Raw genomic sequence first — 72,089 nt, 5'->3', positions numbered from 1 at the left:
CTGCATGGCAAAGTACTTTCTGTCATATGTCCTGAATCTTCCAACTCACCTTCATTGGATGTCCATCAGTTCCAGTGTTATGAGTGTTATTTTGTGGTTTTATATCTTGATTTTATTCTGTGAACCACCCTGAAATCCCAGGGTATAGGTCGGTATAATAATAATAATAATAATAATAATAATAATAATAATAATAATAATAATAATAAATGTTGTAACCTTTCCTCATAGAGTTGCTCCAACCTTGATCATTTTGGTTGCTCTTTTCTGAACCTTTTCCAGCTCCACAATATCATTTTTGATGTGAGGTGACCAGAACTGCACATGGCATTTCAAGTGTGGTCGCACCACAGACTTGTAGAAGGCATTGTTTCATGCTCCAGTTGTGAGCCTGTGGGAGGTATCTAGCAGCCCTCTGTTGGAATCTGGATTTTGGACAGGACAGGTCTGCTTGAGGGTTTCCCACCGGCATCTGGCTGGCCACCATGAGAAGAGGATGCCGGAGAAGACGGCAGGTTCTTCTTGTGTTCTTATGTCCATTGCCATAAGATGACTGGTGGTGAGAGTGGAAAAGGCTCACAGCAAACCTCTCCCATTCAACTCCCTTATCAACGCATAATGCACAGACAAAACACTTGGCTTAGTCAACCAGCCAGACTATTCAACCACCTACTAATATTGCTTTCAACCTAGATGTGAACTGACTGATGGGGAAGCAACAGGGAGACTTGTTGTGGCATCTTAAAAGCTAGCAGATTTATTGAGAAAGGAGATTGCATGGATGGACTAGAGCCCACTTTCTCAGATGCATGAAGTGTTGGCCTGAGCTGGCAGAGAGAGAAGGCGAGAGGGAGACATGGATGTAGAAAGGAGAGGGAGTAGATGGAAAAAAGGCATCACAAGACTCCTGCTTTTTTGCTGCAACAGCCAAGATGGCAACCGCCTCTAGAAGGTGGTAGCTCCCTTTGTTCCCTCTGTTCCTGTTGTCATCACAGGGGGCTTAACCACACTTACATTTTGCCCTGTTCTTTCCAGGTCCATGTCTCTGCTTAAAAGCTTCATGTCCAGGCACTGGTATTTGTTTTGTTTTGTTTTTGGCCTCAGAGATTTCCTCGCAAAAACCCACTCTTCAATGCTCAGTTGGAGCAAACGTCAATTCAGGTTTCCCATAGACTGCCAGAGCAAAGAAAGGGCACTCGGACACGGAGCATTAAATCACAGACCATGCCTGGAAAGAGCAGAGGAAAGGTAAGTGTAGATAAGCCCTTCTTTATTTATCTGCTAGACATATGGGCTGCCATTTAGGACCATTGCCTCACAAAGTGGCATACACAACAGGGGTGGCACATTGATAAAGTAGGCACATCACCACTGTTTCCCCAACAGTGACCAGACTGATGCCACTCAGAAGCTCAAAGGCATCAGAGTGAGGGTGGTGTGTTTATGCCCAAATCATTGGCTAAGTGGAAGTGCATGAATGTTCCGTCCTTAATCATGATGGCCAATTGCCCCTGAACAGAACTGTCCTCCATGAATTGATCTAGTCATTTTTCAAAGTCATCTGTGTTTGGGGTTATATTTGTATACATGCTTGGAGGGAGAGGGTGCCAGGGGGAGCCTTTCTTTATGGATTTGGGGACAATAAGCATGCTGAAGGGTGAAGACTGGGGGTTGTATAGGTTGCACAGCAAGTATAAGACATAAACATGCACAATAAACCTATATAGAGCCCAATTAGACTAAGCAAGACAGGCTACTGAGCACTTACAATTATTAGAAACTGACTGCTTCATCTGCTGTTGAGGGATTCCTTACAAACAACAGCAGATGAACATCTTCATAGCTCGAGCTGATTGGTTGACACATTACACTGTCCTGGGATCTCTTGGTCTATGCTGGTTCCAACAGGGCTTCCAACTCGTGTGTGTGTGCGCGCGCGCGTGCACACTGCATCACACTGGACAAGCTAACTGGTGCATTACTCATGCCCACATGAGACATATGTCAGGAGTCTTAAGATGCTCTTATCATAAGGAATACTCATTGGTAAGAAGAGACAAAGTTCTTCCAGATATATTCCAATACAAGAGGAAACCTGTGGCTGAAACATCATGTTTTGAAATTTCATGGCTGGCACCAAAAGCTGCAGCTCCCCAACCTCCCATCATTCTCTAATAAACTAAAAAAAAAATGTTTGAATAACTTCATTATAAATTCATGCTTTCAACCTACTCCTCAGCTTTATTTTTTGATAAGCAATTTTCTTCTCTCAATATTTTATCAATAAATCATGCATTCTTCATTATTACCAGGTTCCTTCTGCACCTCCTCCCATCCCACTAGAGGGCTAATTGCTATTTTGGGGTGGGATTCAATCACATGCCAGAAAATTCTGGTTGCCCAATTAAAATGTGTTAGTACTCATGTGCAACAACCTCATTCCCCGCCCTCCAAAAAAAGAAGTGGTCTTTTCCAACAAGGAAATATGCCATAGAGATATGCACTGGAAGGTATAGGATAACAACTGCTTGATGGAATGTTGTCTAACCTCTCCATAAACAAATCAGAATCAATGCTCAACAAACAGCCAACATTCATATTATTTCCTTCTCTTCTCTTATTGGTTCCTTCTTGCTTCAGAAGGCATGGCATCATCACACTTTTAAAAAAAACAAAGAAAGTACCTTTCTCTGGACCTCCCACACTTTTGCTTCAACTATTGTACTATTTCTCTTCTTTCATTCATTCCGAAAGTGCCCTGAAAATCTCTAGAACCTTCCCAGTGCTGCAATTCATTTCCCATCTAATTCCCTGATTAACAATTTCTAAACCTGTTTTTCTACCTCTACATCATGGTACTGAGCCCCAAGGGCTGAATTCCCTAATGAGCAACCTTTGGGACAGGGGGCACATGCCCATGATGGGTAGGGCCAGAGCCAAAAGTGGGAGGAGCAATCAATGTGACTTTTACAGTAGGCAACATTCCAACCACAGAGAAGTCATAAAATCACAGAATTGTAGACTTGGAAGGGACCATGCGAGTCATCCAGTCCAATCTTTTGCCCAATGTGGGGCTCAAACCCATGACCCTGGGATTAAGAGACTTATTATTTACTGACTGAGCTAGGGGTTTCATAGATGCACACACACACTTCCAGCCAGACAAGCAAGCATCATCGTCACAGTTCAAGGGTGCATTCCAGTCAGAGTTCAACCATCAGGACAAGGAATCCTGGATGGCTGTATTTGACCCCAGGCCTGATGTTCCCCATCCCCATCCTTTATGCTGAGAGGAGCTCATTTGTTCATTGCCTCACTTATCTTCATTCAGCTTCTGATATGGTTGGTCTCATTCTGTGTCCAGGGCAGCTGTGTATCAGCTCCATCTGGTACGCAGGCTGAGACCCTACCTGCCTGCAGACTGTCTCGCCAGAGTGTTGCATGCTCTAGAGGGCCTTCTCGGTAGTGGCGCCAGCCCTGTGGAACACCCTCCCATCAAATGTCAAAGAGAAAAACAGCTACCATATTTTTAGAAGACATCTGAAGGCAGCCCTGTTTAGGGAGGCTTTTAATGTTTAATAGATCGTTTTATTTCATTTTTCTGTTGGAAGCCGCCCAGAGTGGCTGGGGAAACCCAGCCAGATGGGCGGGGTATAAATAATATGTTGTTGTTGTTGTTGTTGTTGTTGTTGTTGTTGTTGTTGTTGTTATCTCTCGCTTGGACTACTGCAATGCGCTCTACGTAGGGCTACCTTTGAAGGTGACCCAGAAACTACAACTAATCCAGAATGCGGCAGCTAGACTGGTGACTGGGAGTGGCTGCCGAGACCACATAACACTGGTCTTGAAAGACCTACATTGGCTCCCAGTACGTTTCCGAGCACAATTCAAAGTGTTGGTGCTGACCTTTAAAGCCCTAAATGGCCTCAGTCCAGTATACCAAGGGGGTCCACCCCCATCGTTCTACTGGGACACTGAGATCCAGCGCCGAGGGCCTTCTGGTGGTTAACCTCATTGCGAGAAGCCAAGTTGCAGGGGACCAGGCAGAGGGATGCCCTCCCATCAGATGTCAAAGAGAAAAACAACTACCAGATTTTTAGAAGACATCTGAAGGCAGCCCTGTTTAGGGAGGTTTTTAATGTTCAATTGATTATTGTATTTTACTTTTCTGTTGGAAGCTGCCCAGAGTGGCTGGGGAAACCCAGCCAGATGGGCAGGATATAAATAATAAATTGTTGTTGTTGTTGTTGTTGTTGTTGTTGTTGTTGTTGTTTCCTTCCCAGGGTTTGGCATTATCTTCTTTTTGTTTCACTCCTAGCATCCTTCCAAATGTAGGTGTCCTCGGTTTCCTTCTCTCATTTCCTTCATTCTGTGTACTCTTCCTCTTGCCCATCTGATTTTGGCTTTTTGTCTGTAATATCACTGTTGGACTGATGAAATCCAGTTCCATCTTCCTGTTCTCCCTTTCTCTCCCCCGCTTACTAATATTTCCCATTGTCTTGCAGCTAGTTCTGCTTGGATGTCAAGATTGTTATCTCAAACTCAATATGTAGAAGACAGGATTGATTATATATTCTCTCCTCCCCCCCCCAAAAAAAACCCCGCTCTCTTTCACCTTCTCTTTGACTCTCAAATAGCAGCATAACTCTTCAGTCTTCTCAGCAAGTTAAGGGCTTGAGTGTTATCTTTGATCTTTCTCAGCTCCCATTACTGCTGTAGCTTAGGTCTGCCTGTTTGTAGTATTTCTAAAATTCATGCTCTCTTATCTTCTGATTCTACCAAAGCCACTATTCAGACCCACATTCTATCTTCTGTTGATTATTCTAATGTTTTGCTTACCAGTCTTACTATCTCTTAACTTAGACCTATTATATCTATTCTTAACACTTCTGCTCACTTAGTTTTAAGTGATAGTAAACTGCGTAAAAAAAAATGTCGTACTGTATTGTAATATACTGAATGCTCCTCCATCCAAAATAAAAAAATTCCTCATACAAAGCAAATTAGCATGTCCAGGGAAAGTGTTCTAGCATCTCTCAAAAAAAGCAGGATGAAAAAAAGAGGGGGGAGCTCCCTGACCCATCCAGGTCATTGGATTATGAACTCCTTTGCATCTGTGCTAAGCAAGCAAAACCTGCCCTAAAGGCTAGACAAACACCTATACCTTCCTGGAGTTTCATTTCTCAAATGGGAGGTGCTGGAATAACCAGAGGATTTCAGCCCTCCCTGCACCATAACCCAGAAAATGGCCAAGATGGGAATTGCCACTTCACACACACCATATACATTTAAAGCACATCCCCTTCCCACCTCAGAATCCTGGGAACTGTAGCTTGCTAAAGGCAGTGGGAGGTGTAGTTCTGTGGTGTGGAACTACAGTTCCCAGGTTTCCGGGGAGGGTGCGGGACATGCTTTAAATGCATGGTAGTTTTTGCTTAACCCATGCTGTCTAGACACAGGTGCAGGCGGTTTTCACCTTGTTCCACTCCTTTCCCAAAGAAAATCCACTGTTTATGGATAGATCAGAATAAAATCTGGGTGAGGTCTAAAGGGGGGAGAGCATTGGGACAGGAGAAAGTGTGGATAATCCCTAAGTCTCTGACCAGGTCAGAGAGTCAGAGGGTACTCCTTGAACCTAAGAAAACTTTCAGGCTTCCTCTTTGCTTTGAAATCACAATTTACAGCCAGCTTTCCCCTTAGTCCTGCTCTCAGCCACCAGACATTGAAGAAGATCCAGGATGGAGTTGGTGAAACATAGTCCCTACATGTAAAGCATTTTATTATTCCTGTTTCATGAATGTAGGGGAGGAAGTTGCTAGACAGGCAGCTTGCTCATAAGGTGCCTGGCCAGTAATAATAACTGTTGTTGTTGTTGTTGTTGTTGTTGTTGTTGTTGTTGTTGTTGTTATTGTTGTTTATTAAATTTGTATACCACCTTTCATCTGTAGATCTCAGGGCAGTTCACAGCATAATCAGCCACATTTCTTTTATGCAGCCTGGTATGACTTTATTTCTTGTTTAAACCAGAAAGACAACCGACTAATGATACCACCACAGTACACTTTTTGGGAGGGAACACATAAGACCCACATAATCTGCATAATAGCAGCAGGGCAACTGGGATCAAGTGGTCAAGATGGTCGGCAGTTTCCCATAGCTAGTCTTGAAACTCACATTGGTTTTCACCACCACCACCCCCATCAGCTGGGCAATCAGATTGTGTGCTTGGCCAAGAGCGAGGAAATCTAGCTTCAAGAGAAAGTATGAAAGAAGACACTTATTTGCAAAAAAAAAAATGTGTATGTGCTAATTTATAGATATAGGTGCAAACTATAATTTCAAGAGAAATTCAATAATCTCACCATAGCGAGGAAGGCTGTGACCAGCTGGACCTGTGTGCCTGCTCGGTCTATGGTCCCAGTGGTCCTAACAGGACTCAACCTGCCCCTCCACAATGTCCCCTTGGGATTCATGACATTCTTCTCTAGTCTGATGTTAAAACAGCGAAGGGACTTCTGCAGCCCATGCTCCAGCCTGGAGCAGATGCCCAAAGCTCAAGGAGGTTTGGGGCTGTGTTTTAAAGCTGTATATTGTCTTAAAATATTCCATCCTATCCATCCTTTTGTTTTTAAGAAGTTGTCTGCTACTTGGTTCTGGGCGTTGTAACTGAAAGCTGTTGGCCTTCTTTCAGAAGTTCTCAAAGATCTATTCCCAGATTGAGAACCTGTTAAGGAACTCTGCGTTCATTCACAGTACAAAATGTACAAGTATAGTTAGAAACAGCAGTTAAGGAAAGCAGCAACAGTGACTGAAATCGAGCACCAAAAGTTTTCCATTAAAGAGGGATATTTACTTTAACTAAAATGACAGGGCCTCTCTCTTGTGTGTTGCGTTCTCTGTGCTAGAACTGGGTGCAAACAAGATTTGGGTCATTTCGTTTAGTGCACAGACTGCCCTCAGCAGTCGCTCCTGAGGAATGCAAAGGTTAAAGGAAGAGAATATACACAATCACAAGGTTTGCCATGGATTAACACTAGTCACTCTCATCACAAGCTCAAGGTGCCAATCACTGTGGAAGCAAGACAGAGATACATTCAAATGAAACAAAGGTTTTCACAGCCCCAGGAACCAAACCAGGCAGTGTGATATGGGCAGTGTGACATGGGTTGCAGCAAAGCAGCAGCAAGGATTGACTCAACCAGTGCAGCCCTGAGCTCACCAGTGCTCTGGCTCACATCAGCACCATCTAGGAAAGCTGCAGTGGCACTGGTGCCAAGAGGGTATTGATGTTCCACCATCTGCCTAAGCTATGTAGGGCTCTGGCACTACCCACAGAATCCCCTATAACATCTTATCACTCTGTGAAAGATGTACAGTCCTGAGCTGCATATTTCTGAATTCCCTATCATACAAATACTTTTTCCATCTCAAACTCCAGTTACCACCCACTCCCAGACTCCAAATACCATCCACTCCTAAACTCTCTAAACGGTCTCCCACCAGCATCCAAACTGGCCCTGTCTGCAGTCTGCAGTGCCAAATTGGTTAAGCAATGGTAGCATCTGACTTTACCATTTTTTTGTACACCAGGCCCATCAAACGTACTGGAAGAGCCTTGTTTTGTTTTGCTTTATTGTATTTTAAAGGTCAGAGATACACTTCTATATACAGTAATCAAAAGTATAACATTATCTCATCATTGTGTTATGAGAGTGCCTAGCTTATCAAAAAGTCAAAAATAATTGGAGAGAAAGAAAGATCTTGCTAAATTTAAAAAGTCATATAAATTGGTATCATTAATCCATCTGTTAGAATATTATGAACCTGTTAATAACAGAGAAAAGAAAAGTACATTAAAATAAATAAATAAATAAGGAAGGAAGGAAGGAAGGAAGGAAGGAAGGAAGGAAGGAAGGAAGGAAGGAGTGGAGGACACACACACACCTTTAAATAAATTATTTTATATTTTTATTTTTAAATCTACAGAAACTCAAAAAAAAGAAAGTAATAATAATACATATTAATTTGAAAGATGCATGAAAAAATCAATCAAAGAAGAGCCCTGTTTTAAAGCGGGCTGAGGCACATTGTCTGTCTTCACTGCGAATAAACTCTTTCCCCATTATTGGTACAGTATAGGCCAGCCTTCACCAACCGGGTGCCCTCAAGATGTTGGGCTACAACTCCCCCACAGCATTGTGCTGGCTGGGGCTGATGGGAGTGGCCATCCAACAATATCTGGAGGGCCCCAGGTTGGTAAAGGCTGGCGCTCCAAAGCCAAGGAAAAGCCTGGGTGTCTTTCTGCTGCCCCACCGAAATGCCATGGAGGATGCCATGCATACCGCATGCCAATGAACCCCCAATGTCCTCCAAGTCTGCATGTTTGCCTACAAAACTGTGCCAGCTCCATTGTGCTATCGCTATGAATATCTAATGAATCCCTAATGACAAGGTCGTTAAATCAAAGTGTTAGCTCATCTTTCTCCCTTTTTTTCAGAGTTTTATTAGGTTGTTTACGTTACTAAACGAGATTAATTCTTGATTCCAAGGCTCTGGAGGGTGGGAAGTTCCATCAGTCACTGATGGAGAGGTAGGGGAAGGACTGAATTAATCTCAAGGAATTTCTTTGCTCTAAGTTGAAAGGGGATGGGGGAAGAGGCTCCCCCCCAGGAGCCTCAAGATTCCCTAAATATCCCCTCTTATAAAAAATTTGGGCACCGAAGGGGGGCTCATGGCAATAAATTTACACACACACACACACACACACACACACACACCAGAACCCTAACCTACTACACTGACTGTTTGTCATTAAGACTAATGCATAGGAGCATAAAATTAAATGTACAGCAACGTCGGCCAAAAGCTAAAGGCATCCATCAATTTTGGAAGGGTCCGCATAGGACTAGCTCTGGGAGCTTGTTTGGGAGCCCAGAACAAGGAAACTGCAGGTCCCCAACTCTTGTTTTCCGCTGCAGATCAGGGCTCCTGTGCCAAAAGGGTCTTATTAAATCAAACAACCCTGCCCTGAAGGGTTCCCATAGCCTCCTCTATTCCTTCTGCCTGCTGAATTGTAAAAACTCTGCCCACCTTCTTGCATTATTGAGAGTAAAAATAGTCAACATTCTTGGGCTATTGAAATATCTGATATTCCAAATAGACACATTCCTTATCGTGTGTAACTATATTCCATTATTCCATAATGCCAAAAAGAATATTCCATATCCTTGGGCTATTGAAATAAACTTTAAAGTAGACCTTTAAACTTGCAATATATTGGGGTCCCAGGACCCAGGTGGCGCTGTGGTTAAACCACTGAGCCTAGGGCTTGCTGATCAGAAGGTTGGCGGTTCGAATCCCTGTGACGGGGTGAGCTCCCGTTGCTTGGTCCCAGCTCCTGCCAACCTAGCAGTTCCAAAGCATGTCAAAATGCAAGTATGCAATAGGAACCGCTACAGCGGGAAGGTAAACGGCGTTTCCATGTGCTGCTCTGGTTTGCCAGAAGCGGCTTTGTCATGCTGGCCACATGACCTGGAAGCTATACGCTGGCTCCCTCGGCCAATAATGCGAGATGAGCGCGCAACCCCAGAGTCGGTCACGACTGGACCTAATGGTCAGGGGTCCCTTTACCTTTTTTTATATTGGGGTAAAGGTGAGGGTAGGAGGGGGTTTATCACAGAAAGTTGCCTTATACCAAGTCAGATCATTTGTCCATGTAGCCCAGTACTGTCTGCACTGACTGGCAGCAGCTTTCCAGGGATATTTCCCAGTACTACCCAGAGATGCTGCCAGAGATTAAAGCAATGAACTTCTACATGCAGTATGTGGGCTCTGCTACTGGGCTCCCACACACCCCTATTTCTGAGCAGTAAAAGTGCATACCTTGTGTTTGGTTTCCTTTGAATGAAGGTCACCGGAGATGGTGGTGCTGGTAAATGGCTTTATTTACACATATACACAGGCTGAGCATGACAGAAGGGCTCACAGCATTAGCAGCAAGAGGTCCTCTTATGGATCAGGAATTGGTTAAGTAGCAGGAAGCAGAGAGTAGGATGAAATCAGAGCTTTCCCAGCTTTTCATGTTGGTGACATACCTTTTAGACATGCATCGTTTCGTGGCACAGTCATTCAGTTTTAGTGGCAAACTGGAGATTAAACTTAACCCCTTTCCAAGCCTGGGAGGAGCATGGGGAGCATTCGTGTGACACACCTGCACACTGCAGCTGACACACTAACGTGTCACGACACACAGTTTGGAAAGCTCTGGGCTAAATGGTCACTTCTCCCAATGGAGAGGTGCAGAAAGTGGGTCATAGTGGAGGCAAATTCCATGCTAGGGATCATTAGAAAGGAATTTAAAATAAAATTGTCAATATCGCAATGCAGTTATGGCGTGGCTGCATTTGGAATATTGTGTCTAGTTCTGGTTGCCTCCCCTCAAAAAGGAGGGTTCAGAAAGGGTGAGCAAAATTATCAAGGGGATGGATCGACACTTCTGTGGAGAATGGTTCCAGTGCTTGGGACTTCTTAGAGAAAAGATGAGCAAGAGATGACATGATAGTTTGTAAATTTATGCATGCTATTGAGAAAGTGGACAGAGAAACAATTTTCTTTCTCCCTCTTAACACTAGAACTTGTGACAATCAAATGAAGCTGAAGGTTGGAAGATAAAAGAAAGTTCTTCTTCATGAAGCACATAGCTGTAACTCTGGCACTTGCTCCTACAGGAGGCAATGAGGGCCACTGTGAGGGACAAGGGATACAGGGAAGTCCCTCCCATCTTAAGTTCCAGCCCATCCCCAAGCGCTGGAGAGAGTAAGGAGAGCTCTGCCTCCAGCGGAGAGTCAGGAAGTGGTGTCCGAGGCTCAGGCAAGGTTGTGGAGCCCATGCCTCAGGTGGGACAGGAAGTTGGACGCACGGGGGGGGGAGGCCAATCCCCCCAACTCCCGAATTGCGACGCAAACGTAGGGGGAAGAGGTTGGGTCTGCCAAAGCCTTGGTGCTGGAAGAAAACGCGCCAATCGCCATTCGGAGGTTCTGACACCTCACCTTAAGGATGCATTTTTACCGCTCTGAACACTGTAAATAATCAGCACTTAATAAAAGCCTTAAAAGACCATGCTGGAGTCGTTACTCTAGAGTAGCCATATCAGGCCCTCTGACAGCCACCAACTTGGATAGGGAAGAACAGCAAGGAAGGCCTATTGCCCTCCTGTCCTCCTTGTGGGCTTCCCACATGGATATGGTCGGCCACTGTGGGAAATGAAATGCTGGACTAATCACTTTGTGGTTTGCTGTTGCTCTCCAAACTAATGTCAACTCAAAAACAAACCATCCAGACATTTTTCCTTCCGAGAATCAGATCTGTTTTCTCCCAACCCAGGCTTTGCAGCTGGTTTCTTAGCTACCTGTTGGCTGCCTTTTAGCTCAGGACCTGAAGGCAATAGCCTTTACACACTATTCTCCCCCAGCAACTGGCATTCAAAGACATGCAGCCCCAATCCTTGAGAAAGCAATAGCCATCATCACTATGACTAGTAGCCAATGATAGTCTTCTCCACTGTGATGGTGTCTAATCACCTTTTAAAGCTGTCTATAGTTGGTGGCTATCACCACCTCTTGTGCTGGGAGTGAATTCCACAGTTAAACAGTGTGCTGCGCTGTGTGAATAATTGCTTCCTTTCTGCATGTCCTGAATCTCTCATTGTTCAGGTTCACTGGACATGGTGGCTTGTTGAGGACATGGGCATCTCTTGGGTGGTCTGATGTGGGGTGGCAAATCTGCTGCCTTGTAGCAATGCCTGTTCTCTTTCTGCTCTGCATATATGTTTAAATGGAGTCACTGATTGGCCTCCAGTGCTCTTTTTCAAAAGAAACTAAACCTGTTGTTGTTGTTGTTGTTGTTGTTGTTATTATTATTATTATTATTATTATTATTATTATTATTTAGGTGACAGTTGAGATCACAGGAGCAGTGAAGGGGAGGGGTGCTTCACCATTTCCATGCCTGGCATTTGTCCATTCCTAACTGCCCCCGCCCCAAAGTCTTTTCCTTTTCTGGAGGGGGAGACACACTGGCAACCCTATATGAAGGGGAGACAGAAAAGCTGCTTGGGAAATGATTGGAGAAATGGGTGGAAAAGGGTTGAGTTTCCCCCATCTTTTGCTACATCCATGATCCCAAACTCCCCTCCCAGGTGACATTTTTCCTACTTAAATATTGGAAAGGGGGACTTTTCGGTTGCCGTCATGCACATTAGCATGTGATGTGCAGCCTGGCCCTCAACGGCACAGGGATGTTTGTCACCCAGCAGCATTGACAGCATCTGCGCCATTAGCGGAATTGTGTGCAAAGATGTGAGCCCCCACTGTGCAGAACATATGCACTTGGCTTCATTGTGTGACAGCTTGCACAATTGAGCCACTTTTTCCCACCACCACACACACACACATACACGCAGCTCTGACTAACACAGGCACAAAACTGTTGCCTTTTAGGACACAAGCTTACAGCACCAAATAGGTGGGTTTCACTTTAGGAGGTAATAATCTGCAGATATTCACCATGCCCCCCTCGTTGCCAGTCTCTCCTGGCATCATCATTTCAAACCCCTTTGAAATCCACCCAGCCCTCCCTAGCCCCTGTGATTGCTGTGCTGACTTGATGGAGACCTGTAGATCTGGATCAGAGGAAAGGCCTGTCTGGGGGAAGGCACAGCCAAAGCACCTGGCTGAGCTTTAGCCTCGCCTCTTCCCCTTTCCCGGCACTTCGCTTCTAATGCGTTTCTAAAAGCTCTGACGGAGCATCCCTTTGGTGCCTTCTTAACCCCTTGCTAATTTTCGTTTGTGGCGCTTTCCATAACGAACGGCTTGCAATCATATGGTCTAATGTTGTTCTGGAAGAAGGACCTAATTAAAAAGGGAAATGAGGATGACATTGTAAAATGTTCAATTAAGTTTATCTCATTACGGTGAATATTAGAGAGGAGCCGGGCCTTTTCATATTTTATACCAATTTTTCCTCTCTCTGAGCTTGCATTTAAAGAGCAGGGGTTTAATTGCAACCTGTTCCTTAGAGTGAGGAGGGGGAAGGAGGAGAAGGAGGGGGAGAGATATTTTGTTAAACATGCACCTCATTAATGTTCACGGCTGCTAGTTTGACTAATGGGAAATTCCAGTCCTGTTAGCACAGCGTGGTTCCCTTCTGAAAGCTTTAATGATGCAAGCAGAACAATAGCATTTGATGCCTTCCTCTATTTCATCTGCCTTACCTTTCCACCTCACCCACAGCTGACCTCTGGGGATGGTTAAGCTGAGGTTTGGAGCAAGACCAGAACCTTTTAACCCCTTCTTGCTTTGCTCTCCATAACCTTTGGCCATCAACTGGTGGGTTGAGACCCCCCTGTCAGGCTGTAGCTAAGGATGGGCTAATCTGTCCATTTCATTTTTTCTCGGCTTCTCATTTTTCCAACTTAAATTCAGTTCACCACATTTCTGGATCAGGGTGAGTTTCTTGTGCCCACCTGGACCATGCCCTCATAACTGACTTCCATGATTCAATTCCCAGTGGTCTATCTCCACCAGACGTCTTTGGGGTTGGGTGATCAGCACTCATTGAAAACTGTTTCTCCTTCACAGATGTGGCAATAGTGGACCAGGACAGTCACAGGCTGCCAAGCAGCAGGAAACTTGGCAATAGCAATAATCGCCCAAAAGTGCTTCTGCCAGTAATGTAGACCACCAAAGAAAACCCCATGTTGCAAAACAGAACACTCAGAACAACAAGCAACATGTCAGCTAATAATATACTGACAATATTTTTATACTGTTTCAAAATTCATAAACAGAAGACATATAATATGTGCATGGAGTCACAAATTACAGTAGTAAGAATCAAATAACTGCTCCATGAATTGGAATGATAGGAGTGGCAAGTCACTGTCAAAGATCACTGAAATGGAGGCAAGATGCCTTTCCAATGTAGTCCAGGCAGTCAAAGAGCATCATTAGAACCTTCCAAATGAGTTGGGACGGCCTGAAATCTCATCTTCAAAGCAACCATGTAAGCACACATGGCCCTGTAATCAAGAGCAACAGCTTCTGCCACATTTTCAATCAATATACCTAAGAGAGCATTCAAGGCCCAGTGGTGGCAAAGTTGCCTGCTGTTTTACTGGTTCTGCTCCTGTACCTTTCCTAACAGCCTGAGGATGAAACAGCAAAGAGTTTCCCACTTTAAATTTCTGATAACTATCTGCATGCCAAGCTGTTTTAAAGGCACATGAACCAGGCAAGGCAGTGGGTGGAAAGTTGGCAACCTTACATAGTGCCACCTTTTTTATCCAAATTGCCAGAGGGTAACGGAGCGGGATCTAAAATATTGGCACACTCAGAAATTGGATAAAGAAAGAAAGGGTTGCTCACAGAGACATCAAAGTACATGCCAGAAAATTTGGATAAACAGAGTTGTTGTGGAGAGAGAGAGAGAGAGAGAGAGAGAGAGAGAGAGAGAGAGAGAGAGAGAGGTGTTCTTCTACTTAGCAGTGTTTACCAAGCAAAATGCATCCCACCAGCCATTACTGTTGCTTCTAAAAATATTATATGTTAGTGCCTGAAATTTACTAAGTGCTGTTCACAGATTAAAAACAAGAAAATTTCTGCCTGCAAACCTACAAACTGAAAGGCATTAAATAAAAAGAAAAGAAATTGAAGAGGGGAGCAGAAAAACTCATGAGCCAGTCTTGCAAACACAGAGTTCATACCCACCTTCTATCTCTCCAACGATTTTGCACAAGCAGCAGCAGGAGGAGGTTTGTGAATCTCTTGATGAGCATGACATGTTTGATTGATGGGTTGCTGTCAGCCTGGCAGGTCACAATTTAGGCAGGGCCTTCTTCCTTTCTAAAGACAGAGGCACCGGGGCTCAGGCTGGCCTGTCAGTTGCAACCTCAAACCTAGAAACCCTTCCCTTCTAATCCCAGATGCCTGGAACTTGACGCTGATTGCAGGGTTCTGCAGCAAAGGCATTCTGTACATTAACAGAAGGATCGTCTTCATATTCTCATTTCACATATTGTATGACTTCACAGCCAAGGAGAGTGGCCACTCATACACTGCCAAAAACAAGGACAAAAGGAAACATGAATTTTCATGAAATATGTGTGTGCCCGTGTATGTGTTTAGAAACAAATTTAGAAATAATCGCCATAATGTAAACAGCAGTGAAGAATGTAACCAGGCAAATCAATCTTCTGCCCACGTGCTTAGGAGCTGCAAGAAGGATATCTTGATGACTGGGCAAATGATATTAAATGTGCCCCTAAGCCATGTTAAAAATCAACAACTGTAGTAAAATAATAGACATTGGCAAATTCATTTTGTTTTATTATAAGGGATTTAGCACCTTTGTGCACAGCAGACATATTTGCCCCATTGCCATACCCTTGGCCTCAGGCATTGTTAATATTTGTTCTGTCTTGTTTTAATTTGTTCATGATTTCGTCCGCTACAGCGCTTCTTGTTTTCTGTTTTGTTTCAATGAACTCTACAAAACATTCCTCACTCAGAATGTTTCTAGTACAGTATCAGTATGGACCTGCCTGATAATCTGGCACATTTGTCTACAGTGAGAAACATGTGGAGTACAATCAAATGGTAAGGAACAATACTTTGCCCTTTTTATCCTAAAAATTACCTCAATACGAATGTTTTCCTCCAATAATTCAAGGAGTTCCTTATATATGTTATGTGTCCACTTTTTTTACAGTCCACTTTTTATGACTTCACTAATGTTGACTTCATTATCATAATGGCTAATCAATTCAATGAGATTTAGAAAAATTCCTGTGCTAGGACCACTGGCAGTTGCTGTAGTACCTCGAAGAAACAAAATTATTTTTTTGCACAAAGCAGGTTAACATCCAAAATAACCTTCAAAATATGTTGCCATTTCTCATTTTGTGTCTGAATTGCCTTTTGTAGAGAATCATCTCTAAGCCCACCATTTTTAAGCTATTCCATTTTAATTATGCATCTCAGTCCAATGTGTTTCTATGACCAACCATTATAAATAATGTGATTCAAATGCTCCCAATCACTGAAACGCTTCCATTTACTGCAAATATTTGAATAGGTTTCAGGTGTGTTTGCCACAAACAAAAACACAAGGAATGCAAAATAATATCTTACACCTTTTTCAGATATACTGTACCAGCTTGTTACAGTCAACTGCTTTGCTGTTAAGATTTTTAAAAAAATATATACAGTGGAACCTCAGTTTACGAACACCTCGGTTTACGAATTTTCGGTTTACGAACACCGCGGACCCATCTGGAACGGATTAATTCACTTTCCATTACTTTCAATGGGAAAGTTCGCTTCAGTTTATGAACGCTTCAGTTTATGAACAGACTTCCGGAACCAATTACACCCATGCTTCAGGTTAAGTACGCTTTAGGTTGAGTACTCCGCGGACCCGTCTGGAACGGAATAATCCACTTTCCATTACTTTCAATGGGAAAGTTCACTTCAGTTTATGAACGCTTCAGTTTATGAACAGACTTCCGGAACCAATTGTGTTCATAAACCAAGGTACCACTGTACTAGAAACACTGTGTTTGAAAGACTTTAAAAGAGGATTAGACAAATTCATGGGGAATAAATGGTTACTAACCATGAAGGCTATCTTCTCCCTCCACTGTCAGAGGCAGTGTGCTTCTGAATATTAATTTCTGGAAATCCCAAATGGGGACAGTGTTGTTGCCCTCAAGTCCTATTTGTGGGCTTTCCATCAGGGCTGTCTCAAGTACGTCGGGTGCCCTGGCGCCGCGGTGCGGAGATCGCTCCGGCACCCCCGTCCCGCTCCGTTTCTTGCCGCGGCTGGTGGGCGGGCGCAGTGCGCAGCATGGTTTCTGTGCGGCTCTGCCACGCGGCGCCCCCCTACCGGGCCAGCGCCATGGCACCCCATGCCACCCAGACTACCCCTAGAGCCGGCCCTGCTTTCCATTAGCTCATCAACTAGGTGAGCCTTTGACCTGATCCAGCAACAGTTTGCTTCTCGTATTCCACTGCAACTTTCTTGATGAGTTCAGCTAGTTAATTCTATATTTTTATTTTCCTTTTAGAAAACAATTCCCCAAATGTCTCTGGACCACTAAAGACTAATGATGTTTTTGTGGGTTTATTTTGCTGGGGTTTTTTGCCGGGGGGGGACGACGTATATTCACAACCTGTTTGCAAGCATGTCAGAGGCATCTGGCTGGCTACACTTCTGGACTAGAGGGATCATTGGAGTCTTTAGTTTTTGAGTAGAGATTTGGATTCAAGGCCAGGGCTGGCCCAATTCAGGTTGGGATTTCCCTGAAAGTCATCCATGTGGCTATCTTCCCCACCCAGTATTCAGTGAAAATGATGAATGCACAGGGTGAGGTATTTTTATTTATTTTTTAAAGCTCCTACTCATTCTGCTGAAGCTGACAGGAGACTTGCTTCAGGCGCCATCTTGCTCCTCCCCCCACAGGGTGAGGTTTTAATTCATTTTAAAAGGAACACAAAAATTGCATGGTGAGAAAGCACTGGCAACAGTTGGCTGAGCAAATGACACAAAATCCTTTGTGTAAACACTTTTCTTCCCCCCTTTTTCCTCCTCTTTCCTGGTTACTACTGTAAATTAGAGCCTGTGTGAAGAAAACAACATCTGTTTGGTCTCCTCAGATATACAACTTGTAGGAATGGAAAGGGGGGAACACCAAACAGCCATGTTGCTCCTATTTCTCCTAAGGACTTTTTTCATTGCTCAATTTCTTGGATGCCCTGTGCCCTGTTACTCCATCCTCCACTCCATCTTTGACAGCCATGGAAGTTCTCCTTCACCTCACAGTTGTTTGAGGCCTAGTTAGGGGAGTGGGCTGAGGAGGAGAGTTTCTATTTCTGGCAGTTCTCCCAGTCTCCCCTCATTATCTGTGGTGCTTAAAGAGCCCCCAAAGCCATTGTGCTTTTTATTACTTGTAAAATGTGGGATATAAAATCTAAATACCATTTAAAACAGGAGACTTTACTGACAGGATAAAAATTTATGAGGAGTCACACACATAAAATGTGACGCTAGCTGTAGTGGTGGCACACACACATTCAGCGTTCTTGACCTCCCTCAGATATTAATTATCTTCTTTATCTCCACCCCTCAAACTTGTCATTTTAGCCAAACTAATTGCTGGAGAAGGTTGTCAGTCATATGGAGAAGGTCAGATTTGACACAAAAACATGAATGTGTCATTTGTAGTGCCTATGATGTCAATGGTCAATGAATCTGAGCTCAGAAATTTCTCCTCAGTGACTGTTGCTATGAAATATTCGCTAGATATTCAAATATTTGTCAAAATATGAACCAAATATGAAATGTTGGTGTGGCATTTGATATTCAGTTCTGGTATTTGATAGTACACTATTTCAAAAATTATTAATAGTGGTAGTCGTTATATAACTAGTAAAGTTACAGAGCAACATAAGGCAGGTTCTTCTCCAAGGAGCTCCCAAGCTAAGTTTTGAAAGTGGAGGTGAAGAAGGAAGGGAAAAGGCACATGGTGGAACATGTGCAAATACTGTTACAATCCAGCCTTTGCCAACTTTGGCATGCAGCTTTGGGCTGGCAAGGGCTGATGGGAGTTATACTCCAAAACATCTGGAGGGCACCAGGTTAGCAAAGGCTGAATTTCATAAATTCAGGCTTTAAACATGCTCAGATTAATTTTCCATAAAGGCTGAGAATGAGCTGTGTTTGTTTATTTCACTTATACTATAAATCTTACAACACTTCTAAACAGCTTTTGTTATAAAGCAACACTCAAAATAACAAATGGACTTTTTCAGACTGATAAAAAAGACTGATAGAACAGCAGTAAAAAAGACGCAAACGACATTAAAGGCAGGAATTAAAGTACAAGCACACAGAAATAAATCGTTTGTTTATGCAATCTCTTAAATAGGCTTTTTTATTTCAAAATGTGCCTCAGCTTTCTTCAGGCAAAACTTGATAGCAACTCTGGGATGTTGCAGGTGGCTGTTGCCCTCTTGTCTTGCTTGGGGAATTACCAGAGTCATCTGACTGGTCACCTTGGAAACATAATGCTGGGCTGGGCCTGATCCAGCTTCAGGGCTTTTATTTCAAATCCCACTATGAACAGCCCTGGTCTTCTCTACACTCTTGGCGCTTCCCTTGAAATCCCTTGGACATTCTCACCAAATTTCGTTTCATGTTTTTGCTCTAGGCAAAACTCAGTGTCATGCTCCAGCACAATCAAACAAATAGGCTAAGGGCCGCCAACTGCCTTTTGAATAATATTAGCTTAAAAGAACTGCATTTTAGAAGGTGGTAAAGTGCAGCTCAAATTCCCCACTGGGTAAAAATGTGAACATCTCATCTTCAGAATTGAAAAACAGAATAATTGCCTAAATGCTGCCAATCTTGGGGGTCTGCTAACTGAACTTTCGCATTTCAGTAAGTGCTTGTGTTATGAATGTTACTTGGATGACTGAAATGTTAATGCGTTAAAATGGTTTATCGGAGAGAGTTAGTATTAAAGAGCAAACTTAATCTCAGTATGATCAGAGGCTCCAGAGTGGTGTCCCTAAACTGTTTAAAGGCTTTCATTTAAAAAGTGATTTATGATATAAAACTTAGTTTTATGGGTTATTTTTAATCTGGCCTTCTTAAAATGCTTGAAAGTCAACTGTTGCCTTCCAAAGGCATTGACGTTTACATTTGCCCTGTCAATAATCAAAATTAAAAACAGTAGGAGGAGGTGCAAAACGGAAAAAATAATGAGAATAGTAATAATCATAATATAATAGTAACAAAGTACATAGGATAATATTTCATTTTGTGCATGCACCTTTTATATTTGCTTATATTAACAGAATATTCCAACAGTATAAGAGAAATCAGTTTAGGATCACATCCAATAAAATGTGTGATTCTTTTCTCCATTTACTTTCAACTTCTCCCCTCCCCCAAAAGTGCTGGTGCGACACTAGGCTATCCGAACCATATTAAGATGGAAAGTGTTTATCTGAGCATTTTTTAAAAAAGAAAGAAAATAAATGAAAAGCAGTAAGAGATGCACATATGAAGAAAAACCATAGTTCCAACAACATAAAAGTGCTAGTATGAAGCTACTCTTAGAAATAGTAACAGGGATCTGGAGTGTGAATGCTGCTTGAAACACAAAGATGCACATGTCTTCAAAACAATCTCTGGATTGTTTTCACTGCCCATATTCCTGTTACAATGAGACCCCTTTCACCTTGAGGATCGTCTGCCTTGAAGCAGCATCACCTCCGACTGCACTTGAGAGTCCAGCCTGAGGCTTCAAGCTGTCACAATGAGGCAGGGTTAAGGCGGCGATGTTCTAGAGAAGTCAGTCCACTGACAGGCGGTTGTGGCCTTGCAGACGCATCATATCAGTACTGGAGCTGCTTGACAGATGAGTCCTATGGTGGTGGCGGCAAATGGGTGACAGATGGATTTGTCAGTGTCAAGGTGTCACCTGCTTCTTGTGAGGGATATATGTGGCTGCCAGGCTAGGAAAACAAGCAGGTATCCCCACATCCTACAGACAACACACAGAGGCATATATCCCTGACAAATCAAGAGGAGGAGGGGGAGGGGGAGGAGGAGAATCATTTTATACAGAGGAAATCATTTTCCATTGTGCTAGCAGCTAGTTTGTAGTCCAGTAGAAAGATAGATTAAGAATCCAGCAGAGGCCAGCTATCAGCTCTGTTCTAGCACCGGACATCATGAGACTGGACATCATCATTTGGGAAGAGTAATGGAGGAAGATTACACTATGGTCAGTCACCACAGAGGGAGAATATCTCTCTCAATACTGGAACACAGGCTCACCCAATGAAACTGACTGGTAGTGGGCTAATTCAGGACCAAGGAAATACATCACACAATGCATAATTGGTTTATGAGATTCACTGCCACAAGATGTGGTGCTGGTGGTGGCCATTAGTTCTGGTGACTTTTAAAAAGGACCAGAGAAATTCATGGGGCAGAATAGGTGTCAGCATCCCAAACAGATCCTCTGTTTGTCACCCCTTCTCTTCAGCACCCACATTTACATGGCAAGGAGACCGTGGAAGGCTCACAGGAAGCAGAGAGGCTTTGGTTTAGGCCTCCATTGGACCTAAGAGGACAGTATCCTGGGCTGCTAGAAACCATGAGCAATAGACCACACAATGAGATTGTCTACACTGACCGAAAGTGGCTCTCTGGGATTTCAGGCAGGAGGCTCTCCCAGGCTTACCTGGTGGTGCTGGGGATTGAACCTGGGACTACCTGCGTGCAAGGCAGATGTTCCACAGCTGAGTTATGTCCCTTCTCCTGTGTCTTCTTGGCTGTGTTTTTCTGAGCCCAATTCCAAAAATCGGGCCCTGACCCATCCCCACTACATCAGCAGACACAAAATGGAGTTTGATGGCTGTACAGCCCCAGTCCTTCTCTTCACACTTTCCTGATTGCAATGGGGAAAACTCATGGAAGGTCTATCTGAGAGGCCTGCAACAGCAACAGACAATAGTGGGGATTCACGAAGGGGGCTGGAGCAGCAGCAGTGATCTCACAGCGGTGGCAGAATTGCATTCACAGGGATAGGGCACAGTGAGGTGCACTCCCCACTGCAGCACTGAGTTCATGGGGGGGGGGGAGAAGTTGTGGCAATGTTGGGCATGTTGAGACCACTGATTCAGAGATCCCCTGACCTTCCCAGAGAATGCAGGGCCACAGCTGATGGATGACAGTGACCTGCTAGAAAATGTAGTTTTGTAGGGCACCTGAATCCTTAACCCACCCACCCTGGAGTCTTGTCCCTGATATGCTGCTGAACCCAGGATAGGAAACTTCGGGAATGTGTAATTTTTAGGATGCTTGAACTAAATCTCCAGGGTGTGGAGGGTGCTGTCACTGCAAGACTCAAGGCACTAAGGAGAAAAGGGACGGCTCAATTTAAATTCTGAGCCAAGAAGAACTCTGGGAGTTACATGCCACTCAATCAGAAATGCGGTCAAGCACTGTGAGCCTGAAAAGAATATATTCTGAGTTGGCCAAGTTCAAATCTGAGCTGGTGATTGTGAACCAACATCAATACAGGTAAATGCCCCCAGAAGAAAATATTTTACCTGTTGAAAACTAGGTGAAGACGCAGACCCTGCCTGCACAACATTTAGTATTTATGTGGACAGAATATTTCTGCCTGGAGGAGCATTCAGCCTTGTGAGCAAACTGAAGTCGTGCAGTTCAAACACAGGGTGGCCATCTCAGTGAAAGCCTGGGCTACATCCCCCCACCCACCCACATGGTTTCTGGCGGCCTTGAGTACTGTGCCTGTGCCATTAAGGCAGGGGTGGAGAACCTCAGACCCAGGGGCTGAATGTAGTGCCGCTCCAAGTCTATCTGCTTGGACCTTGGAAACCTTTCTCAGGCTACACCCTTTCCCCTCAAGTTCCATACCTGCTTTTGCCCAGCTGGAATATGTCTTACAAACCATGGTGCTGTTTGGGTCACATCCATCTTGGAAGGATGGCTTTCTTACACCTTTCTTACATGTCATTCCCATGCATGCCTGCTTTAAGGCCTAATTGAAACTCCCCATAGGATTCTTCCACATCCCTGCTGCCATGCATTGGAAATGGTTGGGAAAATGGAAGAGGGGGCAGGGCAGCAACGGGGGGGGCACTGAAGAATCTCAACAGGTGGAGCCTATTATGAGTTGAGAACAGACATCAGAGGAGTTGGTAATGGGATTGTAGTGAAGAGGAGTTGAACCAGGGAAGTTAAGTTTCTGAACTTCCAAATGCTACACTTCAGCAGTGCCATGACAACTCTCATCATCAGGCAAACACAATTGGCAGGTTTTTTTATTGTCATTTTTTAAAACTGTTGACTGGCAGCAAAAGTGGGATGCGCTGTGATCCTTCTTTCAAATTCCCTTCAGTTCTGTTTGGCATTCAGCAATCTTGGACCTCATCAAGGTATGGAAGTCATTGTGCAAGGTGTTTTGATCCCTAGAAGTACAGAGGTCCATGTAACTATGGAGCCATCCATGTCGGGTCATGTTCATGTCATGGCTACCATTTTTGTGCATCTTTAGAGAATCTGGAGAATGTCAACAAACACTACCATGTCCCTAGCTGTCATCTCCTTCTCAATATCAAATTCCATAACGCGTTGTTCTCTGATGGCAGGGAACATGAATGAGTTTTCTTGCCAAAAGAAGTTAATTAAGGTGTTGCTGTTTGTACTCTTCACGATAGAATGCCTGAGAAGCAGTAATTATATAAAGTGCCTTTGCAGCCCATTTGGAAACATGTAAATAATGCAGGAGGTCTTTCAAAATACCGTCTCCCATAACAATAATAATACTAATGGTATGTAAAGAAACAAGCTGGCCATTTGAAATGGAAGTGTTGAAGGAAACACTGTGTCCACAAACTTCCTACAATCAGACATAATAAATTTTTGGCCTTGCCGTGGCATTTTTGAAATGCAAGAACAATCTCTCCCAAGACATAGGGTACTAGAAGAGACATGATATTGTTGCACGCCACCCCAATCTCAGAGAGGTCTGAGATTCCAGGGGTTCCAGGCACTTACCCAGGGAAGCCCATGATGAGATACAAAGTGTGTCTCTGCACGGAAGTGCAATATGCAAACTCTAGATACAAATACACACACATTTATATAATTGTTGGCATCCATCTGTCTTGAGACAATGGAGTGCACCTCTGAGGGTGAAGTCAAACCACTGGAAAATGACAGCACCTGCTGTGACTGCAAAGACTGATTCATAACGACTGCCTCCGGTGTTGTTTTTGCTGCATTAGCAGTACCAAAGTGACCTCTCCAGGGCGCAAGCCTGGGCAATGTGTGTGGAGGTCCTGGGCTGCCCAGATGGCAAGACCTCCCTCTCGGCATCGCTGATGTGGTCCAAAGAAAAGCAGAGCAAAACATTTGGCACCAGCTTGGCCGCGGGAGTTGCCGGAAGGAGGCATACAAGACGCCATGCAACTGTCTTAAGGACTCCACTCCAGATTTGTATAGTGTTTATTCCCTAGACTTTTATTCTCCTGAAGATGTCCTACAAGGCAGTGGGTATGGATTTTTCCTTGGGATTTACTCCCAAAGCCTTTATCATGAATGAGTATAGCCACAGCAGAGGTTTAAGTTCAGAGTTTCCCTTCTCCTAGATGGGCTACCTTCCCAGGTTGATGAGCCCCATCTGCCCCTCACTTCCCTCTACAACTATGCCAGAAAGAACATGCCGTGTCCCTCACCAGAGGTACTACCTCTCCATTAACACCACATAAATCCCATGCACATCATACTATGAGCATTTTTACTATATATTTTAATGTTGAAGAAAAAATTGATCAGCAACACAGCTGGCAAAGTTACAGGTATTTTGCTCCTCATGATTACATTCAGTTCTAATGGCAGGACTTAATGTGAGCATCAAAACATGAAGTTTTAATTAAAATAGAGCGCCTCTGAGCATTTGCAGAGAACCATTTCATGGAGAACCTCAGGGAAACCAAGTTTGTTGGTTTTTACCAGCTTCCTACCTTTGTACTTTAAGATGTTTTCCTCTTGAAATAAAACAGCATATTTAAAAGGTAGTAATTACTTTGCAGTTACTCAGAATGAGTCTTTGTAATTTCCTTACTGTTGTCTTCTAGGCATTTGGAGGTACCTCAGTTTCTCCTATAAAATGAAAGCATCTGTTTATCAGAATGTATTTTTAAAAGAATAGGGAAGTATAGAGCATTCAAATCTGGAGGTCAAATTAACTCGGAATTTTACAAGAAATGAAAATGGCTCCCTATGCCATGGGCAGATGAGATTCATACTTGGGTTAATTACAAGGTTCTAAATGTAAATGTCCATTTTAAAACCATAATTTAGGGAACAGAGGTACGCAGTCAACCTACTTTGCTCTCAGGAAAATGCTGACAGGTAATAAAAAAGAAGAAACAAAAAATGTACCCTGTAATAGCAGAATCTCTTGAGTGCAGTCCCACTCTTAAAAGTTTTTTTTGGCGGGGGAATTGAGAAAAGGGGAATGCTTGACATAGACCCCTTTGTATCTTGTAAGCCACAAAGACGGCAAGGGACAGGTTTTTTAAAAAGCCAGTCAGAGAAGATATGATTTTTCTAAGATTAACTTTTTCTGTCCTACATGATAACAAATGCTGATTTTAATCACTCTAAATACTGAGGTGTTAGTCAACGGAGAAAGTCAGGATTTTTAATGTCATCCTGAGACTAGTTTGACCAAAAAATTACCCTTTTGCTAGATACATTCCAGCCTGCCAAACTGACCCAGTCAGGTGAGAAACAAGAGCTAGTAGCCACCAGCCATCAACGCTCATGTAAGCATCAGTAATCTCTTTAACTGGAGAAAAGCCTAGAGGATATGCCTACCCCTTGCTTGACAGCTATAAAAATACTATCCCTCTGTGTTTTGTTTGTTGGGATCTCTTAAGTGCTGAACTAAAAAGCCTTTGGCGTTAGGGGGGAGCATTGAGGCCAGGAAACTGGAACAGAACATCCTGGTGCTGCTTCAGATGGAGCTGCGTATGCAGAGCAAACAGCCTGGAGCAGGAGGCCGGGCAGAGCAACTACTGTACAACAAGCACCCGTGAAATCCACTCTGGGGATTTCCAAGTTCCATCACCAGCTCCGCATGTTCCAAGCCGACATGGAGATCAGGGTTTTCAATGAATGTTTGATGTGTTGTGTGTGAAATAAATACCTTTGATCCACAAGAAGCTACAAAAGCAAATTACACACCGAAAATCGCATTAACAAAGAGAGCAACATAATCTGGCCTTGCCCTCTCACAGGTGGGTGCTGAGCCGTCCCATTTGTCAGCATCTGTAAAATGTCCCCGTCAGCTCAGGTTCCCCCCTCACCACTTCTGCCCCCATGCAAAATGAAGTGTAGGTGGGTTTCCACAAGGCAAGATACAGTGATAACAGAAATAACCTTTATTGCACTAACAGAACTGGACAGCAGGGGGCAAAGCAACTGCTTATATACATTTCTGAAGACCTGGGCCACTCCCACTCCCAACGTGATTGGCTGTCTAAACTTCCATGCTGCGAATCATAAGGGCCAATGGCAATCCTGAAATGTTCTGTGATTTGGATATCATGTATCAAATCAGAACACTGGGGATCAGAATCCTTAGTCCAGACTCAAGCTCAGGCAAACACAGACCACTGAATACATAACACAATACACTACCACCTACCACCATTCCACCGGTGGCCCTGATGCCCAGTTTCTTTTGCCCCACACACATTCAGCTAGCCAGTGTGCTGCCTGCAGGCGCACAAGTGCCCACAGAGGCCTTCTCTGGCATGTGCAGCATCACTTTGTCCCACAATCCTCTCTACCTGCTATGTAGGCTGAGATATGTGCTTGGTGTGTGTGTGTGTTGTGTCCACAACAGCTTCTCCAGTTTGCAAATGGGCCCAAAATGGTTGGTGACCACTGGAAAATTAGCACATTGTGAAAATTGGACATGTAACAATTTAGGGAGGCAATGGCTGGAGACAGTGCTCTTTTCTTTCTAGGGAAAAAGGTGCTTGAACTCACTGCCTCAGTCACCAACCCAGACGACGGGACCTCCCTCTTGAAACCAAAATCACAGTAAGCTCACTGCTCACCACTTGCCCCCACCCACCCACTTAGGCTACTTCAGCCACCATCCTGTGCAGTCAGGGACTTCCTTTGCTTGCTGAGAAACTTCATGAAAGCAGTGGGGGGGGGAAGGTGCCAGAACTGTGCTCTGGCACGTTCTGGCAGAAAAAGGCCCTATCCACAGAGACCAAGGTTCAAATCCCCACTCACCCATGAAGCTCACTGGGCTACCTTGGGCCGCTTACTCTCTTTCAAGCTAATCTACTTGCAGGGTCATCATGTGGGTAAAATGAGGGTGTTGATAACACCTTAAGCTCCTTGGAGAAGAGGTGGGACATCATGAAATAGTCGCTTTTTGTTAGTCCTGTGGAAGAAAAGGAATAATGTACAGATTAAGAGGTGCTTGCTCAAAGGCCTTTTGGAGACCCAGTTATCACGCTCTACCATCCCCAAATGAGACAGGTAGAATGTGTTCCATCAGGCCTCCCTATCTCATCAGCCTCCCACCAGCTCCATTTAATCCTTTTCTTTCATGTGAGAAAAGACCTTTTGTTCATGGGTATCTTTTATTGTTTCTTCCAATGATCTTGATTTCTCACATCCTGTATTCATAGGCATTTGAGAAAGAGAAGGCAGATTGGTCCATGTTAAATTGCAACCAGTTATGATGGCATAAAGTTGCAAACACCTATGTAGAGTCATCTGTTGCTTTTAATTGGATCCCTGCACTGTTATATTCCCTTAGTTAACATCTCTGGTGGTTCTGGCTCTGCTCTGAGAGAGCAAGAAACAGCCATTTCTCTTTAAGCCAAGCAGAGTTATATTTAGGAACTGACAGCTCCATTCTGAAAATCTGTGGTTTTAATTTGGGGCTTTAATTAAAATGTAATTGGACTTTCCTACCACCACTGTAGGGGGAACCCTCATGCTCACTTTACTGTTCCCCAAGGCAAGGCACAAGAGGCAGAGGTAGCAGCAGACTGGGGAACTGTAGCAATAGGTAAAAACTCAGGTGGGAAAAACATTAGTTCTGAAGAGGAATGCCAGGGAATGATGATGAGAACACAAAAGGAAGTGGGAATGGTTGCAGTCCTCATGTTCGTCTACAGTTAGAATTGGAAATCAGTCAAGAGAATACTCCTGGTATTCACTCACATTTTTAAATTGGCAAACAACACATTATTATTATTATTATTATTATTATTATTATTATTATTATTATTATTGGTGCCTTTATATTGAAATGAACATAAGTTACATAAATAGATATATGACATGTTTATTTGCAACCAGCAAAATGAATAATATAGTGTTTGGAAGAAACCAAACTGCAGCAGAATGGACACAGCACTTATTGTGATAAATACAGGTCAATATGGAAATCACTCCCTTCTTCCATTCCTAGTTCTGGGGTAGCAAAGCTGGTCCAGTGGACAAACCAACTCCACACGTATCCCTCAACTCTCAGGAGAAGACCTGCTTTTCTCCTCCCAAAACTCGCCTAAATATGGAGAAAGAAGTGCTTGGGCACTCTGAAAGATTAAGAAACTTCGGAATACTTGCCCCCTCCATCTGTATTCCTCCATCTAAAAGGTCCCCTGGGGGACTCTAAGCAAGATCCTTCAGTTACATGTTTACACTCGGGCAGAATATCCCAAGGAGCTCACCAAGAATGGGGCCTGCACAGCTGGAATGGAGTTACCAAAGACTGCCGTAATGAACAGCTAAGGCATGATATTTCCCTTCAAACTCTCTTACCCACAAGATCCAACCCATTCCCCCAGGCACCAGAGGTGTGACTCGCTGATAGCTCCTTCCAGCATCATCAGCTGCCACCAGTAACAGGCTACAAGGCTCAATGGCTTCAGGGAAATGCCTCAATTCAGTGGTAGAGCAACTGCTTTGCATGCAGAAGATCCCAGGCATTTCCAAGTGGGACTGAGAAAGACCCCTGGAGGAGTATTGCTGCCAGTCAGTGTGCAAAATGCTGAGGCGGATGGACCAATTGTCTGACTCTGACTCAATGTAAGGCAGCTTCCTGCATTTCCGGGGGGGGGGGAGAAGAATGGCATCCCCCTTTGTACGCCAAACACAACAATGGAAATGGATAGCGATGAAAGGCCCAAGAAACTGAAAATGGAGCTGGATACACTTAAGATATATTGTGCCATTCGTTTTAAATCAGCACCTCAGCAGTGGTTTATTGGGGTCAGAAGGGCAGACATTAAGTAATTCTATCACGCTTTTCAGTGCACAAATGGCTTACGGTTATGTCACACATCTTCAAAACAGGCCTGTGAGGTAGTCATTGAAAGTGACGGCGTTCACATCACCCATTCAGTTCACATTCCTAAAAGCTGAAATGCTCGGATGAGCTGCCTGCAGCCACAGCAGAGACTGAAGCCTACACCAAGAGAGGAAGGGAGGCATGCAAGTCTGCTGAGCCAACTCCCCCCCCCCAATCCTCACCGCAGCCATCAAGTGAGCATCCTTATTCCCTGGCTGTCTCCACTCCCAGCAGACCTTTAATCTTGGCTGGACCAACCACTTCTCTGTACTGGATAGTGTGGGGATGCAATTTGGTGTAGTGTGAACAATAAGGCTTTAGGCAGAGTCAAACCAAAACAAAATTAGGTTTTACTAAACGTTGCATAAGAAGAACCTTGCTACTGGATGAGACCGAAAACTTATCTACCTAGTCAAGCATCCTATTCTCACAGTGGCCAACTTAGAAGTCCACAAGTGGGACAGAAGTACCAAACCTCTCTCCCCACTTGTGGTTCTTCTCAGCAACTGGGATTCAGAGGCATATTGCCTTTGACAGTGGGGGGGGCATAGCCATCCTGGGGAGTAGACATTGATGGCCTGTAGCCTCTATGCATTTGCCTAATCTCCCTCTCCAAGTTGGTGGCCATGATTGCATCCCATGGTAGCTAATTCCACATTTCAACTAGAAGTGCCTCGCTTTGTTTGCCTGGAATCTTCCAATATTCCGCTTCGTGGAATGGCCCTAAGTTATGGCACTGAGAGAAAAAGAAGACAGCTTCTCTCTATCTGCCTTTTGCACACCATGCCATAATAAGGTTTGCATATAACAGCCATCTGAAGAGTTATTGTGATTATATTGTAGAGGGGAGCAGATACTTCTAAAAGCATTTGAAGAGTTAGACGTAAGGGCAAATTAAATGTATATTCCTGCGTATAAGACTACTTTTTAACCCAGGAAACCCAGGAAAATCTTCTGTTGGTGCTGACCTTTAAAGCCCTAAATGGCCTCGGTCCAGTATACCTGAAGGAGCATCTCCACCTCCATCGCTCTGCCCGGACACTGAGGTCCAGCGCCGAGGGCCTTCTGGCAGTTCCCCAAGTGCTAACTAAGCTTTGAGGAAGACGATGGAGGACTCTATGACCATGCCAGAGCCCTCATGCTTCCTTGCCAAAGCAAAGCACCTTGCTTACCTGGCTTTGGAAAGGCAGTGTGAGGGCTGCCAAAAAGTCATTGAGGGCCGCATGTGGCCCTTGGCTAGTGTGCTGGACAGCCCTGCTCACATACCCTCCAACATTTCTCCAATGAAAATAGGAACATTCTATTCTATATCAGGAAGCTTCTCCCACATTTGATCTCGCACACACATAGACGTCATATACTCATCTACATCGGTCACATTGAGCCAATGACAACCTCTCTACCTCACAGGGTTGTTATAAAGAAAAAATGTGCAAGGGAAAGGATAGTGTGCAAATAAAATAATAAAAAAGGGGGCAGAGGATAGTGTACAACACCTTCTACAGATGAAGGAACCAACATTCCCTTTGTTCCCCCAAAAAATGGCTGGCTGCAGAAGCCTTGCATCTGAAGAATTTAAAATGGATTGGTTACCTTTTCCTTCGAAATTAAAGGAAGGGCTTTGTATGCCAGCTTCAACATTTCCTTCATTTGGTGAGGGTATTTTATTTTCAGGATAAACGGGTCTCCGTTTTTGCACCCACACACTGTTTCTAATTGTTCTATGAGATGTGGAGGGTAGGAAAAAGGAAAAGCGAGACATTCTGGGATCAGAAACCAGAACAGCTTGTATAATTTCATGACCGTCCCTGGAAAATCAAGACACTTGGAGGATAAGTGATCCGGACGAACCAACCTCCATCTCTCTACAATACATAAATTGGGGTGGGGGTGCTGTTTTCTCCCCTAAGCATGCATCAGTGAACATTTTGTGAAGTTCTGATTAGGAATAAGCAGACAAAACAACAACAGCACAGTCTCTCTCTCAGATTTTCGGATGTAGGTTGAATTGAAAAAGAGTGAATGCAATTGCAACCTCAAATCATTTCTATATGGATTTTCCTTTCCTCATCTTCCTGGAATAAAACATGCCCTCCCCTGTGCTCTAAGCTGCATTGCTAAGCTACAAGAAGCTTAATATGAAAGAGGATGAAGGCAGCGGAGAGAAAGAGAGGTCCAGACTATGGAACACCAAGCTACGCTACATTGCCAGTCCCAACCTGCTCTGGATGTGTTTACTTTCTCCAAGTCCATCCATAATTCAACGGCTTCATTAATTCTCTCGCCAAGACCCAGCGCTTCTGACTTTCAAAAAGAAGCTCTCATCCCACTAATCGCCTCCTATCCCCGCTCCCTTTGTGAAGAGTGAGAGATTAAATGCAGCCTCTGTCACAACTCTGGGCTGCACGCGTGTGATTCACAATGCACGAATCAAAGCAGCACACACATCCACACGCACGCAACCTTGAAACGCCGAGCAGTTGGCTGGGACAGAATGGAGGGGAATGGGTGCCAAAGGGCCTGGCGCAAAGCAGACACATTTAGGAGCAGGAAGGAGAAAACAACAGTTGACTCCACAGTGCTCAGTGGCAAATCCAGTTGCCATCGCAGCCCCTTTTAACTCTGAGATCACCGGGTGTGACCTACAGAAGCCAACTGGGAGGGTGCTGTGCTGGAATAACACGAGGGGAGAACATGGCTCAGTTGCAGAGCTCATGCACTCAGGTTCAATGTCTGGCACCTCTGGTTAAAAAGGGTTTACATAGGAGCCAGGTGCCGGGAAAGACCTGTCTCACCCTGAGACCCTGAAGAACCACAGACAGCCAGAGTAGGCAATTCTAGGCTAAGTAGAAAATTACCCCAGCCTGGTAAAAGGCAGCTTCCTCTTTGTAGGCCCTCTGCAGGACGTTTAAAGGATAACCTTCATGGAATTTGGCAGGAGATCTTCACACAGCTCTGCTTGCCTGAATGTGAAATTCAAGGTGAATTTAGAAGGCCCTTTGTGAGCGAAACGTCTGTAGGTGTTTTGAGGCAAATTAAAAGAACGTTGATAGGAGCAGCAGACTGTTTCAGCAGGGGAGGAGCAAGAGAAGAAAACCAGAGGTTAAGGGGGCATTCTTAGCACAACAGGTGGAGTACGGAAGGGCTGTAGCTCAGTGGTGGAGCATCTGTTTTGCATACAAGACATCCAAGGTTCAATCCCCAGCATCTCCATGAAGGACTGGGAACACCCCCCGGCTGGAATACTGGACAACTGCTGCCAATTAGTGTAGAGCAGGGGTCTCCAAAGTAAGCCCCGGGGGCTGGATGTGGCCCACACAAGCCAATTGTGTGGCCCCTGACAACCCCCACCCGCTCTTATCAGCGTGCTGCGGTGCGGTTGCCCATCTCCGGGTTGGCACGGCGCCAGAAATAGCTTGTGCGCATGTGCGGGCTGGAGGGTGGAGGGACGTGGTCCCATATGCACACACACAAGCTATTTCTGGTGCCACGCTGCCCCGGAAGTGCACCGGAAAAAGCGAGTGTGCACGCATATGGGAGCGCGTTCCCCAGCCCTCCAGCCTGCCACGCGATCAATACCGGAGGAACCGGCCCAAAGCCGGTACATTTGGGGACCCCTGGTGTAGACAATACTGAGCTATTGCATTGTTACAATGGTTGGGCATCATCCTCACTCTGTGCAAAGCACTAGCAAGATTCCAGAGGTTCTTGCTGGTATTTAGCATCTGGTATGTTGAAAACCACAAAATCATTGGAAGAGTGCTGACTGATTAAAGAAAAGACTCCATTTGTTTCAAAACTCTAAACTCAGGATGGTAGCTCAGTGGCAGAACATATGCATTGCATGCAGAAGGCCCCCAGGTTCAGTCTTTGGCAATGGCAGATAGGGCTGGGAAAGACCCTCTCTTTAAAACTCATGTAGATCATGGGGGTGGCGGACAGGGGCAATCCAAGGTGTTTCAGGACCTGATCTGAAATGTCCTGCTGTCACCTCAGCAATGGGCTGTGAGGGAAAAAGCTCAAGGAGAAGCCCTTGTGGAAGCTCTCCCCCACCCCCGGGCAGAACAGAGGGGTCTCCCACCAAGCAGTGGGGCTTTGCTATTCCCTGGGCGTGCCGCCTGAGGCCAGCTCTTGGTGGGGGACTTTTTCAGCCTGGGGCCCAAACTCCCTTCTAGGCAACTCTCCACAAGTCAAAGTGGTGGGCGGGGCCAGAAACAAAAAGTGGGTAGAGCATAGCTGCCAAGTCTCCCGCTGAAAAATGTGGGATCAGCAGTGGCGCGGCACCGGAAGTCGCATCTACGCATGTCTGGACTTCCGGTGCTGGTGCTGCCCGCTTTCCGGTGCCCAGACATGGGCAGAGCGGCACCCGAAATGGAGCCTCCCTGGCAGGTAGGAAATCCAGGGGATTTCCGGGATTTTTTTTGTATTCAGGAGAACAGCGGCAAACGGATTAAAATCTGGGGGTTTCCCGCGAAAAACAGAAGACTTGGCAGCTATGGGGTAGAGCAACAAGTGTAAGTTTCGCATTTGTTACAAAGTCAGGTAGTTTCTATGCTGTCCTCTATTCGGACAAGGAAGAGTTCAAGGACATACTCCCACTAGGCAAAAGCACTTGTAATGCAAAACACGGTGTCACGGTCTGGTCGGCGGGAGGTAGCAGGCCCGCCTGAGGACGTCAGGACCAGGGGCAAGATGATGGTGTGGAAGCAGGAATGGGGTCCAGATGGTGCAGGGCTGAGGGTCCAGCAGCAGGCAGTCGCAGGGTCAAGGAACCAAAGGTTGGGAAGCAGGGCGTCAGGGAGGTGAGGGCCCGGGGGTCAAGGAGCAAGGCGGGGGCGAAGGTCTGGGAGTCGAGGAGCAAGGCGTCGGCAAGGCAAAGGTCCAAGGGTCGAGGAGCAAGGCGAAGGTCCAAGGAGCAAGGCGAAGGATCAAGGAACAGGAGGCCAGATGCAACAAGGCAGAGAATACGTTGCTGTGGCAAAGAGCTGAAGGGAAATGCTGAGCTTTTTTCCCTCCCAGCTCTTGCCACCAGGTGCAGTGAGTTATCAAGTGGCCTCACCTGAGTGGCCACTCCTTGTTTCTCCAGCACAAGCTGAGGCAGGCTCCAGTCCTGCAAAGCACTACAGGCCCCAGAGCCTGACTCCTGCCCATACTCTCAGGGCCTGTGAGGGGTGTGGCCTGTGGAGGGTGGGTGTGGCCTAGAGAGCGCTCACAGGGCCAGATAGAGATGTCTTGGCAGTACTAGGGGGAGCAATGGTCTGATTCAGGCTGTACACATGTTACCACCTACTCCAGCTCCAGCACACTCCCACTGCTGGTGTTTGAAGCCAAGCACACATGATGTTACCCACAACCCAAAGGTATCCTGGAACTTCTTGGGGAAAACCGCATGCTGCTTCCTAACCTGAAGGCATGGGAGGTCAGCACCAGCTTGCTGAAGCTCCTGGGAACCACACAACTGCCTCCTTGTGCTCCATGTTGGAAGAAAGATGTGATAAAAATGTGAAGGCAATGCTGATAAATAACTCATACGCCTAAAGAGAAACAGGGTTTCTGGCTTCATGCAGTAGCTTTAAGGGATGACACTTCTCAATTATTGTGTTTCTTTTTAATAAGGGGCCAAAATGATGACTTCCTGCTTCCCAAACATGATGCAAACAGAATTCTTTTTTCACAGCTCCTGTTCATTTCACTGAGACTAGAACAGAAGTTCCCACTGGATTGCGCTCAGGGAGTCTACATCTCTGTTCCCTATCCTTAAACTCTCTCCAGAGAAGGCTGCTTGTTCTCCTTTTTCATAGCCCACGGTGTTTTGTAGTCAGTATGTGTGAGCATGTGGCACCAGGTTTTCTTAATAACACAGATTCCTCTTAAATTCTAAGGGGGAGAGTGCAAAGATAGCCTCATGAAGATGTGTGCTAATCGGTGATGTCTCCGCCAAATTTGAGGAGCTTGTTTTATTTATCCATTATATTTAGATCCCTCTTCACACACACCTGTCCTCCAAGGAGCACAAGGTAGCATACCTGGTTTTCCGCTCCCTGTTCTATTTTCACAACAATCCTATGAGGTAGGTTAGGCAGAGGGTGGGGGAGTCCAATGATGAGCTTTAAAGCACATTCAAAGTACATTCTTTCCCTCAAAGAATTCTGGGCACTGTAGTCTACCCCTCACAGAGCTACAACCCTTAACAAACTACAAGGTCCAGAATGCTCTGAGGGAAAGTATGTGCTTCGAATGTGCTTTAAAGATGTATTACTGTGTGTATTGTTTAACCTGACAAAGCAGAATAAATGGGAGTGCTCCAGTTGTAGCTAGGAAGATGTGCAGAAATGTTAGCCTGTCCCCCCTCCCACCACAGAAGCCCTAATCAAACCCAATAAAACCCACAATCAAATCAGGCAGCCGACCAGCAGACGGATGGTGTCTATTTAAATTTTTCATTAAAATTGTTTTCTAGCTCCGTTGAGCTTGAACAAAAGGAGTCAGTTCCTCCCCTTCACCACCCCTCCCTCCAACCTGGTCCCTCTCCTTTTCTCCTGCCTTTAATCGCAGCCCTGTTCATCAGGGATTAATGATTCTTCTTATCGGACTCCAGGAGAGATTTGTTTAAAATATCACCTTGCGAGACACCTCCAGAGCGAGGCATGAGCTGCCTATTATGGCTCCAGTCTCAGGAAAACGAGACAGCGAGGGGAGGAACCTGCCATGCTCCGACAGTGACAAAACCCTAATTTCCCATAAATTACTTTGGGCTCCTTTGAATTGCTTTTAAACAGCCATTTCTTTCTCCCAGGGGCTTCTATTGATGGGGGCAGATAATCTCGATTGAGGAGGAGACATGTGGAAATTAGTGCCTCCGTCTCTGCCAGGTGGGGAGGGTTCTTTTTTGTTGTTGTTGAAAGCACCAACTGTTCTTGGACAAACTGAGGGGCAGATACAAGAAGTTAATAATGCTTGGAAACTGCAACATGCACACACAGGAAATTTCGCTACTTATCAAAATGTACCTCCGAAGTGGTGGAGGTCTCAAACCAAGCTGTAGGGCAACAGCAATCGGACTCGTTCCCCCCCCCCATCCCTTAATCCTTCCATCATATATCCACTGCAGCTTGCACACAGGAGAAACTGCAAGCCTGATTTCTGCTGTGCTATATCGCCATCACTGCACATGGCCAAAGTGCAGAACTGCAGCTATCAGCCCAGCAGGTGTCACAAAGAGCCCATCAAGTCCCATCTGCCCTATAAAGCTGCCCTCCAGGTATATTGGACTCCAACGGCCCAGCCTGTGTAGCCAGGGGTTCAGGATAAATCAGAGCTGTAGTCCAACATCATCTGGTGGCCACAATTCACACACCATACCTATAAAGCACATTCAAAGCACATTATTCCCCTCAAAGAATTGTGGGTACTGTAGTTTACTCCTCACAGTTACCATTCCCAGCAACCCTTAACTAACTAAAGGTAAAGGGACCCCTGACCATTAGGTCCAGTCGTGACCGGCTCTGGGGTTGCGGCGCTCATCTTGCGTTATTGGCCGAGGGAGCCGGCATACAGCTTCCAGGTCATGTGGCCAGCATGACTAAGCCGCTTCTGGCGAACCAGAGCAATGCACGGAAACACCATTTACCTTCCCACTTTGAGCGGTACCTATTTATCTACTTGCACTTTGACATGCTTTCAAACTGCTAGGTTGGCAGGAGCTTGGACCGAGCAACGGGAGCTCACCCTGCCGCAGGGATTCGAACCACCGACCTTCTGATCAGCAAGCCCTAGGCTCTGTGGTTTAACCCACAGTGCCACCTGCGTCCCCCTTAACTAACTACAATGCCCATAATTCTTTAAGGGGGCAGGTGTTCTTTGAATGTGCTCTAAAGGGACAGTGTGTACACAGCCACAGTTTCCCCACTCCTATTGTCCTGTCTGGTGAAACGGTTCCACCACTTGTGGTTTCCATTTTTGCTTTAGGCAAAATGCAGTGACACTCCCCCCAAAACAAAAGGGATGTCTGGGACCCCATCAGAGAAACTGCCAAAAGTATTTAAGTTTCCTTTGAAATTCCTCTGAGGAATTCCTCTCAGTTAAATCTGCCAAGTGAGAAACCTTCTATCTCTTGGCACAGCATGACAACCCTGCAGGGTGGACACAGTTCAGTTTCTCTGCAAGTTGTAGTAGTGGAGGGAACGGTGTTCTATTGTTAATTTCCTTGGTTTGATGCCGCTGAGTGTGTATACGAGCTTCCATGTCAGGAGGAACTCTACTTGCCAACCATCCTCTTGGCACCTTATAAAAAGGAATCACAATAATTGAAAAATGTTGTCCTTCCTGCCAGTTCCGTTGTAGCTGCTGCATGAAAAGGGGGGGGGGGATGAAGAGGAGACAAAGGCATTGCTTGCAAGCATGACAACAGCGACATCCACATTTCTTCACACACTTTCCCACTGCCAATCTTGGTGCTGACCTCCAGTGATCATCTCCAGATGTGTTCTTGAAGCATGAATGAGCTGATTCCTCCTAGGGCTCTTTCCATTTTAAGGTACATCCTTGGGGCTGTTTCACACATGACAAAGTGCAAACCCATATTTTTCACTAAGCATGCTCTCAAAAGCAAGCATAGGCAAACTCGGCCCTCCAGATGTTTTGAGACTACAACTCCCATCATCCCTGACCACTGGTCCTGTTAGCTAGGGATGATGGGAGCTGTAGTCCCAAAACATCTGGAGGGCCGTGTTTTCCTATGCTGCTCAAAAGGGAGCTGCGGTCAATCCCATATTCCAGACCAGATATACTGGTATGAGACATGCATTTTCAATAGATGCCTCTTCAGTTCACACACTACTACATCTTTAGATGTAAGATGCTTTCTTCGGTGTTTGACTGAAAAAGTAACACGCAGAGAAGGTTGACCAATTTGTGGGGGTAGTCAGTTGCGGTTCAGGACTGGTGTTAGCAGGACTGGTGTCGGCATCCTTGGGCAACTGCTAGGGGGCCTGTCCATCAAGGTCCAATAAATTGTGGGGGGGAACAAAATGGTAGCCAGCAGGTGTTTGTCTCTCATTAGCTCTGCAGCTCCATGCAGTTGAAGAGAAAAACAGCTACCCTACCATGCTACAAGTTAGCCTCTACCCCAGGCATCCCCAAACTGCGGCCCTCCAGATGTTTTGGCCTACAACTCCCATGATCCCTAGCTAACAGGACCAGAGGTCAGGGATGATGGGAATTGTAGTCCAAAACATCTGGAGGGCCGAAGTTTGGGGATGCCTGCTCTACACAAACAATCATAAAGAGGTCCACCACATAGGAAGGGGCCCACCAAAGGAACTTTGCCCCTTAAGACTTTGAACTGTCCATATTATGGCTAGATGAGTCTATTTTCTTTGTTTATTGCTACATCATAGTTGATGTCCACAGCCATTTACAGCAGGGACGATGTCCTGGAGCTGATGGGACTCCAGCTCCAGCCAGCAAGGCCAATGTTCAGGGATGATGACATCTGAAGGGCCACAGGTTTCATGATACTGGTTTGCAGCAGAACAAAACCAAGCCAGCATGGCCCAGCAGGTGTGCAGTCTAAAGGCATAGCCTGTTTGTGCTTTCCCTCCATTGTGTTTTTGTGACTAGGCTTGGAAGTCTTCTCCAGCTGTATGGCTCTTTACTAGCATACCTGCTGCAGAATGCTTCTCTACTTTAGACCAAATGTTGGCAGGGCAAAAGGTGGGGGAGCCTAAGTTGTGAAAATGAGGCAGGTGCCCCCATTCTAAGTTCCACATCCTGTTTCCTCAAGTTCTCACTAACAAGAAAGGCACAAATACTGGGAATAAAGTCCACCCACTGATCTTTGTTTCTAGTATCCAACACTCAATAATAGATATACTGCCTCTGAACTTGGAGGTTTTATTTAACCTCTCATGGGTTAACACCTCCATGGATGTGTCTTTTTTTAGGCCATCTACGATCATATCTTACTTGGTGGTGAATTTCAAAAGGAATTATGCAATGTGTGAAGGGGTGCTTCCTACTGTCCTGTCATGACTCTGCCATCAATCAACTGCTCCAGGTGATCCTAGCACATCTGGAAACGGGTCCAATGAAATCAGCTTCAAGGGCTGGCCCCCGAGGAAGAGAAATCCTGCCACTCCTCCATAACCATTGTGGTTGCTTTCACAAATGGTGCTAATAAAGTATTTTCATCTGAAAGACCTCACTTCTGAACACTGCTGTTGGAGGAGAAAAAGTGTGGTGTTAAGGGAACCGTTTTGAAATCTGTGAGGGACAGGGGCTATCGCGAAGTCCCTCCCCTCCTGAGTTCCAGCCCAGCCCAGAGCGCGGCTGAAAGCAGGGAAAGCTCCAGCTCAAGTGGGGAAACAGGAAGTGGTGTCCAAGGCTCTAGCAGGGTAGAGGAGCCATCGTCCCAGGTGGGACAGGAAGGAGGAAGAAAGGGGGGCAGACCCATCCCCCCAACTCCGGAATTGCGCAAAAAGCGTAGGGGAAAGAGGATGGGTCTCCCCAAGTTGTTATGCTGGCGAAAGACGCGCCAAACGCCATTCGGAGGTACTGATTCAAGCTGAGAAGATGTGTCTCTGTAAATAGCTCTACCTTTAGCACTGTAAATACGCAGCACCAATAAAAAGATAAAATGCAGAGCGGTGTAGAGCCGTTACTCTGAAGTAGCCCCATCCGGCCACTGTGACAAAATCAAACGTACATTTTAATCAATCTAACTTCTTCTAGAACCAGCCTGAGGGGAAATCGAAAAGGTGGCACCATGGAAATAAAAATAATCCAATAACTGGCAATTTGCTGCCCTTGAATGGCACGTAATATCTACCACCGGAGGCAGCTGTCTCCTATCTTATGGTAGGGCCGGCCCTAATTTTCCCATTCAATTTACACACATATGAAATGTAAAACCTGACTGAAGCGTCCCTAGCAAAACAGCCTGTGTCAGGCAGCCTGGTCCTGTTGGCATGGAAACTATGCTTGCCTCTGTTACTCCTTCCATTTTCAGGATCATTGGAGCGAAGGATTCAGGATACACATGGCTCAGCCGGGAAATGCAGAAAAGCCAGCAAAGTTCCCTTCCCTTGAGACCAAGCTGCAAATTGATCCCTGTGCCTTTGGAGAACTGGGAATGTGTTCTGGAGGCAGGCAGGCAGATTAATATGGTGTGGAACTTAAATCTAGAATCCCTCAATGGCCATCAGGTCCCCATGTTCTGTAGATAACATCAGTGCATTCTGCAACCGATTATTCTGCTGCAGCACAGAAAACCTGCAGGATATTGTACAGCAGTGCAGTACAGAACTCAGCTTCCTGAGTACAGTAGTTCAGCTTGCATGTGAAAAACAAAAGGAAGTGCACAGGCAGATTTCCAGTGGCTGGGGGAAAGGCGGTTCTATGTCTTGCCTATTCCTATGCAAAGCAAAGTGTAGGGTGCATTATGCAAAATAAGGGAATTTATGCAAATTTTTCTCTTGCAATGTTGACAGTGATGCATTGAGGTCTTCTGCAATCGGGGGGAATGTGTGAGAGGAGGCAGGCAAATTATTTACACGATATCAAGAAAAGCAGTCTAGGCATCCCTAATCTTAGGTTATACTGGGAAGCTGGTCAACTTCACCAGTTGCAACCTGTAATCAAAAACTACTCTTATGTGCTTTGGATTGCAATGAAATACTCTCCTAAATCTCCCAGATTGCAAGCTGTTCTCTTTGGCCTTCTTTCCCCAGAGATGTTCCATGACCTGGGAAATCCTTTCCTCACCACCACATTACAGACATGGGGGAGATGGCAGAGGGCTCTGGCTCCTTCGCCCTCCCCTCTACACCCCTATTTAGATCACCCAGGGTTCTCTAAACCAGAGCACTATAATCAATTTCTGTGAATGGGAGGAGGTGGGAACGACTCAACCTGGTGATTTGCTTTAGTTACAGGTAGGTAGCCATGTTGGTCTGCCGTTGAAACAAAATAAAAATAAAATAGAAAAATTCATTTCAGTAGCACCTTAGAGACCAACTATGCTTGTCATTGGTATGAGCTTCCGTGTGCCTGCACACTTCTTCAGATACCTTGGTGATTTGCTTGAATGCAACAAGCCTCAATCCCCAGAGCAACTCTCTCTCCCAGAACTGGAGAGATGCTGGCTTCTGATGTTCCAGCTCCAAAGTTTGCCCGCCAAATTAGCTGAACAGAGAACTTTCATAAGCCTCTGTCTGCATTTGAAACCAGATGCCTTCAGTACAGCACATGTAGGAAAGGGCTAGTTTCAGAATTACACCACACACTGTTGGACAATAAATTTGGCAATTTCCAAGTTTATGGACTGTTTCAGAAACTGAGTTGGAATACTCCTCGGATTCCACTTGGCTCTCCTTATGGGCAACTGCACTCTTTAAATCCATTTCAGTCACAGATCATGAGGCATCCTTAAAAATATAGGGAGGTGATATAGATTTTAGAAAGCATATGGTTCCCTTGTTATAACAGCTCCATCAGCTACCAGTCTGTTTCAGGGCAAGGTTCAAAGTGGTGGTTATGACCTATAAATTCCCTCTTCAGCTTAAGCCCAGGCTATCTGAAAGGCCATATTCCCTAAAGTGAACGAGCCCGGGTTCTGAGATCTTCTGGTGTGGCCCTTTTCTTAGTCTCTTTCTTCTTTGGTGATCACTCATAGCCGAGTAAGATTGTCTTCCATGAATATGGTTTTAACAGTGAGTCCATAAGTGACTGTGGAGGCCAATTCTGGATCCACATATCTTTCTACAGTAGGGACTTAGGTTTCCGGGTGGTAGTTGATCATGGTGAGGGTTTGCCAAACATGCCTTCCTCTTAGCATGTTTCTCCCTTTCGTCCTGAGTTTGAGCGTCTTCAAAGCCCATGACACCTTTGGTAAAGGCTGTTCTCCAATTGGAGCACTCTCAGGCCAGTGTTTCCCAGTTGTATTTATACTACATTTGTTAAGATTTGCCTTGAGAGAGTCTTTAAACCTCTTTTGTTGACCACCAGCATTACGCTTTCCATTTTTAAGTTCCAAATAGAGTAATTGCTCTGGAAGACGATAATCAGGCATCCGCACAACATGACCAGTCCAACAAAGTTGATGTTGAAGAATCATTGCTTCATTACACAGGTGATCTTTGCTTCTTCCAGTACACTGGCATTAGTTTGCCTGTCTTCCCAAGTGATGTGTAAAAATTTTCGGGGACACCATTGATGGAATCTTTCAAAGAGTACCATCACCCTCACAGGCACATTTGATGGGAGTGTTTGAATAGGCCTTCTTGCTCCCAGGCTTTGGAACTCCCTGTTACTTTTATTATTTTCACTGTGTGGTTATTATTATATTTATTTATATCCCGCCTTTTTCCATGACAAGGGACTAAAGGTGGCTTACAGCTAAAATAGAAATAGCTAAAAACTCCGGGGGTGGGCAGGAGGAAGCAATCATTAAAAAAAAAAATTAATAGACTCCGTGTGTGCGTTTTTGTGTGTGATCTATTAAAACATATCAATCATTACAATAAAAACATCACAGCACCGGCCAGAGCCTGGGAAGGTTTTTATGGGAGAATGGGGACTTTCAGATAGCCTGGACCTAAGTCATAACCAGCACTTTGAATTGAGCCCAGAAACAGATCATAGCCGATCATAACAAGGGAGTTGTGTGCTTCCTATAACCAGCCCCATCCCAAAATACTGCTGCAGCTCTTTGAACCAGTTGAAATTTCTGAGCACTTTTCAAAGGCAACCCCACACAGTGTGTGTTACAGTAATCCAAACTTCCTAGAGAAGTTACATTGGCTCCCTCCTCATCCTTCCGCCAGCTCAGGTAGTCTTATTACGGAAAGGGTTTTTGATAGTGCTTTGTATTTACTCTTTGCCGCCTTCAGTCAAGGTTCTGGAGAAAATGTGGGGTATAAATAAACAAAATAAAATAATTATGAGGATGAGGATGCTTCACTGATGGTCCTTAACCCCAGTAAGACTGAGCTTTATGAACTTATCATTCTCATCCAGCCACTGGAAAGGCTGCAACAATTGGGGATCCGGTCTCCACATGTGGTGATATTGCCCATATCTAGCTCCATTTTCATTCATATTTCCAGAATTACGAGCCAAACAGTTTCAAAACCCTCCTCCTTAGCTTCCCCCCCCCCTCTGCTTTTAACTGGCCCTCAATTGCTGCACAAAGATCTTACTATATCTCTCCTCATAGCAACCACAATGACAGGGGCAGGAGGCTGGTAAATGCCTTCTGACTTTTCTGTTAACATCTGGTATAGGTGCATTTGGCACCTGGCTTTAATAGAAGGTTTACACACCATAGGTGTTTAGCTTAAGGTTATGCCAAACCTAATGTGTTTGACAGTCTGGTTCCCCTGTTTGACTTTTATTAATATGACAATCTGACCAGTGGAGGACCTTGGGGTCTCAAATTTCAGCAGTGCCCTGTGCAGTGCCAAAGTTCAGTTCCCCCTTGCTTCTCACACTCTATTCTAAATAATAGTTGTGGCATCTCCTGCCAATAGTTGTGGCAACACCCCCCCCCCAAGGCTCTGTGTCCAGTGTACCTGAACCAGTTGCACTACTCCAAATCCATCTCTGGTCCAACCTCCTGATGCTCATACATAGACAGTCTATACACAGTAATTCCCCTATCTGTAATGCCGTCTTCTACTTACCTTTGACCCCCTTTGTATGCCATATTTGCTATAACAAAGAATTTGTTCATTTTTTATGTTTATTGTTTGAGTCAATAAAATAATAATAAAACTTTTGGGAGGGAATAAATATTTGCAATTATTTCTAAATTAGCATACATGCAAATTAGCATATGCTAATTTTATGCAAATCTGTGGTTTTGCAGTGCAAAAGTGGATACCTTCACTCACCGCCTCAGCATTCGATTGAGCCCCTTCCCTCTAATAGGACATTTCTGAGCTGACTTAACTAATATCTGGCTCTTAAGTCTCTTGTCAGGGAAATTCATCGAGGAAACGGCGGAGATTTTCAGGCCCCATTAACTTCATATTTATGGCCTTTTCTCTCTTCAGCAATTCGGGTCAGACTCAGCCTCCTGTCAGTCTGTCATATTACCCACTGATGAAGGGTTTCTCTCCCCTCCAATGCTGCCCGGCAACTCTCCAAAGGCCTTGGAGCCAAGCTGGCATTTCTTCACAGACCGGCGTGAAAAACCATCTGTCTGGCATGTTCAGCAGGCCATGCCCAGGAGTGCTAGAGCCACTGTAAATGGGATGGAAATTATCTCCTCTCCCTGGTCATTAATAAATATGACCCTCTCTTGGCCTAGCTGTGCAGCAGGAGAGTAAGCATCTTACCACAGAGTGGCTTTCCATGCATTATCTTTTTCTTTTTCTAAAATAGTTAGCCATCTTCATGTTTTCTGCCTTTCCTCTAAAACAGCCTTCCTCAAGCTGGTACCTTCCAGTTGTCATGGACAACAACCCTCACCACACTGAGTTTCAGTAGTCTAAAACATCTGGAGTACACCAGGTTGTAGAAGCCTGCTCTGAAAACCCAAGAGAACTTGCTATTTCCCAAAACAGTATTGTATTTTCAGGTCATTACCAAAGCTAATCTTTCCAGGTGTGGTTTCCTTCATGAAAGAGGAGGCAGATACTAGCAAATTTGGATATTATTTATATTGACCAGGAAATATACGCGAGTATATTTCTTCATGGAAGGATTATGTGCACATTCTCCATGAAGCTTGGTCAGTTATTATGCACATTCATATTTTGCTCCTCTCCTTAATTCAAAGACTCCCAGGATCCTTTCATCTTAACCAAGGGCCTCCTCAAGTCAAACTTAGCATTGCAGCAATCTATAGCTTGGTTTGCTTTCTTCTTTTTCAATACCCTGACTAACGTTGATCTTAATAATTCAATCATTTGTTTCAAAGTATGAAACAATTTTTCCAGATTCAAAGATGACAATGAAGCATGCTTATAGTTCATCAACTGCCATATAATCCATTACACTTGCTCCTTTGAAACAAATATGAATTCTCCCCCTTCTCCTCTCCCCTTGCACAGCCATTCAGTATTCAAAGGCAAGCTGTACAAAATTGAACTCTCAGAGCCTCTCCAGGTTTGTTGATTTTGGAGTCCCATGAATTCCTGAGCATCCCAATGTTCTCTATATCTGATTTTCATTATGGCTATGGAACCACCATTTTCAGAGGCAGAATATGGAGTTGGAGAACAACTGTTGCAGCTGTGGCTGATTTGTGAAACATGTGAATGACTTAGGCTATTTACATGACTCTACCTGAGTGTCATCTCTCACTTCATAAAGCCCACTTGGTTGCTTAGTATATACCAAAACTGGGAGACAGCTTGAACCCCTTTGGGAAGCCTTGTTTCTCTCTCAGGAGCTAAACTTCCAGTTTCATCCCTCTCTGACTAGTACAACTTTGTTGCTCCTGAGCTGTCAGGCTGGCTTGAACTACACTTGCTGTCGTGTAACTGGGAATTAATGGCAAAGCATTTTATACAGCCCTCCACAGATTTTTTGTTTTTTTTAACCTGTAAACTCTGGAACTGTTTTATTGTGCATTGTTAGGAAGTGAAAAATGACATTCTGGCAAAGGGCAGCCTTGAAGCACCTCCAAGGACTATCATAGCTCTCAGCGTATGCCGGGAAAGGCCTTTCAGATATCGCAAATAGGTCTCAACTGTCATTGCAGCTCCAAATTTGGTTTCAGGTCTGAATGCCTGAAAGTGTTTTCTGAATTGTCAGTGGTGGCACTAGGAAAAATATTGGTTTTGGAGGAGAGGGGAAGAAGTATGTTCTGGCTGGCTGTGTCACTCCTGCATAAAAATCTGTAAAAAGCTCATTGCCCATTGAGCTGCAGCAGTTCTACCAGTGATAGAGTGGTAAATTTTGAAGTACAAAAGCTCATAATGACAGGCCCCCTGAGTCATGAGTCCAAAAATGCAGCCAGTCCAGCCATGTGGCTCTGTTATGAAGTGGCGCTCAAATAATACCTAATTTACAAGGATTACCATAACTGCAATACTATGTATACGGTACTTTCTTGGGAGTAAGCTCCCATTTCTGACTGCATACGCCCAACTTGCCAAAAGCTCCTGTTTATACGATAAGCCCCTCTTTACCTTAGAAAGAAATGGTGCAGAATATGTTGATCAAAGCTAGACTAGCAATTACATTGCCATGTGGGAACTGTCCGTGGTCCTGGCTCCTCAGTTCCAATCTCTAAATATGCACCCTTTGGATCTTCTGGTTCAACATGGCTCCCTTCAGAATCTCAGGGGCACAGTGGTAAATTCTGAAGTGCTGGAGCTCATCATGACAAGTCCCATATCTCTGCCCACAAGGACAGTCTAGAAAAGCAGCTGTGTTGGTACCCATACCAAACAGCAGCAGTACAGGGCACAACACCCAGTTTACTAGACTCAAAATGGCTGCAATGTTATGCATTGTTTCCTGGGAATAAGTGGTTCTTCCTTTTGGCTGCAAAAGTTCAACTGGTAAGACACACTGAACTTTAACAAAGAAAATTGTCAGCCAGCTGAACTGCAGCCTTTAGCTTTTCATCAGAAATGCAAAAGATCTTGCAAAATAGTGTTCCCATTTAAATTGCTAGCATGCCTCTGCTTGATTGCTTTCCTCATTTTCTGAGGAAAATGTGTCAAATGTGTCAATTTCAGTTTCTCATTTTTTTCCAAGCTTAAATTCATTTTGTCACATTTCCACAACAGTTTACAACATACAGTATATGTTTTTCAAAGTCAGTGCACATTTTCCCTATTGCACATATATGTTTTTAATGCAATTTTGCTCCTCACACAACACTTCTTGCAAGCAATTTTCTGGCATATAATGCATTTTTGTATGCACTTTCTCTATTTATAGATGCATTTCCCTATTTCTTGTTCAGGAGTGCACACTTGCCCAATTTCGAAGCCTAGGAAGAAGCAGTCACTTGTGTCACACTTAGGCCTTGGGGGGGGGGTTCCCCCCTTGCTCCCCAACAAGGCTTCCCACCTCCCGGGTCCAGCAACATGTCCTTCCATCAATGGAGCCAACAACTCCCTAGTAATCCCCAGCTCTATGGACTCAACCTGCTCCCTGAACTGACTGGACCAGGATAGATAGAAAAAGTGAAAAGATATTGCTGCTTGGGTGGGGATGTGTTTCCAACCCATTTCAGATGGATACCATCCATTTGTTTCTGAAAGTTGCCGTCTGCACACTGGATAGTGGGGTTGGTGCGGCACGCACACCGCTACTGCCGCTGCCCATTTTTTTGCTGTCACAAATGCTAGATCCCCAAAGAATACAGGCAAGGCAGCTGGAGGAGCTGCTGTTTCATGCTCCAGCTCCTTCCACCTCAGGCCATCCATGCTTCGGAATTCTATCAGCTCTGTAATGACTCTATTACAATGCTGAGCCATGTGCTCACAGCAGCTCCCACAGGTTGGAACACAGAAAGCCAGAAAGGAGTTTTGCAGGAGGGGAGAGATATTGCTTGCATCTGGGCCCTTATATGTCGGCATCCAAACTCCATTGCCTCTCTTAATACTCTGCAGAAGGGCATTGTCCCATCAAAGAATACTGGATTCAGTGCCAACAGGCCTTAGCCCCATTCTGGAATACTTAGGGCGGGAGATTAGAACTGTCTTTAAAATTTAGCTTCCTCCCCAGTGTGAAAGGCCCCTGTTTTGGAAGTAACCAGTCACTGCCCTTTTTAACACACACACACACACACACACACACAGGATCCGAAGGCAAGTACTTCCAGGTCAAAGGGCCAGGATTGCAAGATTTTTTGTTACAGATTAGGGACTGGAGATCTGTTTCATTTATAATATATAACAATGTACTTTCCATGCACCATAACTGCCACACACAGAGAGACCCAATCATTTCCACCTCTGAAGAATTTTAGTTCCTGGTAGAGGGTTAGCAGACTGTGGCGGCTGCAGTGGGAAGGGGGAGAGCTATGGAATGGAGTAGACTGTCTGGCATAGAACTAATAGTTATTATCTACATTAAACACCACGGCTGACAGGTCGGAATTAATTTCTGTGCGGCAAGAGATGAAAGTCCCCCATTTTTCAGGGACATCTACATCATGCAAGCTGGCTAAAGAAAAATAACTTAAACATGATTAAAAATGATCTCCATTTTATTAAAAATAATTCTAATTTATCTCTTCCACTGGTCCCCTGTTTCCTGGGAATAAATTCTGGGAACTGCAGGGAAAGGAAAGCACAGGGAATCGGAGTGCATTCACCATCTCACAATACAGTCCATTATGTTTCATAGCTAAATTATACCAGTTTGTAATGATGAAGACAGAGTCAGAGAATGCCAGCTTTCCCCAACCTGGTGCCCCTCCTGTGTGCATAGTGAGTATAACTCAATAAAGTCTACTTGTACTGAAACCCTACAGGCTAAATTCTCTTCTTTTTAATTTACTTTTTCTCCAGCTATGTTCACACACACACACACACACACACACATTCAGCAACCCAAATGCAGTCCATCAGATCTGTGTTCTGTCTATTTACACACCACACACAGTTTCTTGACCTTTCCCTGACCATTTTTCTATGGAAAAATGATGAGGTATTAGTATCCCAATCCACTAACACAGACTAGGGTAATAAACACCCCACTGGCAAAATCCAATGCAATTCTGGGGTATTTTATGTTACATGTGGTTTTTCATTTCCAGAATGACAACATTAAGTGTTAACTGGCTGAAATTTGGGGGTGTCGTACAGTTGGCAAATTGGGGCTGCCTTGTAGGTCTACTTATGTGTAAACTTCACAAGGGAGGACTACCCTGTAGGTCTACTTGTGTGTAGCCTGCATAATGAAAGGTGTGCCTGGGGTAAGTTTTTCACTCCAGAAAACTGGTTGGAGGTTAAAGGTTGAATCATCAGCTCTCTTTTTTGCTGAGTTAAATGCAGAAAGACAAAAAAATATTTATCTCACTCTCCCTTCAATGCAAGAGCAGAACCTGTGGACAGGGGGGATGAAGCTTCTAACAAACTGCTACTGGCAACCCAATTGAAGCACCCGTCACATGGTAGGCTTGGCAATGGCACAAATGGAAAGGTAGGCAACAGCACAGAGAGGCCAGCTGAATGCAGTAGCAAGTGGCTGCTTCTAGCCTGACATACACACCTCTCTCCATTCTCTCTCTCTCTCTCTCTCTCTCTCTCTCTCTCTCTCTCTCTCTCTCTCTCTCTCTCTCTCTCTCTCGTGTGTGTGTGTGTGTGTGTTTACAGGTAGGTAGCCATAGTTGAAACAAAACAAAATATAAATAAATAAATATGATTGTAGCTCTGGGCCAAACAGGACACTCCATCACAAGCAACAAAGTAATGAGATGGGGCCGGGAGTTGCATTTTGTGGTGCATCAGTATCTGATGTTTTTGTTTCTTGCTTTAACTGATTGATTTAGTAGAGTCCTAGAGCTGTTTGCCTGGAATCAGAGCAGAAATGAGTGTTCTTTGTTTCCCTGCAATCCCAGAGTGCGTGTCTGCCCCTTTATACATAGCACCCACCACGGGTGCCAACTCCCTGGGGTCCCTGGGTGCCCGAGCACTCACAACATTCCCCATGCAGGGGCCGGGCACCCATAGATCTCATTGCACCCATGCCCCCGGGCACCTACAGTTGCGGGGCCAAGTTGGCACTGCTGCCACCCACCCACAAGTGAACATTACAGCCACCAAGTCCTAATATTCAAAACAGTGCCTTGTCGGGTCTTGTTTGCCTGAGACCTTGCTTGGTGGGTTTATTTGGGTGAGTTAGAAAGGGAGAGGCAATGTTGATATTTTGCATAGAAAAAAAGGGGGGTTTCCTCAGGAGTGCCCAGTCGATGTCCAGAGCTCTGGTGGGACTGTTAGCCAGTGGGGGCAGCTGAGGCAATTCTCTATGCCAAACCTGCAGCCAAAAGAGAGGGCAGGAGTACCCCTGCCTTCATGGCATGGGAGTGAATAATTGGGGGTTCTTCAGTGCTGTGCAAGTAGATGCTTGCTGAAAGTATTGCTCTGCTATGGGTGCAGCTGCTGACATTAGCACCCAACCATCCATCCATCAATTAAAGCTGCTGTGAACTTGCACAAGGCGATCCCACCGCCACTGCCCCTTCTCTGTCCCAAAAGGAAGGGATTTTGCCCTTTCCTAAGAACATAAGACGAGACTGGCTCCTGCATCAGGTCTGGCAACCTGTTCTCATAATGGACAGGCAGATGTGCCTCCGGGAAACCTGAAAACAGGACATGATCAAAACAGGCCTCTCCTCGCTTGTGTTCCCCAGCAACGGGTGTACGGAGACATACTGCCTCTGATACTGAAGGTAGAAGACAGGCACAATGGCAAGCTGCCATTGATAGTCTCGCCTTCCTCTGTTACCATGGTGCAATCACCAGTAACTTCACCTTCAAGGCTTTCACAAGACAATTTGCTGCCAGAGACAAAAGGCAAACTGGCAGTCCCTCCCCATTGCACATACTGAAGCCAACTAAAGTAGCAGTTGAATTCAGGGCAGCACCCTCTGCCACATGTGAGGCCGTGGGACAGATTAGAGGGCCCAGGAGAGGTAATGGCTGGGGGTTTCAGGAGGAATAATATCCTGAGCTGTTTTCCTCCCTTGGCCTAATGGTAGGGCCATCCTTGCTGTTCCCTTTCTCAACGGCCCAAGTGACCTCTATCCTCTTAACAAAGTCATTCACATTTGGTAAAAAAAAACCACCATCAACAAACTGTCCTCTTAGCCAAAGGTGGCTCGGAGTCTCTTGGGGCCATTGCTTTGGTCGCTTTCTAGCATCCCATTGGCAGGGCTGGGATGCAAATTGACTGCACCGACGGGGCACATGCAGAGCTCTCTCCTCCTGCCGTTCCCCATCTGCGGCCTTCCACAACTGATGGTGCCAATAAACTGAACTGGCAATGAAAAAACAGGCCTGTCTCCCCCAATTAGTGGTGTGGGACTGAGATTCCGCTGGAGCAAACTGTCGGGGGCAGGGCGATCGATAGTGACATGCAGGAGCATCTGGGCATCTTCAGGAGTCTGACAGTGACTTCAGCATGAGCTCTGTCCCTCCCTCTCCCCCCCCCCTTCTCCTTTCTCAGCCCTTGGTGACCCAAAAGCAAAAAGCAGAAGCTGCTTGCAAAACAGGAGGACTGTGAAACTGGACTTCAGCTTTCGTCAAAAATTGACAAAGTGGATCAATTCTTTGTTTTTCTCCTTTCTCTTATTTCTTTCCAATCCTATGCCTGGGCCTTTATTAGGGTCCAGAGATTGTAAACTCATGGGGGAGAAAGAGGGTTGATTGAGAACCCTGGGTGAGAGACCGGGAAATGCTGGTATGCCAGGATGAGAGGCTGGGAGGAGAAAGGAAAGATCCCAGGTGATCCCACTGGTTTGCTGTAATAACCCTAATATTTGCCAAATACTGTTTGCATATTGTGTACATCAGAACATCACCTGGGGGTGGAAGGATTTCACTTCTCTCTGTTTCTCATTTTTCCAAACTTAAATTCAGTTCTGCATATTTCTGCCCCTGTTTGTGAGACTCAGTTTTTAAATGTTCCTGGTGTGTATTAACTTATAGGCACACTTTTCTGTAATATATGCACTTTTGGAAACATTGGTTGGTTGGAGAAGCACACCACAAAGTTTGGGTAAGTGTGAATTTTGAAGGATGTCTGTATTTCAGTTCCCATTGTTTTGGGAAATGCAAATTTGATAGATTTGCCTTGAAATGTGTTGACATCATCCCAGGCGATATCAGGGTGGGTCAGGGAAGGCTTTAGAACCATCATCTCCCCAAACTCCTCCTTCTCTGGGCATGCCCCTGGAATGGGGCAGTGGAGTATACCAGCCTAGAAGCTGATATACTCACCTATCCAAGACTTTGGATGTGGTGGAGGGATCACTAGGGACTGGAGTCACATTTCAGTCACACAAAAGCCAGTTTTCCACACATATTCAGACCTCCATCCACCGGCAACAAAAGGCAGGTCAATGGCTCATCTCAGCCAAACAAAAGTGCTTGAGGAGTTGTGCAACAAAGAAGGCGTCAGTGAGGGGTGTGGCCCAAGGAAGGGTGTGGCCTAGTGAGAGCCCCCACAAAGCTGAATAGAGGCGTATTTGGCCCCCAGGACTTCTAGTTCCCCAGCCTGTCTTACAACACCCCAATAAGGTAGGCTGATATTGCTCTCCCATTCTCACAGAGCCAAGAGACTGGCTGGCCTCAAGAAGAGGTGCTCTGTTGGAAGAAAAGATGGCAATTTTATTTCTGTGGCTCAAGTGGGGAGGAAAGGGCTGGCGGGTAGCAGCCCTTTGCTTTCCTCCCCCCTAGGGCAAATATTTCACAAGCCAGGGAGACAGGTCACAGAATGATATTTGAAGGCTGCACACTGGTCAATAGAAATGCAGTTTTCTTCCACTGAAGGCAAAGGCCCCTGGAAAAGGTCATCCTGCTGGATAGCTTTAGAGTTTATTGACTTGGGCTTCAAACGGCAAAATAATTGAAAGGCTTAATACATCAAATCAATACAAGGTAGGGAAAAGAGGGGACAGAACAGGGACGGAAGAGGGACAGGGAGACCGAGATGACAGCTGGTGAGTTTAGTGGCTTCTTGCCCAAAGAAAGGCTGGAGAGAAAAATCCTCTGAATACTTTCAGTTTCTTGGAGGCAGCAATTTTGGCATGTGTCAAATCCTAGAGGGGTGGGCCTGTTGCAGCAAAACCCAGAAAGGGTTTTATGGCTTACCGACTGGGCACATTTGTGGGAAGGGCCATAGCTCAGTGGTAGTGGATTTGCTTTACATGCAGAAGGTCCAGGGTTCAATCCCTCTTGGGGCTGGGAGAGAACCCTGCCTGAAACCCTGGAGAGCCACTGCCAGTCAGAATGGACAATGCTGTACTGGATGGAGGATTTGTCTGACTCTGTATAAGGCAGCTTCCTATGTTCCTATTGTGGCAGAAACATATATGCACTAGAGGCAGCTTCTTCAGGTGCGTGAAACATTGGCCTTGATTTGCAGTTATATATGTGCACACATGCCTGCACACACAGGCAAAGAGAAACAATTGTGTGGTCAGGAGCACAAAAGCGACAAAAGGAGCTGGAAAGAATGCCTGAGACATTTCTCTGCAAAATGTTTCCACCTTTTGAAATGGGGTATCTTGAATTTCCTTAACCTTTTGCCCTACATTCACTGTGTATATTTTTATATCCATGAAGAACACTTCATGAATTTAAATAAAAAAATTCCTTCAGTAGCACCTTAAAGACCAACTAAGTTTTTATTTTGGTATGAGCTTTCGTGTGCATGCACACTTCTTCAGATGAAGAAGTGTGCATGCACACGAAAGCTCATACCAAAATAAAAACTTAGTTGGTCTTTAAGGTGCTACTGAAGGAATTTTTTTATTTTACTTCGATCCAGACCAACACGGCTACCTACCTGTAACCAGAACTTCATGAATTTGACAATGTGAGCTATCAGCCATAAATGCAGCAATACATTTGTTAGGTCTACAAGGTGCCAAATAAATATTAGATGGTTTAACATTAATCTGGACGTGCCCCTGGGACCTGCCCTCTTTTCCTGAATGACAGGAGGTTTTGAGACAGGATTGTGATGGTCTCATGGCCACCCAGATGTGGTTGAACTGCAACTTACATCAACCTTCACCACTCTCCATTCTGACTGAACCACTCACTCCTGCTGTTTGCCAACTGTGCTGGAGGGTGGAGTCCTCCCTCACCAGGCCCTTAGTTTCAAGTCCTCTATTAGAAAGAAGAAGGAGAACCCTCTCCTCTGGTGATGGCATCAGCTGGTCCCCTGTGGACCTTAACTGTCACATTGGCCTGACAAGAAGCCAGCAGGTGCCCCCTGGGCCTCTAAAGGCTTCCCTCTGTGCCCCCATCCCAACATGCTTGGGCAACAACTACAGTGGAACTTCGGTTTGCGACCACCTCCATTTACGACGAACTCGGAGAGCGACCGCCGCGGACCCGGAAATATTTACATCCGGGTTCCACACGCGCAGATGCGCAGAAGCGATCTGCACAGCACATGTGCAGAAGCGGTCTATCGGTGCTTCGCACACACGCAGAAGTGTGCCTTCGGCGAGCGACAAACTCGGGGAGCGGCCGGCTCCCCGGAACGGATCGTCATCATAAACCAAGGTACCACTGTACTAGCTACATCACAGGTTACCAGGTTATTTCTTGCAGGCCCACCAAAGCCTATTGTAAGAACCAGATAACATTAGGGATGGATGTCTGAGTTTGCTTGCTCTCCTCTCCTCTTCCCTCCGTGTCCCATTTTCTTTTTGTGCCTTTTTTCTTCATCTTTTTAAAGACTAAATAAAAATAAAAAATCCTTCCAGTAGCACCTTAGAGACCAACTAAGTTTGTCATAGGTATGAGCTTTCGTGTGCATGCACACTTCTTCAGATACCTGTAAGCCTGAGGGCAGAGGCTGAGCTGTTTTTCTTGATGTAAGCCTCCCTGGCCAAAAATAAATGAGTAAACTATGTTTTCTTCACTACAACTCCATGCTCTGCTAACCAGACCTCATGCAAAACTCTGCAAAAACTATGGTTGAGGGAAGAGGCAGCCAGCCAGATGCAAAATAGACACTTGAGGGGTGGAGGCAATTGACAACTTCACCTCTGTGAGCCACACATTGCTGTGACTTTCATGTTGAAGTCGACCTCTAGTCAGGACTTCTTTTTTATTTGTTTTTTTAAAAAAAAATTAAGTGAAAAACAGGTACAAAAACATGAACAGCAGTTGACATACATCAAGTCGCTGAATGAGCCATTTGAAAAGGAAGATCAAAGAAAAGATCAAGGCTGGGAACAAAAGAGAAGCAGGTCAGAGGCAAGGGCAAGATGACAAGGACAAAGGAAAATTATACAGAGAACAACATGAGGATGAAAGTCTGTTCAGGCCAAGGAGAGAAGCCAAGTGGTCAAGGACATCAAAAGGAAATGACATGCCTCTCCAATAAGCTCACTTTTAGGCAAAATAAAAGGTCTGAGATGTTGTACAGGAAGGAACAGAAGAAGCTTCCTATTGGGAGTCAAGAACACCAGTCCCCCAAGCTCAATATTGTCTCCACTGACTGCAGTGGCTCTTCAGGGTTTCAGGCAAGGTTCTCTCCTAGCCCTACCTGGAGATGCCATTGAGGATTGAACTTGGGACCTTCTGCGCATATATATCTATATACGGTAAAAACACACACAATATTTATTAGGTTTCCATTTTATCACATTTATACAAATCCTTATCATTACATATTTGCTCAATCGAGCTTCGACTTCCCTCCCTCCCATCTCATGGATGGTTTCTGTAAGGGGGAGAGACTACAGAGCACCTCCCCCTAACATCAAGAGTAGCTCCTCACAGAGTAGCGAAGGAAACACAGACTCGGGGGAAAGAAGTCAGGACACGGAGAGAGAGTGCCCAGGCTCAGGCAGGATGAAAGAGCCCAGACTCCACAGACGGGAGGAGAGAGAAGGGGACAAGGGGGAGAGGGAAAACATGGAACGCAGACCCTTTCCTCCGGTTCCAGAATTACGAAGAAGACGAAAGGGGAGGAGATTCAGTGTCCCGCGCCTTTTATGTTGGGGGCGTTCGCGCCGAGGGGCACTTCCGGATTCTGCATCGGAGTAAGGAGACATGTTTCTGCACCTGCTTCACTGTATATATCAGCACCAATAAACACGTTATGGAAAAGTGACCTGAGGAGCGTCGTTACTCTAGAGTAGTCGCAAGAAACCCCTGACAGTTTCCATAATTCATTATTACTTCATAGCATTTATACACTTTCCCATTTACGTTTCACTCCTTCTGCTAATCACAAATTTTTAAAGAAATATAAAAAGGTACAAATCCTTAACATGGCAAGTTTCCTTACAACCCTGCTAGTGTTGTTAATTGTTTGCAATTGTCCTTCAGATATTGTACAAATTTACTCCAGTCTTTTTGGAAAGCTTGATCACGCTGGTTTTGGATTTTTCCAGTCAGCCTTGCCAATTCTGCCATATCCATCATCTTCGTCTGCCACTCTTCTAGCAATGGAATTTCCTGTTGCTTCCATTTTTGGACTAAAAGAGTTCTTGCTGCTCTTGTCGCATACATAAACAGTTTTATATCTCTCTTTGGGATCTCATTCCCTACTATACCTAATGGAAATGGCTCTGATTTTTTCACAAATGTATTTTTAAACATTTTCTTTAACTCATTATATATCATTTCCCAGTAAGCTTTTACCTTACAACAAGTCCACCACATGGGATTAAAAAAAATTGGGACCTTCTGCATATAAGGCAGATGCTCTGCCACTATATGCAGCAAAGTCTTCTGGCTTGGCAACATCCCTGAGGACTTTGAGATAGTGCGCAAGTTTCTCATCTTTCCCAAATGATAAATGAAGCATCTTTCCAACCCGAGGTGATGATTAGCTTGGCATTGACTAGTAGGTAAATAATACAGTGGTACCTCGGGTTAAGACCTTAATTCGTTCTGGAGGTCCATTCTTAACCTGAAACTGTTCATAACCTGAGGTACCACTTTAGCTAATGGGGCCTCCCACTGCCGCAATGCCGCCACTACATGATTTCTATTCTCAGCCTGAAGCAAAGTTCTTAACCCGAGGTACTATTTCTGGGTAAGCAGAGTCTGTAACCTGAAGCGTCTGTAACCTGAAGCATCTGTAACCTGAGGTACCACTGTAAGGGGATTCAAAGGGGAAAACATCTGGAAGGCACTAGGTTGGGGCACCAGGTTGGGGATGTTGTCAGAATCTTAGTTGGTGGCCTCTTGAACCATCACCTCCATGAATACTCTGCTCTAAATGTGGCTCGCACCTTCCTAATCAGAGACACAATAGATCTAACTTATGTCCCTGCCTTATTTGCTTCACAGGGTATTCTGAAATCCATTTCCAGGAGAGAGCACAATATGAAGATGAGAAGAATTGTCCACCCCCTCAGTGCAGCTGAGATGTTATTAAACCCCACACAGCTGCTTATTGGTCTAGGTTTTTTTTGAAGTTCCTGTGTACCTACATGTTTGTATACACAGGCACACCAAAGAGCTGTTGCTCGGTCATTTTATGAGTGTTAATTACACGACTCTTCTATTTGCTGGATTACATTGCCGTTGCTCTTAATTCGTGCGGCTTGCCGCAGGTGCTGGATGGTATTATTAACTTTTTAATGTGGCACATTAACAGCTCTGCAAGTTTGTTTTCCTCACTGTTGATGGATATTTAATTGGTGAGCTGTTGCTAGAGTGGAAAGGAGGGGTATCGAGTAGGAATCCAGTGCATTGTTGAATATGTCTGCTGAAACTTGCCAAATATCTTAAATAAACATGAGAACATCAGTGCTTACCAAAGCTTTCTGTGACAGAGCAGAGGAACACCTATCTTTGGGCTGTTTGTGGAAGGAGGGACATGCTTTGGAAATTTGAGGAGGGAGGGTTACGCCTTGACCCATTGTCAGGAAATCTCAGCTTAAGCTCCTGGGTAGGCTGCAAGGGTGGGCAATGAAAACACCACCACAGCAAAAGAACTAAAGAGATGTCTGCACTTTGATCTGTGCCTGCTCTCCCCCAGTCAGGGCTGACTCTACCATTAGGCAGAGTGAGGAGGAAGCCTCAGGAGGGAGATGCTGGGAGGCAGGCAGGAGCAGTGGGGTGTTGGGAAAAGGGCTGTGTACACCGGTGCCCTGCTACCCAAAACTAAATGGTGCCCTCAGGTGCAGTAGATGATGTGTCTCCTTGCGAGCGTTGAATTATGAGTCAACTACTACTCTGGTTGCATTCAGGTGAGGCCACCATCTTGTTCTCAGTCTGAGGCAGCAAGGTGTGTCCTGCCCACATTCTGGGGATACTCACAGGGACAGTGGAACAGACTCCCTTAGGAAGTTGTGGAGTCTCCTTCATTGAAGGTTTTTAAGCAAAGGTTGGATAGTCATCCGTCACGGAATGTTTTACTTGAGATTCCTGCATTTTGGGGGTTGGGCTAAATGACTCATGGGGCACCTTCAAAATCTACAGTTCTATGGTCCTATGAAAGCTATGATTCTATGGCTACTAGCCATGATGGCTATGTCCTGCTTACATGGTCAGAGGCAATAATGCTTCTGTAAACCAGTTGCAGGAAACTGCAGGAGGGGAGAGTGTTCTGGGGGTCAGGTCCTACTTGTGTGTTTCCCACAGGCATCTGGTTGGCCACTGTAAAGGCAGGATGCTGGGCTAGAGGAGCCTTTGGTCTGATCCAGCAGGGCTCTTCTTATGTTCCTATGGCCGATACATTCATATTCACACCCCCTTGGATACAATGTAGTACCGATGAACATCATTCTCACTCCCATGTGTGTTGAGGTTCACAACCACTGGTTCCTCTCTGACAGCACATGGTTTGCATACAGATATCTTTCCTTGGACTTGAGCAAGATAATTTTGGGTTGGAAGGGCAATGGGTTGATGTATTCCCTTTCTCTCCCCACAACTGCCACCCAATTCAAAAAGGGAGCAATTTTACAAGGGTTCCTTTAGCCCCCAGTGACATCATTACAGAGGCACAATAGATTGGCAATGTGACAAAAACATGCTGGTCAACCCTGATTGTCTAGGACAGTTCTTGTTTAACACACACCCAAGGTAAACAACAACAACAACAACAACGTTTTTAAAATGACACTGAAGCTACTGACACAGGGGGGGCGACAAAGAGAACTGAATGGGCACTAAAAATATAAGGGGGGGGTATTTGAAATCTTCCAAGGATCCTTTTGTGCCGAAAGGGTTCTCACACACTCCAAATTATTCATCACAGAATTGCTCATGAGTCCCTCGCATTCCAAGTTCTCAGGGGTCGCTGTAAGTTCGAAGCCAGATTGAATGGTTTCAGGACTGAATTTTGGTGCAGTTGGTTGGGACTGCTGGGACTTATAGTTCAAAACATCTGGAGGGCACCAGGTTATAAGAGGCAGCTTTTGAGAATCTTCACCCAGATTCACCCCCTAGACTCGAGATAAACAGACAGCTCAGCTCTTTTTCATGTGAACACACAGCCCTTCCACAGCTCCTGCAGAGACAAATATCTGTGCTGCCTCCACTCCACCCCACCCCACCCCTCCAAATAACCCACAGTCATTTTCCGGATGTCATTGACCTTCTCAGGGGAGCTGTTCAGATTGAAACATACTAGGCCGTTTGTTTTAATTAGACGGACTTAATTGGCTGCATTCTAAGGGGGGGATTATTCTTGAGGATCAATGAACTTCTTGTTCCTCACAACAACATTGATCCAGCTCAGATAACTCACCCACAGTTGGGAGGGGCAGACAATCACAAGGAAGAGGTGCAACTTGGGCAGTGGGAATCCAGGATGTGCCTCAAGACAAGGTACCTCTTGAGACCCTTCTTCTACACAATACAAGGGGAAGAGCTGCATAACAGAGCATGCTGCTAGTCCTCAAACTGGCCTAAGGAGTGATTGAAAAGGTGATGCTCAGCTGCTCCTATCAGAGATGAAATTAAAATTTCAAAAACCTTTGAGACACGGGGAATTTCAAAATTTCAAAATTTATAGACTGATGTTGGGATTTGCTATCTTTTTTATGTTTTGCTCACTAAATATATGAGAGTAATGCAAAGCATCTCAGCTTGCTGTCAGATACCATCAGATTTCCATTGCTGCATGTCAGACATCACTGTATGTCACTTGTATGTCACTTGTCAAACTTGTCAAAGCCAAATACTGAGCGCTGTGCAAAAAGTGTTGGATATCAAATGTTGGTTCTAAAGAGTTGGTATTCACAGAAGAGCACACCCAGAAAACAGCTGTAGAATATCTACCATCAGAATTTGCAGATGTGACAAGACTGCAGCCTTCTAGATGTTGTTGGACTCCAACTCCCATCAGCCCCAGGCAGAATGGTCATTGGTCAGGAACGATGGGAAATGGAGGTCAATGGGAGGCTTCCCACCCATGATATAGAGCAGTGGTTCCCAACTGGTGGTCTGTAGACCCCAGGGGGTTCATGTAAACCACCTAGGGAATCCTTGGTAACATTCACATAACAAAAACTACTATAGAGATATCAACAATTTCAAAAGTTGGTGAGTCCATGGCTTGGATTTAAAAAAAAACAGGGGCCCGCAGTACTTAGCTAATTGGGAACCACTGATAAAGAGCATTTCAAGTTTGCAGAGTTACTCACAAATTCTCAATTATTTTTAAAATACCCTCAAAAGCAGGATAGCATTATTATCATCAGGGAGAAGAGTACCCCTTACCACCTAGTGAGCCCGTAGCTAAGGTGAGGCTTTGCCCCATGTTGCATCACCCACTGTGACTTCTAACTCCCTTCTACCTGGGCATCAGCCCCCTTACCTATTACTCATCCTGCCTCCCTGTGGCAGCAGGTGTAGTGAGTCTGTCTACCCAGGAGCCTTCTGGTTCTGAGTTACCACACTAGCAAGACATCCCAGAATCCTCCTGGTCCTAGGAATCAGCTGGTACAAGTGAACCAATCTAGTGGCACTGTCTGCTATAAAGCCTCTAGATCTGCTGTCCTCCCCAGTTGAAACAATCCATGGCTGAAAAAGCTTGCCCCAGCTTCTGTACCCAGGCACATGTGTCACCCAGGGCCGTCTTAAGTATATTTGGCGCCCTGGCGTGACGGATCCCTCCGGCGCCCCCGCCCCGCCCTGCCCCGTTTCCCAGCGCGGCGGGCAGCCGGAGTTGCGCGGCCGGGCCGGCGGGCGCAGCTCCACGGCGGGTGGGCGGGCGCCCGGGCGCCCTGCGCCACCCAGCCTAGCCGTAGGGCCGGCCCTGGTGTCACCTCTTATACCGGAGCACCAGAAACTTCTCAGCTTCCTGCAACTTGGAGGTGCTGGGAGCATAAACAGCCCCTCACACACCAGTAATCAACCCACTATCCTGTGGCCTGAAGCATCAATGCCCATTAAAAATGAGAGCCAGGAAATCAATGGACAATAATTCCAGCTGCAAATGGGGAAAGGGGAGGGTGCAAGGTGTTGAGCACGTCCCATCAGGTTCACAAGGGCAGCAGGCAGCAGGCCCCCAGTGCAAAGACAAGGAATCCATCAGCCGGCTTTGCCTTAATAAAGGAGCTGTCTGCTCCATCTCAGAAGCAGTCAATAGGCCTGTAATTTCCCATTTATTTCCGGGATGTCAGGCTTCAAATAATCTCCAGGACAGAAAGAAAAGGAGCAGGAAAGCGTGGGTAAAGAGGGCCACCAGATCCACCCACGGAGGTCATGGGCCCCACCCGTTTCCTCAGGGTCAGACACTCCCTATAATTCTGAGACCCACAGCTGAAGGGCCGGGTCCAATGGGAAATGGGCTCTTTCCTGCCTGTGTGAGATGCTAGAAACAGGGGGCTCCAAGGCCCCATTGGAGTCAGGGTGCACCTGGGCTTAGACACCAAACATTTCCACTTGATGGTGAGCAACCAAGCACCCTGCATCTGCTCAGAGGCACCCTTTCCTTCACATTACTACTCCGCACTCAAGGAGAGATTGACTACATAGAGCAGAAAGCTCTGCCATTCTCTTGGCAAGTGAAACAGCTGTCCCAACATCATTCCCACTTTGCGTGGGATACTCAGAGACATCAGAAAGATCTTTTCCTTCCTTCCTTCCTTCCTTCCGTTACTTTTCTATCCTACTTTTCCTCCAAATTGCTCTTCACCATTTTTTCCCATACAACAACCCTTTGGGGAAGGTTAGGCTGAGCTTTGGTGACTAGCTCAAGGCCACCCAGTCAGCAACATGACCCAATGGGGATTTGAAGCTTAGTTTGCATGCCTCCTCTTGAAAACCCTGCTCTGGAGCTCCGTCTGGACATCAGAAATTATCACCTATTTCTGATGTACAGAAGACTGGTCCAAGCCCAGCCTTGGTTAGGCACCATCCATCAGACACTCCACATCAACATTTGCATGTCAGGCTGAGGATTTTATGGATAGTGTTCTGGGTCAATCCAAACACACCTAAAATAACCCTGGGACAAAGTCCCTTGTGCCAACCTCCATGCCCCAGTGGAGAGAGACTGACACCTGTCAATCTCCTTCTCTGCTCAAGCACTTGGGTTCCCTCAGCATGAATATTCATATGTTTGTGTCAGCATTGTGGAGGCTCTGAGGGGGTCTCTTGATGGGCACCCGGCCCATTAACTATTCATAGAATACACCAGACTAACATGTAAATACTAATTACTTTGGCAGATTGCTGGCTTATTAAGCGGAGATTTCAAGCGTTTCTCAGACAATTATGCCCTGGCAGTGAACAGTCTGGTGGGCACATTCCACAGGCAACACAAAGCCAATTGCCACCTTCCCCCTCCCTCTGGTCCCCTTCTCTTCCTCCATCCCCACTGCAGCATTAAAGTCCCTGCATAAAAAACCAAGGGTGCCTCCTCCTAGCAGTGTCTCTGGCACTGGGGCAGAGCAGGGCTTCATTGGGGTCAGCACCACCAGGGCTTAGCCCCAGAACCTAATTTTAGTGCTAGGTCTCAGCTAGGAAGGCCTTCAGGAATTGTGAAGAAAAGGGTGGTTTTGAGCATATGTGAAATACCCCTCACCAAGGAGTAATCACAAACACACAGAGAGAGAGAGAGAGAGCAGGGATCCTTTACCTTTACTTTTTACCTTGACAAAAAATCACAAACATATGTTTCACATAGATAGGATAGGAGACAATGCCTGCAAGAATAGTTCTAATGCCCCACAAGAGTGTTCTGTTTCTTCATATACAGGAATAGCATATTGGTTGTTTCTTCATTTGTACTGAGCAAAATCTGTCTGCATCAACACAAAAAGCTGTGGCCGGGGGCTTCCCCAAAAACCCAATGGAGAGGCAAGAGCTGTTGAAACATTCATGCTTTGGACCCCCCCCCCCTCCATCCCATGCTCAGGTTGTAGTTATGTGTAAATAAAACCATATATTCTAAAGACACCACAGTCTCCATTGCCCTTCATTCCAAAAACCTGAACCCTGGGAAAGTGCAAAAACTCCTGGTCATGGTCCCTTCCAACTTTTTGATTCTCTGACTCTCTTGCCACTTAGAGAATGGGGTTGGTATAAGAATATATTGTAAGGCTGCCTTGAAATCTTAGACCACAGGACCATTTCAAAAGGGGAAAATCATGCAATACTAACAACAATTATAATGATGATGATGATGATGCTGTTCTCCTTGCTCCAAGCGAGGGTGGACTCTTAACATGGGCCAGAGCTGCTGAAGCTCAAGATGCCACAAGGCTCTCCTTCCAAGCTTTGTCCCCAGCCCAGTGCTCCAAGTAACCTTGAGAATCCAGGTCCGCTGTGGCAGTCAGCCTTACCTGGCCTCACGGAGTGGGGTGCCATGAGGCTTAATTAACATCAGCAAAATGTTTGGAGAGCCATGGTTGAGCAGTTCAGGAAAAATGCAAACAAAGAATTACTGTTAAATCAGCAGAGAAGCCTCTTCAAAGGGAGGGGGGAGTCCCCTGGGAGAGAACCAACTCACAAAGACAGTGGTTTTGACAGTGTTTCAGCTTGTGAAAGGAAACTTGAGAGGACAAGTGGCAAAAGGAAGGGGGGGTAAGGAAGAAGGCCAGCTGTTGCATCCTAATATTCTGCAGTGTTCAAAACAGTATTATCAAACAGACCACTTCTGTGTTTGCATGGCAGTGTCCCCTAGTGGGAACCTGACACTCTTGGCAGGGGTAATTCCCATCATGGTGCCCCCTGGAGGGCAAAGCTAACATTGCTACCGCTGCCTGCCTCTTGCTCCAAGTGCACCTTGTTCTTTGCACCTACACCTGCTTTTAAAAATCTGCGGCACATATTGAAAGGAGCACAAAAAATTCATGGCTTCTGCCACATTCTGAAGGCCTCTCCACTGAGACAGACCTTACAGTTAGAGGCCTCTGGGTATCCCCACATACCAGCTAGTCAAGGCTTCCATGCGTCCTTCCTTTCTCTCCTGTTCCCTCCACTGCCAGATTTAGATGATCAGCTCCCTGGGGCAGAGACCTGGGTGTTTTGGTCAGCTTAAGTTAGGAACAAAGGGAGCCACCTTACAGGTCCGTCAAAGCCAGGCTTGTCTACTCTGACTGGAAGCTGACCTTTCCCATCATCACCTGCTCCCTGTTCCTTTCTAATGAGACATGCTGTTGGGGATTTGAACCTGGGACCTTCAGCATGCAGATCAGGTCCTCTGCCGTTGAGCTATGGTTCTCCCCCAGCCCCCTCTTCCTGGCACTGTGGTAGAAGTTTATAAAATTCTGCATGGCATGGAGAATGCGGATAGAAAAAAGCTTTTTTCCCTTCTCTCATTACACCAAAACTTGTAAAGTTCAAATAAAGCTGAATGTCAGAAGATTTGGGACAGATGAAAGGAAGTACTTCTTCACATGGTGTGTTGTTAACTGTGGGACATTATTGCAGTCAAAACCAACAATTCATGCTTTGCCAGATGGGCACATGAAGGAGCTGAGGTTCACAGAGCTTTCCTGTAAAATTTGCTAGAGAATATTCTGTGAGATCACTTCCTTTGTCTGCCTTGGCAGGAAGCTGTAACACCACATCCTTCCTGCCTGGGCATCTTTTTCTTTCTTCATCATGCTTCCAAGCTGGCCACACATGCATGTCTGAACTCTGCAGCTCAGACACCATTTTTGAACTTAGATTTTGTACTTTCGTAACTTAGATAGTAGCTATAAACCTGCTTGTATTCTGCTACTGTAATTGCTGCTTCAAGATCTAGAGTATGTAATTAAATACTACTTTTATTTCTTCCCAAAACAATGTGTGTGTGATTGCAATACCAGGAAAATTCAGTCTGCCTTAAAGCATCCTGGATTATTGTTTCTAGAAGGTTAAATCAACCTTGGCTTAGCTTTAAGCTGCAAATGATACTACTCTGCTGATCTCACTAACGTGAGCAAGGATGGATAATAACTAAACAATATATCCTCTCCTAGTGTCTAAATCCATTCCTACTTTAACTATGGAACTCACTCCCACAGGAGGCAATGATAGCCACCAGCTTTGATGACTTTAAATGAGGATTTGACTAAATGAGGATTGAAGGATAAGGCTATCAATTTCTGACCATTAGGTCCAGTCGTGACCGACTCTGGGGTTGCAGCGCTCATCTCGCATTATTGGCTGAAGGAGCCGGCGTACAGCTTCCAGGTCATATGGCCAGCATGACAAAGCCGCTTCTGGCGAACCAGAGCAGCACATGGAAACGCCGTTTACCTTCCCACTTGGAGTGGTACCTATTTATCTACTTGCACTTTGATGTGCTTTCGAACTGCTAGGTTGGGCAGGAGCTGGGACCGAGCAACGGGAGCTCACCCCATCGCAGGGATTCGAACCGCCGACCTTCTGATCAGCAAGCCCTAGGCTCTGTGGTTTAACCCACAGAAAGAAACCACCCCAAATCCTCATCTCATCTGTAGCAATTGTAAGTTACAGCCAGGCCCATCCAAACAACAACCATTTTTTTCGATGGTGGCAACAGCAGCAAGGAGAGGCAGCTGCTTTTTATGCCTCATACAAGAGTGATAATCGCACATTTAGAAGCCTTTGAATTGCAAGCAACTCAAGGCCACTGAAATCCCATTAACAAGCCTCTGCGAGATAATTAAACATCAGTTAGTGAAACAGTCATTTAAAGGGGGCGATAAAAGGAACCTGTCAGCTGTATGTGTCCCCACTCTCAGCCCACACACCTCCCAGGCCTGCATTCTTCTTCATCACTCCCAGAATCCTTGAGAAAGGCTGTTTGTGCACACACAAAGGCAGGCAGGCAGGGGAGACCTTGTAAGGAAGAGATCAAACTCATCAGCATGTTGCAGCAAGACAGACGTCTTCACCTGCCTTCTAACATGTGCAAAGCTCAAGCAGAAAAGAGGTGGGAAGGGGGCTGTGGGGGGATCAGTCCAGTCCTCACCGGCTTCCCCTTTCCACACACACCACTCAGAAGAAGAGTCCTGCTGGGTCAGATCCAGCAGCCAGCTAGATGGTTCTGGGCAGCTCACAAGGAGGAGGATACATGGAAATCACAGCCTGCCAGTAGGGCTCCCCCTATACCAGCCTCTCCTTCCACCATTTGGATTAGTAATGTGCCAAACCCTGTCCTTCAATTTCCCAAAAGTTTTCTTCCCCCCATGAAAGAGGTTTCTGTTTTATTTTATTTTCCCATTCTCACCCTGCATCCCGGGAATGCAACTTGGCACTGAAAAGAACTTCTAGGGCCAAACTCTGGTAAACCTTGGATTAAGCTAAATGCAGGCAAAATGCCATACAAATTCAACTACAATGTTCAGGAAAGCACAGAGTGTGTTGGAGAGAGGGGTTTGGAAAAGAGATTCTTCTTAGCAGAGTTAGCACAATGGTGATTACTCCAGGCACATTAAAACTTTGTTAGATTTACATCTGCCCTAATCTAACTTTAAACAAACATTCCCCATGAAAATACATCAGCTAAAATAAATCACAGGCACTTAGCTTTGCAAATAAGTGAATGTTTTACTTAAAGAGCTTCAAGAAGTAACAGCAAACAAGTTTCCATCCATTGGCAGTACTGTAAAGTGAAAATGAAAAAAGCTTCCAAATGACTTAAAAAGAAAAACAACTTTGTTTCCTTACCAAAAGCATCATGCAGTCTTTAGCTTAGCAAAGATGCATGCTTTAAAATCTCCCTTTGGGGGAGATTCAGTTCACCTGGTTTTTCTTGCTGTTGGAAGCCATAGCCACGTGGCTCCTTCCTTGTTCCAGGAAGCATGGAGAGAGGGTTCCAGGAAGCATGGAGGGAGAGAGGGAGAGAGAGGGAGAGAGGGAGAGGGAGGGAGGGAGGGAGGGAGAGAGAGAGAGAGAGAGAGAGAGAGAGAGAGAGAGAGAGAGAGAGAGAGAGAGAGAATGGGAGGGAGGAAACAAAAGGCTGCAGGAAGCCCGTTAAGATGCTCCACCACCCCTCACTGGCAACCTGAGCTCAAGTTAACCCTTGCATGCATGCAAGTGTAAGTCAGTAACTGTGTATTACAACAGAGTGAAATAGTCACAGTCCCATCACCTTGTTCCTGGCTTTGTCTCCAGGCAAGTGATGTCCGAAGGGCTGTGCCAAATGGTTTCCAATTTCAATTTCCAGTCTGAAAATTCCCCCCAAAGTTGCTAAGATTTAATTCAATCCTACCAAAACGTTCCTCAAAAGCAATGGTAACTATATAGTTAACATTTTTAAAACCACATGAAGTCGGCAGCAACATGTGGCATGCCTCAATTTTACATGGGCAGATGCAGTTCAAATGTGCCACCGTCTCTTTACCAACCTTAAGTCCATTCTCCCATCATTCCATGTCTCTGCCATCCCTCACTGACACAAAGGTTCTGGGCAAGCATCACCTCTTGCACTGACCTCGACCCTCCTGCTCTGGTGTGGAGACAAGCTGGACAAGGAAGCCAGTGAGGGCAGATTGGAATGTCAGCTGTCCATCAAACATCCTTGTGGAACTTCAGAGGGCATCTCTCTGACCTCTCTCTCGGTTTGCCTTTCTGGCATGGGAGAGATCTTGCTTTGGAAAGACCAAGCTTCTCATACACATGTGTGCATGTACATGCACTGGAGCTACTCACAGTCCGCTCAAAAAGCTGAGAGGTGAGACACCCTGGGGAAAAAGTTTATAAATACCAGCACAGGTGGAGAGGAGGGCAGAAAGGAAACTGAAGAGCCCCAGTAGAAACTTGGGAAGCCTCCAGGCATCCTTTGAATTTTGCATTCCTGAAGATTTGTGTTCATGTTGCTGTTGAGGCAGTCATATGCAGTTCTGCTTTTAATACTGTGTCTGTGCAAGAGGGAGTTGTGTTTAGTGGGAGTGGGGTTATTGGTTGAGTTTGGTTTGTTCTTGTTTTTATTATGTATCTTGTGTTTTTATTTTGTGAATTGTCTTGTGATCTTCGGATGAAGGGTGGTATACAAATTAATTGATTGATTGATTGATTGATCTGATCAGAGCAGCGGCACTGGGAGAACAAGGGGAGCTACTCTTTCCCCCTATCTAAACTACCCCCACTCCCCCATGAAATTTCCCCAATTTAAAGTGCCCCAATGCTGCCAATAGTCCCCCAACCCAATGGAAAAATAGAGGTATCTGTCACATGCAATCTAATTTTTTGGGCACTGCAGGTGCTCACAGGATCCTTGGGGGATGATTTAGATCTGAAAAGTGGTGCAAAAGGAGCAGGTTAACCCCCCCACACACACACACACCCCACCCCACCCCACCTGGGTATTTCAGTGCACAAAAACGTACCCCTGAGGCTTCATTTTTGCTATTTAAAATAGCCAGCGTACGCAGATCTCCCTCTTTGCGCCTGTTTTGACCCTCCACCCTCCCCCAGGAGTTGGCAGGGATCGTGTCATCAAGCCGAAGCCGCCTCTCCCCTCCTGCCTAATTGCCCTTAAATAAAACTCAGCTCACTGCTCAAAGGAAATCGATTCAATTTAGTAAAGAGCTCCAAGGACTGAAGATTGGGAGGTGTGTGTTAGAAACAAACAAAATCAGAGGAGGGACACTGCTGAGTTACATGATTAGGAGGCTTGGGCTTGCCACATCTGAGAGAGAGAGAGAGAGAGAGAGAGAGAGAGAGAGAGAGAGAGAGAGAGAGAGAGAGGGAGGGAGGGAGGGAGGGAGGGAGGGAGAGAGACTTGGCCGAAACATAGCCAGTGGATTCTTCTGGCTTGTTTTTGACCCCTCTCAGAAAGCTGACAGAGAGAACTGCCCAGTGGCTACAAAGGAGGAGGCCTGCTGTGTCTCTGAATGATTCCCTGACCTGGCCTTGACCCTTTCCCCATCAGGCTCACTAGGGATAAATAATCAGTGTTGGGTGTGAATGGGCCAGATCATGGGTGCCACAGCACTCCAATTGTTGTGCTCTGGAGTTGGGCCTCACATGTAAGCCAACCTGCCAGCCTCTCTCACCCCACATGTTGACAGCTAAATCACTGCAAGACAGATAGAAAGAACGGGAGAGAATGGGAGATATTGATGCCTGAAGCATGTAATAAGGCCAAGGTTTCCCCACCTCTACTACAGAACTAGCCACTCCCCAAGGAGTCTGCCCACTGCTTCTGTGTGTGAGTCACCGCTCTGACCTTGCCTCATTCCCAATGGCCTTCACTGGGGGCAGGGTGATTTTGGATTCTACAGTCACTCCCTGACACAAGTTGCAGGAGGATCACCATCTGTTAGAGAAGACACACACACACACAACACCGTGGCTTACAAAGAAGCACAGCGAGTGGTCTCCTCTGAAGGAGGACGTTCTTCTCAGGCACTCTAAAAGTAGGTCTTTATGGGAGAAGGTGTGGCCAGATTCCAGAACTGGAAAGAGCACCTTGGAGTTTCCTAGAGAGGAATCCAAACTGCATAGGACAATGGCCATAGAAGGAGTGTCTCCCTACAGAGACGGGTTTGGTCACGCTGGTCACAGAGTATCAGGAGTGCTACAGGAGGGCAGAGCAGCTATGATTTAGAATGGAGCACAAGAGGCAGGAGGAACACAGGGCATCACTGAAGTAAGAGACCCCAAAGTCCACCACTGCTCCCTAGTTTGCTTATCACTTTCCTTCAGCCATGCAGGAGGGGCCCTGAATCAGATTGGAGCATCAACTACAGGAGGGGAGGGGTGACATTCTTTCCAAATAGCCCATTTCCCAATCAAACATCTCCCTCGATTGCTGTTCCAATCAGATTCAGAGCATGCACAAAGCTGCAATATTTAAAGAAGAGGAGGAGGAGGAGGAAGAGGAGTCCCTCCCCCTGTCTGCCTCATTACACTCTAGTTAAGCCCCCAATTAGCCCACTGATCAGCAGGGAGGAGGGAGAATTTTGGGTTGGCTCTCATGTTAGCATGTATCTACAGTGGTACCTCTGTTTATGAACACAATTGGTTCTGAAAGTCTGTTCATAAACTGAAGCATTCATAAACTGAAGCGAAGTTTCCCATTGAAAGTAATGGAAAGTGGATTAATCTGTTCCAGACAGTCCGTGGAGTACTTAAACTGAAGCGTTCATAAACTGAAGCGAACTTTCCCATTGAAAGTAATGGAAAGTGGATTAATCCGTTCCAGACGGGTCCACGGAGTACTTAAACTGAAGCGTTCATAAACTGAAGCATGGGTGTAATTGGTTCCGGAAGTCTGTTCATAAACTGAAGCGTTCATAAACTGAAGCGAACTTTCCCATTGAAAGTAATGGAAAATGAATTAATCTGTTCCAGATGGGTCTGTGGCGTTCATAAACCGAAAATTCATAAACCGAGGTGTTCATAAACCGAGGTTCCACTGTACTTCAATTGCACTTTCTGAAACAATATATGAACTAAATACAGGTACCCTTCGAAATTCACACTTTTCTGAATTTTGCAATGAGGTTCGCCTACAAAGAAGAATTTGCATTATTTGGGGGAAGCATGCATAAAATCACATGTGTTCATGACAATAGCTAAAAAAAGTTATTATACTGGGAAATTGCTTGGAAAAAAATGTGTGTAACAGACAAAACTGCACCCAAACGTGTGTATATAGGTAGACAGGAGCCCTGAAATGTGCATTGTTTTTTCTGGGAACTTTCAAAAGTAATTTGAAACTGTTGCAGAAGTGTTATGAACTGAACTTAAGGCTGTGGAAACTGAGGCCACATTCACACCATCCATTTAAAACACCATAATACCAATTCAAACAGCCATGGCTTCCCCCCCCCCAAAGAATTCTGGGAGCTTTAAATGCCTGGTGTGAATATGGCCTGAGAGAAACCCAAATTGACAGATTCACCCATCCCTGCCAATGGGACTCAGAGGCACTTTGCTTTTCTCGGCATCCCAGCTGGAGAATGGGAAAAGGGCACAATTCAAGGCCACACCATGGAGTCAGAATTTCACCCCTTTAATGAATGTGCACATTGCTTCTCTGGAGCACACAAAATTCTCCTTATGGAAATCAACAGCCTCCGTGGTTCAGGCCTGTCCCTCCTTTGTGCAGCTTTCATCTCTAATGTCGGAGAAGCCAGAGACCACACATATTGGAGTTTATTCCCCAAGGGATGTTAAGTACAGAGCAAAGAGGAATCCTTCTGTCTATTGAGTTCTGTGTGCACCATGTGGAAGACAAGCAGGCTCAAGTGAAGGCAGTAGTTGCTATAGAGATACTGGAAGGGTGGAGGGGTGGGGAGAGTGGAGTAGAGAGAGAGAGAGAGAAGTTGAGTCTCTGCACTGAAGCCAAGAAAGAATTGAACCTCGCTCATTCTCTCACAGGGAAACAGAAATTGCCAATGTGTTCCTACACAATATAGATTACAAGAAAGGTCTTGACACTGAACGTTTTTGGACATGTTTCCTTCAAAATGAGGGGCATGGGGTGCACAGAAGGATTTTCCACACCACTCTGGTAGACAACTTTAGCTAGGAACGTAATTCACATTGGTCCCTAGAGTGCTTAGAGTGTCAGACTAGACTCTGGGAGACCCGGGTTCAAATCCCCACTCGGCTACAAAGCTCACTGGTTGACTTTAAGCCAGTCACCGCCTCTCAGGCTAACCTACCTCACAGAGTTGTTGCATGGGGGAAAGGAGAAAGGAAGCCCTGCGTGTTGTCTTGAGCTCCTGAGGTAAAAGGTGGAATGTAAATGTAGCCCCAAAAAATGAAAATAAATAAGTGGACAAGTCTGAAAATGGGTCATTGTTACACAGTCAAAATCTTGACACATGAAGTTACCTCAGAACAGAGGCCAGCACGAGCCACAGCAAAGAAGCCACATGTGGAAAGGCCCACTGGGCTGTGGACTTTCTGTTCCCCTTGACACACTTGTGGCCTGAAAAAGCTGAAAGGAAGGTCATTTGTAGGCCTACATCTCTTCTTCAAAATGGGACAGGGGAGCAGAGAGTGATTCAAAACGTTCTTACAAGAATCCAGTTTAAAACCTTTCTCCTCATTCATGGGAGAGGGGAGTTTTCACTAAATGGCTCAGCCAATTCAGC

General features: G+C 45.4%; 2 long non-coding RNA genes across 3 annotated transcripts in view; one reads left to right on the top strand and one right to left on the bottom strand.

Annotated features, from left to right (window-relative positions):
- LOC148685351 (uncharacterized) overlaps positions 1-4,231 on the top strand; it is a 7,555-nt gene extending 3,324 nt beyond the window's left edge. The window contains exons 2-3 of the long non-coding RNA XR_015950588.1: positions 1,105-1,248; positions 3,747-4,231. This is a non-coding gene — a long non-coding RNA (uncharacterized LOC148685351). The remainder of the gene's footprint in view (positions 1-1,104; positions 1,249-3,746) is intronic.
- An 18,598-nt stretch (positions 4,232-22,829) lies between these two features.
- On the bottom strand, positions 22,830-66,843 carry LOC148685350 (uncharacterized). 2 transcript variants are annotated; one of them, XR_015950382.1, is made up of 4 exons: positions 66,706-66,843; positions 26,917-27,070; positions 24,624-24,762; positions 22,830-23,066 (listed from the first exon to the last, which is right to left on the bottom strand). It is a non-coding gene; the product is annotated as an uncharacterized LOC148685350 (long non-coding RNA). The 2 variants fall into 2 exon arrangements; XR_015950381.1 differs by lacking the exon at positions 22,830-23,066 and having other exon boundaries at positions 24,387-24,762.
- Between the last annotated feature and the right edge of the window lie 5,246 nt (positions 66,844-72,089).

Source organism: Zootoca vivipara, chromosome 6, assembly GCF_965207765.1.
Source record: "Zootoca vivipara chromosome 6, rZooViv2.hap1.1, whole genome shotgun sequence".
NCBI classification, from domain to species: domain Eukaryota; kingdom Metazoa; phylum Chordata; class Lepidosauria; order Squamata; family Lacertidae; genus Zootoca; species Zootoca vivipara.
The sequence above is the reverse complement of the archived record's forward strand: the minus strand, read 5'-3'. Positions and strand labels throughout refer to the sequence as shown.